Below are 72,089 nucleotides of genomic sequence, written 5' to 3'. Positions count from 1 at the left end.
TTGCAGGGAAACAGTGAGGAAAGCCAAAGCAGAAATGCAGCTTAGGCTGGCAGCAACAGTTAAGGATAACAAAAAGTCATTATTTAAGTACACAGGAAGCAAAAAGAAGGTTCAGGGTAACATAGGGCCCCTTCAGGATGAACTAGGGCAACTGGTAACAGGATGTCTAAACCAGAGCTTCTAAATGATTTTTTTGCATCCGTGTTCCTGGACACAAATACAAATACGTATCCCATTGAGACCTTAGGTAAGCCCAGTATAGATACCAACCCACCAACTCTTCATGCTGATCTAGTAAAGGGGACCCTGGAGGGGTTGAATGTATTTAAGTCAGCAGGTCCTGATGAACTTCATCCTAGGGTACTTAGGGAATTAGCTAGAGTCATAGTGGAGCTGTTGGCACAACTGTTTGAGTACTTGTGGTGTTCAGGACAGGTCCCAGAGGATTGGAAATGGCCCAATGTGGTCCCTATTTTCAAGAAGGGGAAGAAGGAGGAACTGGGTAAATATAGGCCAGTTAGTCTCACCTCTATCCTTGGCAAGACCTTTGAGAAAATTGTTAAGGATTACATTTGTGGGGGACCAGCGGGTAAAATGATGCTAAGGGGCAATCAGCATGAGTTCATAGCAGGCAGATGCTGCCTGACTAATCTGGTTTCATTTTATGACTGGGTCACAAAATGCTTGCATGAAGGAATAGAGATAGATGTTATTTGCTTAGATTTTAAAAAGGCCTTTGACACAGTGTCACACCCAATTCTTATATATAAACTAAACAGTTGCAACGTAGATAATTACACAGTCCAGCGGGTAGAAAATTGGCTTATGGGATGCACCCAGAGAATGATGGTGGACGGGTTGGTTTCTACCTGGAGGAATGTTGGCAGCGGAGTCCCCCAAGGATCTGTCCTGGGACCAGTACTATTCAATATCTTCATTAGTGACTTGGACAAGGGAGTAGAAAGCACCCTGTCCAAGTTTGCTGAAGACACCAAACTATGAGGGGAGGTACACAAACTAGATGGCAGGGAGCAGATCCAGGCTGCTTTGGACAGGCTGGGGAAATGGGCTGAACAGAATAGGATGCAGTTTAACAAGGATAAGTGTCATGTGTTGCACCTGAGGAGGAAGAATCATCAACACTCCTACAGCTTGGGAGGTACCACTCTAAGTAGCACTACTGCAGAAAGGGATCTCGAAGTCCTAGTCAACTCCACAATGAACATGAGTCACCAGTGTGATGAGGTAATAAATAAAGCTAACCATACCCTTTCTTGCATAAGTAGGTGCATCACAAACAGGTCTAGGGAGGTGATATTTCCCCCTTTGCAGCATTGGTCAGGCCGCAGCTGGAGTACTGCGTCCAGTTTTGGGCACCGCACTTCAGGAGGGGTGTAGATGGCCTGGAGAGGGTCTGGTTAAAGGCCTATAGAAAAAACCCTATGTGTACCGATTGGGAGACCTGAACCCCTTCAGCCTCCACAAGAGGAGGCTTAGAGGTGATCTTGTGGCCACCTATAAACTCACTAGGGGGGCGGGCAGGGGAGGCAGCAAAAAATAGAGGATACAATGTTTACCAGGGTGCCTGTCGGGGTAACTAGAAATAATGGCCACAAACTGGAAGAGAGCAAATTCAGATCAGACATCAGGAAAAATTCTTAAATTCTTTACAGTGAGGGTTGCCAAAATATGGAATAAGCTTCCAAGGGAGGTGGTGCTGTCCCCTTCCTTGGAGGTGTTTAAAAGGTGATTGGACATACACCTGGCTGGGGTCATCTGACCCCAGCACTCATTCCTGCCCATGGCAGGGGATCGGACTCAATGATCTAATAGGTCCCTTCTGACCCTAACATCTATGAAACTATGAAACTATGAATAAGATCCAGCAGTGTGCTTTTATTGCCAAGAAGGCTAATGGCATCCTGGGCTGCATTGGTAGCAGCATTGCCAGCAGATCGAGGGCTGTGATTCTTCCCCTCTATTCAGCACTGGGGAGGACACATCTGGAGTCCTGTGTCCAGTTGTGGGTCCCCCACTACAGAAAGAATGTAGACAAATTGGAGAGGGTCCAGTGGAGGGTAACAAAAATGTTTCAGTGGCTGGTGCACATGACTCGTGAGGACAGGCTGAGAGAACTGAGCTGATTTAGTCTGCAGAAGTGAAGACTGAGAGGGATTTAATAGCAGCCTTCAACTCCCTGAAGGGTGGATCCAAAGAGGATGGAGATGAACAGTTCTCAGTGGTGGCACATGATACAACATGGAGCAATGGCCTCAAGTTACAGCAAGGGAATTGCTTTTCCTTCTGATGGCTAGAAAATGATATTTAGAAGTTTGATTTTGGGAATTGGTTTGTAAGTAAAGTAGATACTACATTAGGATTGTGGTCCAGGGAGATGCCAGGGGTTAATTCTAAAAACCTGTTTGTGTTTAAGTTTACTTCAAGGCCGACTGTGACATAGGCACTCAGCAAACAGACACACAGGCTGGGAAATTGAAGACATGTACCACACTGTTCCATAACATGAGATAAGGGATTCTGCTGTGTTGGCCAGGTCACAGTGCCCAACTGCAGAGCCCTTGGGATTTCTGGTTATGGTGAATGAACCAAAATAAGATGTGTGCATGTGATGGGTTTGGGAAACATGCTGACAGGAAAGAATGTGGACAGTATGATGACCACAGGGAAACCAAACAATGATGCCTGGAGATGAAGAGTTATCAGAGGGGGAGAATGGAAACAAAAGGAGGGATTTTAGAGAAGCAAAGGGTAAGGGGGGAACCTGAGACCATCATGGACAGAGGGCCTACCATGGCTCATCTCACTGAGCCCACTGGTAGGGGAGGGGGCGGTGTGCCTTGGCCTTCAATCTCCAGGCTGCTGACATCTGACATTCAAGAAAGAACCTCAGGGTGAAGCTTGGCCAGATGTACCTTCCCTCTGAGACAGCTCTAGGAATGGTATACATAGAATCGTTTGCATCATTCTTATCTGCTATCACTATGTACCAATAACATTTGCCTGTTATTGAATCGGGAGGTTGCGGTTGGCCTGAGGGTTTGGGCCCACCCAGAACAAGGTATCTGGGTCATAGGTCCAGTGCTAACACCTTCCAACCCTAATTTTCTATGATTCTGTAATTTTCTGTGAATGGAGATTTCAGGCAGAATGATCAACAAAGAAATAATTCTGATCTTTCTGGAATGAAACTTTTAGCTTCTTTCTTTCAAAATGACTTTTAATGGAAATGGTAGATTTTCATGTAATTCCATCAAAAAATGAAGGCAGGTTCCAATTTTTGTGAAGCAAAACATTTCAGTCCATTTGAGATAAATTAGCCTTTTTTTGGGAATTCCTCTTCTGTGGAGGATTAAGTGTTTTGAGGGGTTTGTATCTAACTGGAATGGAAACAGATCTGGAAATCTCCGAATCCTCAATGAATTGGAACTTCTTTTTTATGCCTCTTCTTAACTGTGAAAAATGTCCCACAAAGGCAATGCTGCATGAAGGTGAATTCACCGCTCTGAGTGTTTGCAGTCAGGGTCTGTGTATCCAGCAACACAGCACTACATCAGTCTTTTCTGGAATACTTTCTTTGCTGCCGTAGGAGTAAGCTCTGTAGACCTTCATTCCACTTGGGTATAATATCTTTGAGCCAGTTGAATTACCTCCCTTGGAAGCTGCAACAAGTTAATGGAGAATTCAGCCCTCTCTTCTAAAAAATAAAAGCCTAGATGCTCCATGATCATACAGAGCAGAGCCAGCAGGACCAGTGTAGAGACAGGGAGACCTAGTGCCTAGAGCTCTGGGTCTCTGCTGCTGACCAAGTGGCCGAGTTGCTTATCCTTCCTCACCCTCTTTATCTGTTATCTCTTTAAACTGTGAGCTGTTTGAGGTGGAAGCTGCCTATTATATGTACGTGCAAAACTAAGCACAGGGGGACCTGATCTGTGTGGGGTCAACTCAGTGACATTGGAACACAGAACTCAGTTCTCGGCTGTTGGGTTTTACCCATTCCCCACAGACACAAGAGCCCATTTCTAAGAAAATGGTTACTTTGCAGGTGAGCAGACTTTTTTGCCTTGCTCAAGGGTGTTCTATATCATCTCTGGTTGGCTCTGTTTCCTTAGCTCATCCCCCACTCCCCCAAAGGAACAGTTTAACCAATGACAATCAAGGCAAGATTTCTTTCCTGTGTGTATTTATATGCATGCCCACCATTGTCCTCTATTGCAAGGAGTCAGGATTTCTCTCTGCTGTGCTTCATAAGCTCCATATTGCCTTGAGTTAAGGAAGATTCTCCATTGCATGAGGGTCTGCTTTCCCACCTGCCTTCTATTGTGCCATTCTGAGCTCCTGACTGGATGATATCTGTGTGATCTCTTTGTAATCTTAGATGCTCATACAGCTGTGACATTATTTTATACAAACCCACAATGGGCCAATTGGTAACCCAGGAGTTTAATACTTGAATATTGATGCAATCAGAAGAGAAAAGGAAGAAAAACCAAGCGAGCAAAACCAAAGCAAGAAAGAAAAAATCCTTCAAAAAACTATTGATTTTGTGTAGAGAAACATCAGAGTTTTAATAACTCAATTGAAGAGGGTGAAGGTCAGCAGCATTAGAATAATCATAGAGTGGTAGGCAGCCCATCCTGCTCCACTCATTGATGGTGACAGGGAGCCTCGATCACAGCCCGTAGCTCTGAGCTCTGGATGGCAGCTCCCTTTATTTATTTATTCGGATGTCACTCTTGCCATAAAATTCCATTTTTATCACAAAATGAAAAACTAAATCTGGAAAAAAAATCAGGAACACATTTGTCTTCCCCCTTTCCAGAGAAAGTGCTTGCCTCCCAGCTCCCCTTGATGGAACAATTTGCACTGGGAAACTTGTATTTTAGTGAGATTAAGGTGTGGAGCTGCCTGTACCCCACTCTGTTCCCTTAAATGCTCCCAGAATTGTGTAGTCTTCTCCACTGAGTCAACAAATAAAGGCCTGTCTTTTCTAAATAGCTTCCAGCCCTCATGGGGATGCTCTCAGGGCAGCTATGGGTCTTCTGGTGAGCTCTGGGCAGCAAGCTGCTGGCAGGTGAAATACAGGATGCCCTGAATTCTTAGCTGGATTCCTGGGTTCTTTTTTTGCCTATCCACTCTTGCTGGCAAAGGCCTCCTGGTGGTTTAGGTAGGTTTCCTGGTATGTCATTTAGGACAGAGTTGGAAATCAAGTGCAACTACAACAAAGCCAAGAGAGTTACAGTAGTATAAAATAAGGGTGAGAGAGACTGGGGGACTTATGCCCCCGCAGTTCTTGTATAGCCCTTCCTTGATGGACGAAACACCCTCAGCTCCTTTTGTCTCCAATGACCTGGCCTCTTTCAGGCCTGGGCCCTATCAGCTTGTTTTGCTTCTGTTGTGTGTCAGCCCTCAGCCTCCCATAGGCCCAAGAGCACCTGCTGGAGTGACTGCATTGGTGAACATCCATGTCTGGGGCATGCCTGAAGACTTGGATGGGTGGGGTTATGAGGGGGTCTTGCTCCAGGTCTCAGCGCTGGGACACACCGATGCAGTACAGACAAGCTTTAGAGGTACCAGGTGCATTCAGAGACTGTACAATCTCCATGTCCCTCTACTGATCTAGGTCTCACGAGACCACTCCCATCCTACTGATCTTTTGCCGTCACGCAGATATTCTCCAGGGATACCGTATTTACTAGTACATGCCCCCCCAAATTAGCTTTCCAAAACTGAGGTGCTGGGAAGTTGATTTTCTGCCCTGAGCAGAAGCACTGAGATGCTGTAAGATGGCTGCTACTTCTCTTCATTCTCTTCCCTCCAGCAACAGCATGGAGGGAGCAACATAGTCCCGCAGGAGAAGATCCAGTGTGGGTGCAGTGAGGTGGTTGCAGTTTCCTCTGCCCAAAGTTCAAAACCAATTGCCTGACAACAGCAGCAGCATTTCTATTCAGGCAGCAGAGAGTGGGTCAAATGACTTCATGGCTCATTATAATCTACCTGATCCCTGCTAATAGCTCTTCATATCCCTCTCTCCTTTTTAATTCTTTTGATGTTTCACTAATCAAGCTGTCTTTTCTTCCACAATTTTGCTGTCTCTTAGCTGTTTCTGGTCTCCCTTCTCCTATTTCATAGTCCTTCAGACTGTTTCTTGCTTTTTACAAAATCCTAGATCTGAGCACGGAGGCCAGTCTTCAGCAGTAGCTACAGTTTCAGCTTTTGGCTGAACAGCTGGGAGGTGCTGACAATTCAGCTGAAAAAGGGTTAAAGATGTAGCTTTTGCTGGAGCAGGGTGAGTGAGATGAATATTAGGCTCTGTCCCTGCCATGTGCAGCCATAACTCTGGGGAAAAAAAAAATCATGTTTTTCTTCATTCTGCTTTCCCAAAAACAAGGTGTAGGTCTTATTTGGGGAGTGTGTGGTATGTGAGAACGTACTGTAATAAAGGTGTCAATTGACCTCAGGATCATTGTGCAATGACAGAAATGCCCTATATCCTTTTCGAGGTGTGGGGACCATGCTTTTATCACTAGCTGTCTGATATTCAGGGGGCTTCTTAAAGCTCCAGCTCCCAGAGTCCTGGGACTATGTGAGAGTCAGAGCCTTCATGTGGGACCTTTCTCAGAGCAGGTCTGTGTAATGCAGTGCCTGTGAGGCCAGTGGCCACCAACATCTTGAACACACTGGATCTCCTATCAGTGATGGTAAGAGTGAGGTGGAGTAGGGTATAGAAAGTCCCTTGTTTAGGAAAAGGCTGCGCGACCCATGTGGAAGTGGAAATCACAACCACCATGTAGCAAGGATGGGCATTAGCTGGTAGCAGTAGGAGCTATAGACATAGGTTTACTGTGGACTACAACCATCATTACATACAGGTGGACTGAAGTCTGAATTAAAATTGGCTCCAGTCCAAATGAACTAATCCTTATTGAATGGGGATTAAAGTTAATGTAGACTAGGGCAGTCTGAATTAGGCAATTGAAACTGCATTAATTAACATGTATATACCGCGTTGAATTTAGGAAAAAGAGTCCTTAGGAACTCAGATAAGCATTCGTTAGGAATGCAGATAAGCATTGCAAATATTAATCCCCCCCAGGGAAACTCAGTTGGGTATTTGCAACACAACAGAGGCTATTAGGCACAAAGTAATACGTTTACAAAGTCAAAGGGCACTTATACACGTGAGGGACCTCTGCTCTGACACATGCTAATAAGTACGTGCTGGAGCAGACTCGACCAGTCGAGTCTGCTGGAACGTGCTAATGAGCGCGCTCCAACAGCCTGCACGTCATGTGTATTCAGTGTCCCTGTGTTTCAAAATGGCAACAGGGGCAGTTTAATTAAAGTTCATTGAATGAGCTGCTCTAATTAAAGGGCCACCCCTCCACCTGGGAGCACGAGTATAGTCGCCCAAATGTGCCAACAGCACCTCGCCATGACTAAGTATCAGTATCCAGCCCTGCCCAAGAGCATGGGCTACTTATTCTTGAAGAAGGGGGCAAACCCTTTTGATCATCTGTTAACTCTTCCTTTGAATTGGAAGTGGATTTGAACTGTGTGTTGTGAAACTATTAACACTGTTTAGAAAATGTTGAGCATGTCTACAAACGGCCCAAAAGACCAGGTGGACAGGTATTTGTCACCCATGCTCCCCCAGCAGAGCTCTGTTTGTGCAGCAGAAAGCAATTGCTGAACTTATTATGGCCTTAGATCTTTCAGACCAGTTTTCGGAGGCTCATGCTGTTTTACAGGCTGTTAATGTAGAGGACATTTCTAGCTTTCAATTTTATGAGGAAAAGCCTGAAAACACAAATCTGGTAGACCCAAAAAGGGGTGGGGTGGATGACTGAATGGAACCTCAAATCTATCGTTTCTTAGCAAGTGATGATTTGAGCCAACATTATGTTTTGGGGGCTTGATTCATGAGTTATGAAGGTTTGGCAGTAGTGCTACTGATCCATTATCTGCTTTCATGGCACATGGCTGCAGATAGGTTTCCAAGCATTGCCAAAGGCAGAATTCATGTCAAGCCATTAAACGGTGAAGTTTAATATGTTGAAAATGAGTTTTAAATTGATTAAAGTTTATGAACAATACAAGCTCCATTTTTCAGCCTTTTTTTTTTTTTACTTGTTCTTGATGAAAATTAATCTATTTCCTCATGCCTTTTTTTCCCCCTGCACCTTGTATAGGTTGCTGTGATTGCTGTCAATTTGTTTCTTTAATGTAAGTAATTAAATGCTTGATAGTTTTGCAGGCCTTCAATTATCTCCCTTCCTGACAATTGCTCCAGCTGTAACTAATTTTGCTTCCTTACCTTCATAATCCAAATCACATCAGCTGTGTCTCGCAGACATAGGGAATGTCAGGTGTTAGCTGAGGTGAGGGAGAAAACCCCAGGCAGGTAGTGGAGCACCAGGAGAAGCTGGACTCCCGGGTCCTGTTTCTGATTCTTCTGCTGTTTCACCAGGTATCTGTAGGCATCACTCAAGGGAACAGGAGCAATTGGCTGATGCTTCCAGCATGTTAGGTGGGGGTCAGAGGATTTTGACAGCAGCTTTCAGCAAAATTCAACGGGTTTCCTCCATTTTAGCAGAGCAGGTTGCCGGATGGTCACTTCAAGGACTGAATGGTGTGACCTGTGAACATGCAGTCTCAGGTATTCAAGGAGGAGTGATATGGTCCTTTTCATAACAGCAATATAAACTTCAGTGGCAGAAAAGGAGACATGGGGAAAGCTGGAACCTTCTGAGGATTAAACCTGTAAAGTTTGAATGATGGTCAGCATTTCACCTTTGATCATCTTCTCCAGGATCGCTGTCTGACCACAGAGTTCCTTGAATAAGAACCACGAGGAGTCAGAAACTGCAACCTTCATATTTTCAGTCATTATTAAAGCTTGAGTGAGGCAAATCACTGAGGGCTGATTACATCTGTGTTCAGAGTCCTGGCTTGGTTAATTAGTTGAAGTCTGCATGGCGCCTTGAATGCAAAAAGTGCTATATACATGCTTAATGCTGTTCCAGGTGCTGTTTGCTCTCCATCTCCAGAGCCCTGCATGGCCAAGAGCCCAGCTACCACTCCGATCGCTCCTGCCTCTCGCATGCCCCTGCCAGCTGTATTCACTTGGAGTCCTCTAGCCATCTGTTGCGAGTGGGACCTCGAGGACTGGTGTGTTCTTGGCAGCCAGGCCCCACCTTTGCAATTAAAAGCTCCTGCTGGCAAAGACCTCAAGCTGGACCTGGCCATTGTGGGAAAAACACTCTATAATGTCCTTTTTTTTGTGCAGGATTTCAATAACCAAAGGCTCTGGGATTCCTACTGTTTCAGTTATTGTCTCAGGCCCTGATTCCACATCCACTTAGGCACGTGTTTTTAATGTTAAGCATGTGTGTTGTCACAGGGAATTCAAGGGACTTGTATTGAAGGGCTTGTATAGACAAAATGAGGGTCATGTGTGCATGGCACTTTAAAGCAGGTTAAATGCTTTTGCACAGCTTTAATGGCGATGTTTGTATGTGTCAGCAGTGTATTGATCAGTAATTCCAGCCGCTGTCGCACATTTGGTGGTGCAATGCACCTTAAATGACTTTGGGGTGCAGCAAACTAAAATACCTCTGAGGAGTTTTAGTTTGCTGCCCTACAGCTGCGGAGTGAAGCACTGGGCTCCGTGCAGCTCAAGGGTCATGCAGGCAGCCCGTGCAGGCAGCCTGGCAGGAGCCTGGGAAGGCAGGCTCCACCGAAAAAAAAAAGAAGTGGTGAGCCTGATTTTTTTCCCTGCCCTGGAGCCTGCCTGCCTGCAGGAGCTGCATGGGGACCCGGTCCTTCCCTCTGCAGGTTCAGTGCCCCCTGGGACTGCCTGAGCTGGGTGCCTGCGGGCAGGTGCTGCCTGGGGGGCAAGGACACTGCTGTCATGGAGGAAAGCACCAGTGCTCCTCTCCCCCACAGCCCAGGGACCACTCTGCCCACTGCCAGCTCATCCTCCCCTCCCCGCCATCGGAGAGGCAGGTAAGACATGGGTGTACATGACACAGGGGTTTACTTCACCCTAAATCGAAGCAGTATTTTTGAAAACCCACCACTTCAATTAGGGCGAAGTAAGCCCCCGTTTCATCTACACACACCCCAAATTTTTGCAAATTAAGAGCCTCTGTCTTTGCTATTTCTAATCTTTATTCCAGTTTAGTGCATCTGGGGGAAGCATTTGCTCTTTCCACCAGCGCAATTGCATTGCTCTTCTCATAAATCACACAATCAGGGCCCTAGAGCCCTAGTGACAGACGTTGGAGACTGTTGTGTAGTCGTAATGAGTTTCCAAACCCCATGTCAAAGCCTGGGGGAGGTTCAGCAGGCTTGCTGGAGAGGCATAAATGAATCTGTGTCTGAGAATGAGAAGCTGTTAGGGACTCCTTCCACTGGCAGCTGTACCTATGGAGAAGCCAATTTTCAAGAAGCTCAAGACACATTTAGCACATGCAGCCTAAAAGGTCTTGTGACATATCTTCACAATCAGACTGAGTATGCACACATAACATCCTCCGTTCCAACACTGGAAACTCTATTAAGCAACAGGGGTAAAGGCAAGCCACCCAACCTGAGACGTGAGGGCTGTGGGAAATGGGTCATAATAGAGTGACACAATCAGAAGATTGCTGTTAATACTATTTCCCAGTACAACATGGCAAGCACTAGGTGAGATCTACATGTGCAATGAAGAAAGGATCAATCTCTCTCCAGTTTTACTACAAATGTGTGAGTCACTGCTGCACAACAAGACCTCTGCTATACCGCTATACTAGTGAAATCCCTACAAAAGGTGGCAGAGAGCTCTTTGCCATCTTATATACAACGAGGCTGATAAGTCACTTGAGATCTACAGAGAGAAATAAAAAAAATCCAGAGAGAAAGCAATGGAAGAAACACAACAGAGGGTACCTAATGTCTTCATGTGAACAAAACGTCATTGTCCTAAATCATAAATGGCCCCTTGGAGAATTAAAGATGACTCAGTTTACATCTGCTAACATAGTCAATGAAGGCTTCTGTGGCATCAGACTACAAATGCAATGGTTGGTGTAGGTCATACTCATTTCTTACACTTTGTCAGTGCTTGAGTAGCTTGTTAAGCTTATAAAACCTCATTGACCTGAATGAAGAAGCAAACAAAGCACCGAGCAGTGAGGATGAGTGACCATCAGAACCAGTTCCTCGTGGAAGCAGTTTTCCTTGACCTCACAGCAGCATACGATACTGTTTGGTACACCAGCCGGCCTGCTAAGTAAAGATAGCAAGAATCCTACCTGCATGGGTGACTGACATGGTCAAACTGATGCTCTGCAATGAACGGTTCAGGGTGAACATAGGTGAGAAGACAAGTACTTGGAGAAGACAGACCAATGGACTGCCTCAGGGATCTGTGCTTGCTCCGACCTTGTACAACCTCTACACCAATGACCTGCCAGAAACCCAGCCATGGAAATTCATCTATGCTGATGACATCTGCTGTGCCTTCTAGGCTTGGACTTTCTCTGAGCTAGAACACGCTCAGAACAGCGACGTCGCAAAGCTGGTGACTACTGCAAGACATGGAGCCTCCAGCCACACATCAATAAGATGATCTCCAGCGTTTTCCACCTACACAATGCCAATGTTGCCATCTACCGAATGGCCAGAGGCTGAGGCACAAAGCACAACCTGTCTTTCTCAGCATGATGCTAGACTGGACACTGAGCTATCATGAACAGCAATGAAAGTTAAGACACACAACAACCTCCTTAACAAGCTGCCTGGGTCACTGTGTAGTGCAAGAGCCTCAACCCTATGGATGTCAGCTCTTGCCATCTCTGTGGCAGAGTGTGCCAGTCTGGAATCGGTCATCACACATGAAACTCGTTGATGTGCAAATGCACTAGACAATGCGCATAATCTTGGGAACTCTTCGACTGACCCCTCTGCCACGGCTCTCAGTCCTGAGCAACATTGTTTCCCCTTATATTCAATGGGAAGTTGCAACTAGCAAGCTACTAGAGAAGATCTACACCAATCCAAGCCTGCCACTGCACGACCATCTCTTAAATCTACCTACAGCACATCTACCATCACTGTGGTCCAAACTGCTGCACCAGGACTGCATGTCAGAGACCCTCTGGTGTGAGGAATGGAGGTCGACAACACCACCAAACAAGCTCCTTATCACCAATCCTACAGTCTGCCCACCTGGCTTCAACTTGCCACACCATCAGTGGGCCCTGCTGACAGGGCGAGGTCTATGTGAAGCCAACCTCCATGGTTGGGGTCTTTGTGACAGCCCAGAGTGTAGCAAAACACCCACCATGTTGCATATTGTTGAGGACTCCTGCTTAGTAAGTTCAGCGGTGGACTACAGGAACTGTACATGGCAACTGAGGACACTATCGCATGGCTCAGCGATGATGCACATGCTGACTGACTGACGGAAGTGGCTATTCCATTTTTTGATGACTTCAGACCAAGCCTGGAAGCCATTCCTGGGAGACACACATTTGTCAAGCCCAAGTTAATGAGTTCAATAGGGGAGGAAGTGGGTGAGGTTGTGTGGCCTGTGCTGGGCAAGAGGAAAGACAAGATGATGCAATGGTGCTTACTGACCTTAGAGTGGAAACGGTGCATAACCTGTCTCTGCAGAGGGATGAACTGGTTGCTTTGCAACACAGGTGTGAAAAGCTATGAGTGTAAAGTTCTGTCTGCATTACAGGAACCTTTTTTGTAGCCTGTCACAGTTATCTGAATGGTCTCTTACAACAACGAAATCTCCACAAGGAGCTTAGTTTGCAGACGTGTTAGCAGGAGCCATTGGAGGTACCACTGTCCTCCTGCCTTTTGAAACAGATGACTGTATAAGGCTGTGTGACTGGCAACATGTCCAGACATCCAGGACTCATTGGTTCACTTTTATATATGCATCAATGAAAATTAGATTGTAATGGCTCAATCTTCTTGGTGCTTGCGCAAGTGGAAAGTAACAGCCTAACATGAAGGCCAAGCAACACCGAGCATGTAGGGAACATCAGGAAAGATCCACGCAAGGCCCAGAAACTGGCGGTGGAAGATAAAGTGTAATGAAGAAATAATCATGAGAGCTGATGCCATGGTGAGAGGGGGCACAGCCAGACACAAGGCAGCTGGGTTGTTCTGTTCACACTACAGCTGGCCATATAGCCAAAAGGGAGCAAGCTTTATTAAAATGGGTGCAAGAGACATAGAAAGCAACAGATCACTTTGAGTGCCCAAATCCCAGTACACTCAGTGGTGAATAAGCACCTAAATACCATTGAGGATCTAGATCTTGGTCTCTTCTTAGCCCATCTCCAGGTTAAAAGAGGGATGATAGGATTTCCCTACTGCACATGGGTGTTATCAAGATAAATGCCCAAGTGACCATCAGACAGCAGAGAAGCAGAGGCCAGGTGAGTGTTGTAGGCAGGTGTTCTTAGTATTCTCCAGACTACATCACAGTCAGATAGCCCTCATCTAGGCAGAAGATTTGCTAGCTGGTTTCCTGATATGGTTTCTCTCCTAGCTCTGACAGTATCACAGTGGTCTCCACTCTCCTTACAGGCACATCATGCAAAGAAAACTCATGCGTCACATCCAAACTAACAATGGCCACCCTTGCAGATGTTCATCAGAACAAGTTTAGGAGAAAAGAGCTGTAAGACCAGCTGTGGAGATGGATCAGGTGACTGATTTAATAGTGCTAATTTAATTTGGCTAATGACTATGAGTGAACCTGAGTTGGTTTGGAAACAAACTGTTGATGTGGTCACTTTTGGCCTGGTGATATCTTCTCATCTACGTGCCACATACCACATCTGTTGGAGCACCTACTTGTTTGTTCATCTGCTAGTGCAGATAAGAAATGAGAGAGCCAGGAAATCTGGGAGAAGGGGCACGTGTTGGGATCACTCATCAACCCCCCATTTCAGAACGGTTCTTATTTTATTTTTAGGGTAATATATGAGGCCTAACATTAACCAGATGTAGTTTAATTCTGCTTAAATTACTTCAGTTGCATCAGAAGGTATTTGCACAAGATGGTCTCAAATATCATCATCTTGTATATATCTTTATTTCTCTATTTCTTCCCCAGTTTGTGTGGCAGGTTACCTCATGCTGTTTAATATAATGTTTGCTAAAAGTAATCTTCCACTAATTTATTCCATGTGTTGTACTCCATATGCTGCAGTCAACTCAAGGAAAAAAAAAAAAATGGTTATAGAGCTCATTTAGCAAATTTACTGTGAGTAGTTATTGGTTCTTATTAAATACATAGAGAAGTATAAACAGTATAGTGCAATTTCTCATCTCAATCATATTGATGAATATCTATATTTCAGTCATATTTTGTGTATATGTGCCAGTGCAGATCTAGCTCATTCATATCAGTTATTTATTAACACTGGTATGTCTATAACACCACCTATCAATCATAGCAGAGTATTATAAGTAAAACTGGTAGCTCCATCTATTATTAGAGTTGTGTGACACTTCCTATTTTAAAACCTGTTTTCAGTTGCTTAAACTTTGCCCTATGTTAATTATTTGGACTTTGCCAGGTATGTGCCACTGGCTGATCTCTTTGGGAAAAACTTGGCCGAAACTTGGCTGTTTCCAAGATCAGGGCTGGAAAGAAACACATCTGTATTAAAAAGATTTGGACAACATTTTCTTTGAGGAGCTGTCACACTCCCTTGCTTGGGAGTAGGGATTTAAAGTTTGGCAGGAAGAAGGTCCTTGTTGCAAGGATGCACTTTTTGCTTTTAATGTTAAAGCTGCCTGAATTTGGATGCTACATGGTTTTTGAAAAAGTCACAGTTTGCACATTGGGATTTAGGCTCAGTTTCTAACCCACCCATTAGGAGTGTAAGTGGACTACAGTGCCTAAATATGATTGATCCTAGTCCACCCTGCTTGAGTCCCAGAAAACTTCTTGGGACAAGGTACATGAGACCTCTTCCTTGGTGCTTTTCTGTGACTGAGCCTTAAATCTAAGAGGGGATGTTACAAACACTGATGCATTAATGGATTTGTGGATGACATCAAGATGGGTGGACTAGTAAATACACTGGAGGGAAGGGTTAAGATTCAGAGAAACCTAGACAAACTGGAAGATTGGAGTAAAAGAAATCTCATGAAATTCAATAAGGACAAGTACTTTGCACTTAGGAGGGAACAATCCCATGCACTGGTGCAGGCTGCAGGCTGATTGGCTGGGCAGCAGCTCTGCAGAAAAGGACCCGGGGATGACAGGGGACAAGAAGCTGAACAGGAGCCAGCAGTGTGCTCTTGGTGCCAAGTAGGCTACCGGCATCCTGGGCTGCATCAGTAGATGTGTTGCCAGCAGGACAAGCGAAGTGATTGTTCCTCTCTATTCAGCACCGAGGAGGCCACATCTGGAGTCCTGTGTCCAGTTGTGGGCCCCCACTACAGAAAGGATGTGGGCACATTGGAGAGAGTTCAGTGGAGGGCAATAAAAATAGTGAGAGGGCTGGGGGACATGACTTGTGAGAAGAGGCTGAGGGAACTGGTCTTCTTTTGTCCAGAGAAAAAAAGACTGAGGGGATATAATAACAGCCTTCAACTCCCTGCAGAGCAGTCCAAAAAGGACAGAGCTGGGCTGTTCTCAGTGGGGGCTGATGACAGAGCAAGGAGCTATGGGCTCAAGTTGCAGCAAGGGAGGTTGAGGTTAGATATTAGGAAAAATTTCTCACAAGAAAGGTAGTAAAGCACTGGAACAGGTTACCCAGAGAGGTGGTGCAGTCTCCATCCTTGGAGGTTTTTAAGACGTGGGTAGATAAAGCCTTGGCTGGGATGATGTAGTTGGGCTGGTCCTGCTTTGAGCAGGGCATTGGACTAGATGTGACCCCCTGAGGTTTCTTCTAGCCCTCATTTTCTTTGATTCTATGATCCTCTGATTATGAGGGACTTGAATAGGATGTAACAGGACCACATTTATTTCATAGATTTCATAGACATTTCATAGACATTAGGGCTGGAAGGGACCTCAGAAGATCATCGAGTCCAGCCCCCTGCCCAAGGGGCAGGAAGTCAGCTGGGGTCATAGAATCCCAGCAAGATAAGCATCCAGTTTCATCTTGAAGGTGTTCAATGAAGGCGCTTGAACCACCTCCACTGGCAGGCTGTTCCAGACCTTGGGGGCTCGGACAGTAAAGAAATTCTTCCTTATGTCCAGCCTGAAATGATCTTGAAGTAGTTTGTGACCATTCGACCTCGTCATCCCTTGGGGCGCTCTGATGAACAAACGTTCCCTCAGATACTGGTGGTCACCCCTGATAAACTTGTAGGTGGCCATCAGATCACCCCTGAGCCTGCGCTTTTCCAGGCTAAAGAACCCCAGGGCTCTCAGCCTGTCATTGTAGGGTCTGCTTCCCTGACCTCTGATCATGCGCGTGGCTTTTCTCTGGACTCTCTCAAGCTTCTCCACATCCTTTTTGAATTGTGGAGCCCAAAACTGGATGCAGTACTCCAGCTGCGGCCTCACTAAGGCCAAGTACAGGGGGAGAATGACGTCCCGGGATTTGCTTGAGAAGCATCTATGGATGCAAGCCAGCATTTTGGTTGCTTTACTAGCCGCAGCATCGCATTGCAGGCTCATGTTCATCTTGTGGTCAATGATGACCCGCAAGTCTCTTTCTTCCATAGTGCTAGCCAACATAGCACTGCCGAGCCTATAAGGATGCTGCGGGTTTTTTTTCCCAAGGTGGAGAACCTTGCATTTATCAGCGTTGAACACCATCAGATTCTCATCCGCCCACTTGCTGAGCCTGTCCAGGTCAGCCTGGATCACCCACCTGTCTTCTGGTGTGGATGCTTTGCCCCAAAGTTTGGTGTCATTGATGAACTTGGCCAGTCCGCTTCTGACTCCAGTGTCCACATCATTAATGAAGATGTTGAACAGTATGGGTCCAAGGACAGAGCCCTGGGGGACCCCACTGGTCACAGGACACCACGATGAGTGACTTCCATCAATTACTACCCTCTGGGTCCGACCCCGGAGCCAATTTTCCAGCCAGTGGATCGTGGGGGACCCAAGGCGACAATTGGCCAGTTTCTCCAAGAGGCGATCATGGGATACCAGATCGAAGGCTTTTTTGAAGTCAAGATATATGACATCAATCTCTTCTCCCTTGTCCAGGTGATAGGTCACCTGGTCGTAGAAGGAAATGAGATTGGTCAAGCAAGACCTACCCGCAACAAACCTGTGCTGGCTATCCCTTAAGATGTTGGTGTCAGCCAGTCCATTAAGGATGGCCTCTTTAATAAACTTTTCTAAGATCTTCCCCGGGATAGAAGTCAGGCTGATGGGCCTATAGTTAGCCGGATCCACTTTCCTCCCTTTCTTGAAGATAGACACCACGTTGGCCTTCTTCCAGTCTTCGGGCACTACACCAGAGCGCCAAGAGTTTTCAAAGATCCGCGCTAGAGGCTGGGCTATGATGCTCACCAGCTCCTTGAGTACCCTGGGGTGAAGACTGTCAGGGCCGGCTGACTTGAATGTATCCAGCTTCTCAAGATGTTCCTTCACAAAGTCAGCATTAATGGAGGGCAGGGGATCACCCTCACCCAGACTTCCCGGCCCTGTAGCGGGCATGGGCGTCCCATGGGGCTGATGAAAGACTGACGCAAAGTACCTATTTAATAGGTTGGCTTTTTCCTGGGCATCAGTTGTCCCATCTGGTTCAGCAGGGGTCCAACGTTGCCCCTGCTTTTCCTCCAGCTCCCCACATATCTGAAAAAGGACTTTTTATTGTCCTTGATGCTCAAAACTAGTTGGAGTTCAGTTGCAGCCTTGGCTTTCCTGGTCTGCTCCCTACAGGACCGGACCAGTGCAGAATAATCCTCCTTGGAGGTGACGCCCATCCTCCATCCTTTGTAGGCTTTTCTTTTTAGCCTCAGGAGGTCTGCCAGGTCCCTGGAGAGCCAGGGGGGCTGCTGTGCCCTCTAGCTGCCTTTCCTTTGAGATGGAATAGACTTAGTTTGTGCATTGAGGATCGCTCCCTTGAGGAGCAACCACTCTTCTTGAACTCCCCTCTCCCTGCGGTCACAGCCCCTTAGGGCCTCACTGACAAGCCTCCTGAGCTTGTCAAAGTCGGCTTTCCTGAAGTCAAGGACTTCCATGTTGCTGACTGACTTGCCAGCTTTTCGGCGGATGGTGAAGGAGATCAGCTCGTGGTCACTGTCACCCAGCTTCCCATCGATCACTAGGTCGCCGACTAGGTCCTCCCCAGTAGCCAGCACCAGGTCGAGCAGCGCTTTGCCTCTCGTTGGCCCATAGACTTCTTGAGTCAGGTAGAGGTTATCCACGCACAAGAGGAAGCTCTGCGACCGCTCAGATTTTGCTGAGCGATCCTCCCACGAGATGTCTGGGTAATTGAAGTCACCCATGACAACCATGGTCCTGGAGCAAGCTGCCTCAGCCAGTTCCTGGGCAAACTCCTGGTCTAGCTCAGGACTTTGAGTGGGAGGTCTGTAATAGACTCCCACCATTGTGTCCCCTGTGCCGTGTTCCCCACGGATTTTAACCCAGAGGGTCTCCAGCCGTCCACCCTGGTCGCCAATATTGGCTTGCAGGGATGTGTAGCTTTCCTTAACATAGAGAGCTACACCCCCACCCCTTTTCTCTACATGATCCCTCCTGTACAGGGTATAGCCATCTATACCCGTGGTCCAGTCATGGGTGGAGTCCCACCAGGTCTCCGTGATCCCTATGACATCGTAATTGTTTGCACTGAGCAGGAGGATGAGCTCCTCCTGCTTATTCCCCAGGCTCCTGGCATTAGTGTACAGGCAGGCAAGTGCCCCCTGGGGGGCTCCTTCTTTGCCCACAGATTTTACCAGGGCCAGGGCAGGGGTGGGCTCCCTGAAGCGCCGTGATCCGCTGGCTTTGCAAGGATTGCTCAGCGGGCCAGCAGTGGCGGTAGTCCCCCTGTCCCCCAACGGGCTTAGTTTAAAGCCCGGTGGAGTAGGTCAGCCAGTCTGGCTGAGAAGAGCCTCCTCCCTAGGGGAGAGAGGTGGAGGCCATCTCTTCCATCTCTTACGCACCTAAGTCCTTTAGTTCTACTTATGCACACTGCTGTTGGCCAGGCTGAGTTTGGGAACGAGGGCTAGGAGCAGGGTGCTTGTCTGTCCTGTGCTCCTGAACCCCACGAGAGGCTCTTAACTAAGTTAGGTAGTCATAGGTTTACAGGGAACTTGCATTTGTGGATTAGAAATCGGCTTAAAGATAGAATGCAAAAACTGAGTCTAAATGGTCAGTTTTCAGGATGGAAATGAGTAAACAGTGGGATTCCCCCCAAGGTCTATGCTGGGGCTGCTTCTTTTTAACATATTCATAAATGACCTGGAAAGGGAAGTGAGCAGCGAGGTGGTCAAACCTGTGGACGGCACAAAATTATGCAAAGTGATAACGACTCAAGCGGACTGCGAGGAACTACAGAATGACCTGGCACTATTAAGCAAATGGGCAACTAAATGGTAGATGAAATTCAATGTAGATAAATGTCAGGTGAAGTGATGTACCTGAGCAATATATCTATCCATCCATCTAGATCTAGACAGATAGTTAGATCTATCCATCTAGATCCAGATAGATAGACAGATCTATCCATTTTGATCTAGATACATAGATCTATCCATCAATCTATCTAGATTTAGATAGATATTTAGATCTATATGTATGTGTGTGTGTGTGTATAAAATAATGGGCTCTACATTAGCTGTTAGCACACAGGAAAGACATCTGGGAGTCATTGTGAACAGTTTGCTCAAAACATCAGCTCAGTGATCAGCAGCTATCAAAAAGGCAAAGAAAATGATAGGGATGATTAAGATGGGAATTCTAAATAAAAGGGAAAGCATCATCATGCCCCCTTATAAATCCATGGTGCATCCACGCCTTGAATCCTGTGCCTAGCTCTGGTCCCCACACCTGAAAAAGGAGGTAGACAAACTAGAGGAGGTGCAGAGAAAGGCAACAAGGATGATTAGTGGCATGGAGGGGCTTCTGTCTGAGGAGAGGTTAAAGAGGCTAGGTCTATTCAGGTTAGAAATGAGATGCTTGAGGGAGGGACATGATAAGAGTTAACAAAATAGTAAATGGTGAAGAGAAAGTAAATAGAGATTTATTATTTAGTATCTCTCACAATACAAGAACTAGGGGTCACAACAGGAAACTAGTAGGTGTTAAGTTTAAAATCAACCCTAGGAAGTTCTTTTTCACACAGCGGGTCATTGAGGCGTAGAGCTCATTGCCTCAGGGAATCGGGGTAGGATGGGAGATGGACTAGGCTAGAAGATTGGAGCTGGGAGAAAACAGATAGCAGTTAAGCAAGGCGGCTGGAAGTAGGAGCCGTGGGTGAGCAGAGGAGAGAAGAACCGATTAGGAAAGAGACTGGGCACGAGATCCAGGACTCGGGAGCTGCCACTGGGTGGAAGAACTGGTATCAGATGATTAAACTTTGGCAAACAGGATCTCATAATGGGAAATAGTGGGAAACCCTAATGTAAGTGGCACTACCAGCCTTCCCACCACTCAGTCACACTGGTGTGGCTCTCTCTAGATTCATACTGGATAGAGATATCTTAGCCATAATAGTACATGCTCACTAATACTGTAGGTATTCTAGAGTAAATCTAGCTTTTGCTCAATGAATGAAGGTAGGCTATGCATCCTACAGTACCGGGCCATGGCATTTTATGTTTCCTACTGTTTTTAATGGGGTGTACAGGGAAGGATTACTCCAGAATGGCCTGTTTTGCATACCTGTACCCAGTAGCCCTTAGCAGCGCAGCAGCCATGCTCCAGTCGCCATGAAAATGGCTCTCAGTGTTTTGCCATTAGCTTCTCTTGGATGGGCTAGCTCTAAGTATGGGGGATGGGGGTGGGATTCAGCCTTTATCTCCCATTTAGACTATCAACACTCTGATGAGCTTCCTAACGAGGGTGTGAAAGTGGGAGTGAAACTCAGTTTATTCATACCCGTGAGGTGCTTTATGACCCTCAGAGAAAAGGCATTGCAGAAAGGAAAGCCAGGCATTTGCTCCTGTGCACGTGCATTGCATGTCAAGACCGGGAGTTGTCTGTGATGCAAGTTGCAACAGAAGACGTTTGTCTCAGTCATGCCCTATCCGAATACGACTCGACTCACCCTCTCCTCCAATTTTGTGCCTGCTACTCGACTTCCTTGGGATTTTGGGGCTCCTGCAGTGTCTGAGCAAGGGCATCACATTCCTTTTTCACAGGAGAGAGCTGAAGAATGGGAAAGCTGGGGGCGATGCATATATCTGCCAGCCAGCTTCAGCGGATGCTTATAAATCTTGCTGAATTTAGACTATCCGGTCCTTGTTCCATTAGGGATTGACAATTTAAAGATTTCTGGATTATGCCAAAACTAGTGATGTGTGCCTGGACCCTGCTGACATGTAGCTCCTATTACATGGTGGATGCCTCAGCATAAAAAATGAACTGCGCAATGCCAGCACCAGCCACTGATGGAAGCAGGTCTTGCCCATGAGAAAATGAAAAACAGGGAAGGAAATCTTCTGCAGCTGAATCCAGGGGAAGAGATGCTGGAGACAGAGAAGTGCCTGGTATCTTAGATCCTCCCCCTCCTTATCATTTAAACACAGATAATGGACTCAGCACTGTACAAAACTCAGTCGTACAAAGTCAGCCTGAAACGAGAAGGATGTTGGAAGTCACTGAGATTTAAATATGTGTATAAGTGCCATCCTGAATTGGGATGACTCAGTTCCCTTTAAACAGCCAAACCTGCAATCTAATGAAAAAAGGATTAAGGTTTCTTTGACAAGGGTTTTTCTCCATGCAACCATGACGACTCCCAGGGTCATCTCACTTGCCATCGTTGAGCACTGCTACCAAATTAGTACTCTACAAGGTGATCTAAAGAACCAAGAATGAGCTGAAGATGAATGCATGGAATAAGTTACATTTTGGGAACCCACCCCCCGGAGAGATCAAGACCCCAGTAATTGTCCTGCAATAAGCCCGATGTGGGGCCATCCAGGCTACCATCATTGATTTCTGTAGCATCAGTGTTATAGGTCAGACATTTCATCTCATCCCTTCCTCCTATCCCTTATGATCCTGAGACAGAACATGCCTGAGAGATGCCTCTACTAGGATGCTCCTGTTTGAGAAACATGTATAAAAATTTGGGTTTGGGCAGCTGTGGTCACATGAATCATGCTTAGACCATTTCTAAGTCACAAAGAAATGGCAGTGACATTGCTTAGGCTACACTGAGCTGAGAACTGAGTTCGGATCAGATTCTGCCCTTAGCCTTATACACAAGCCCAACCTTCCCCCTTTATAGCTCTGCTTCTGGGGAGCACCCTCTGAAATGCCTCCCCATTACACTGAGCAAGTGCTCATGCTCTGTCATGGCAGGGTCCTGCAGGAGGGCCATGATCTCCTTAAGGCCCTTTCTCCCTGCCAATTCGGCCCAAGGGCACCCTCTATTCTCGCCCGCCACGTCTTTGATGTTCAGTATATATGTTGGGAGGCTGCCTTACGTCTCCTAGGCACGGTTAGCTGGGACCTCCATCCCCGTGTTCTCCCAGACCCACCGGGGGTCTCCCTGTACACTGGGTGCTGCCCAGACACCCTAGCCTTATGGGCTACGCATGGCTCCTACCAACCCCTAATACCACGCCCCAAGCCTCGCAGATGTACTGGACGTTGGTCTGTCAAAATACACGCCCGCTCCCCTGGGCCTCCTCTGTAGTCTAGCCCACTCCCAGGCCCTCTCTAATATACGGCCCTTCACTAGGACTCTCGTCGCGCCCACTCTGGGCCTTCTCTAAAATAATCTAGCCCACTACGGGACTTCCTACCAAGTCTCTGGTCCTTTAGGCCCACCGCACGGCTACCCTCTCTTATCCAGGCTCACTGCACTGCTATCCCCTTTTGCCGGGGACCACCGCAGCACCTTGCCTTTCTCCTGGGGTGTTGTACTACTAACCCCTTCCGTCAGGGTCCACCGCAGCACCCTGCCTCTATCTGAGGGCTATTGCCGTACTAGCCTACAGCCAGGCTCGCTACGCTTGTCTCGGGCTTCTCAATAGTCCCCCTTCTCTCGGACCTTACATGCCCGCGCCGGGCTTCCTGATACTATCGCCCCCTCTCTGGGGCTTGCTGTGCCCCCGCTGGGGCTCCCTAACAATCCCACCCCCTCTCTGGGGCTTGCTGTGCCCCCGCTGGGCTCCCTAACAATCCCACCCCCTCTCTGGGGCTGGGGTCTATGCACCCTGCAAGTTGCACCCTTACTGGCACTGGGGTCCCCTTGCCACTGGGGTTGCCTCTGAGAATACTGTGCCTTCCTCAGGCACTGGGGCCCCACCCCTCTGGGGGTCCCTATGAAGCCTCCTCCAACCCCTTATAGCCTCACCCTTGCCACCGGTGTAATACAAACACTAACAAAACAAAACACAAGCTTCCTGGCTATAACTTAACTTAAGGCCGCCTGGCTGTAACAACATAGCTCCTGCATGCCAGAGCCACCATCCTTCAGTCTGCTCAAACGGTACTCACATCCTAACTCCTGCCCCTCTAGCTGCTGGCAGGGAACTGCCAGCCTGGCTTCAGCCCTGGGCTTTATAAGGGCCAGGCCCTGCCTCCTACAGGCAGCTGACTCTCCTTAGTTGCCCCGGCAACCCACAGCTGTATTCCCTAATCACCACTAGGGTTCCTTCAGCACTGCCAGAGCTTTTCCTCTGGCAGTTTTCCCCTCTCTAGGAGTGGGGCAGCGAGGTGCCCTGTGACACGCTCAAACATATCCTTAAGTGGTCTCCTGAACAAGGATACATTCTTGAATTAGGGCTTCTTATAGCTGTAAGAGCAATCACTTATGTGGGAAAATGGATTTATAACACATTTACAGTAGTGAATGGAATGCAGTTATAAATCTTAATAGTGTATTTAATCCTATCTTGGGAAAAGAAAATAGCTGTGGTTAGTTTTCTGTACAGAGAGGAATACAGGTCCTTGAGTACTTATCTTCTGCAGACCAAAAGAAAAATACCTACCTGCAAGGCTTGATTGTTGATAGCAGATCATGTTAAAGCAACTACAAGCAGCCATGGAGTGCCGTTTTGACTGACGACCCCTTCTACAGCACTACATAGCTCCAGTAATTTGTGCTCAACTAAAGCCCCTGGTGATTAACTTGGGTAAGTTACTGGCTGGAAGTAATTTGTAATTTTAAATTAGTACAAGGCTCAAGGCATTTCTCTTGTGGGGTTGTTCCAGTGGCTGGTTTACTGCCACCATCCACACATTTAAATAAGTAGGCTGCTCAGGTCAAACTCTACCCATCAGTTACCTGGACCGCTTTTCCCCAGGAAGCCAAGAACAAGATGGGGAAGGAGGGGAGAAGCTGGCATTCATCAGCAAGGCCACGTGTGCTCAAGTTTTCTCTTGACTTCATTTTTCTTCTTTTTTTTTTTTTTTTTTTTTTTTTGCAAAAAGCTGAGAAGAATGGAGTGCTAATGTTCTAATTACCAACTCTTCTAGGCTGGAGAAAGCGATTATAAGGTGTGTGAACAGAGGAAGCTGTGTGGAAATTTTAAAAATGACTTGATGTGCTTATGTTGGAGAAACTCTGTTAATTGTCATTTTTTTTTTTAAATTGAATGTGTGCCAGGAAAACTTTTTTTTTCTTTTTTAAAAGACCATAAAATGAAACAGAAGAAAATAAAGTAAAACTCAACAGACAAATCCATGCAGTGTCCCATTTTTCCATATGGGCATTCACCTTCTCTCCGGCTGGGATTTACTGGGACAACCCTTGTGCTCTTATCAGTATACGAAGAATCTCTTGCCAAACCTTGTTGCAACCTCCCGTGAGACCTCATGACCAAATCTATTTATATCATGCTATCAGACCATCTCAGGTCTCCTCTGTTCCCCACTGCTTCTCAGATCTGCCCATCACTAAGAGAGAATCATAGTAAAGGAGCAGAGTGGCAGATTGCCAATTAAATGGCCATTAGGGGCATGTCCCTCTTGCAGGTGAAGGAGTGAACCACCAAACTAAACATTTTAATGCTCTCTTTGGCTCAGAGAATACTTGAGTATTTTATACAAAGAGGGACAGCATCAACAGGACAGACTAAGGGCAATCTATGTTGGGATACCCAAAACCTAATGATCTGGCTGCTCTCCTGAGATAGTGAAACCTAGGGTTGATTCCTTGCTTATTCTCAAGGCAGGACCAATCATCATAGATTCATAGATGTTAGGGTTGGAAGGGACCTCAATAGATCATCGAGTCCGACCCCCTGCATAGTCAGGAAAGAGTGCTGGGTCTAGATCTAGATGACCCCAGCTAGATACTCATCTAACCTCCTCTTGAAGACCCCCAGGGTAGGGGAGAGCACCACCTCCCTTGGGAGCCCGTTCCAGACCTTGGCCACTCGAACTGTGAAGAAGTTCTTCCTAATGTCCAATCTAAATCTGCTCTCTGCTAGCTTGTGGCCATTATCATCTTCAAGCATTTGTTGCCTTATCCTCAGTCTTGTTCCTTTCTCTCTAACCAAGATGATACAGAAAATATTGCCTCGCTACTTTGCTGTTGCTGTGACTCTCTCTGTCGCATCTCATTGCACCCGTGCATACGCCCTCTGTGTTGCTAAAGCTGCACAAACGCCGGTTGATTTTTCTTTGCAACTTTTTCTTCGCTGGTGACTCACTTGGGTTTAGACCCCCAAAGCTTCACTGAGGATTCTGGGTTTGAGCCATACCAAAATCTTCCCAGCCAAATTGAAGCAACTGAGTACATGTCTGTGTGACTTCCCTTCCAGCCGTAGGTGTGATGCCGGCACAATATCTGATATTGATGCTGACACACCACTTGTGTACACCAAAGACCAGTATCTGCAAGCACCTTGGAGCAGTTCTGAGTACTTCAGACTCCTGAGACAGGCCCATAGCACATCCCTGGGTTGTATAAACAGGGCTGTCTGAGCTGCCTACTTTGCCTAATGGCTGGTCTTTCATGTGCCCAATGGGAGCAAGTTGGCAGGGACTTATTTTATTGGCAGCAGGCCTGAGATGAGGATGGACGTCATAGTGACATGCCAGGTCTCCCATCTCCTGGGCACATGGTAACCACAAGGCTGCAGGGCAAGAGGCATGTGGCACCACCATCAGACATATTCAAGAATAAATGGGATGATGCTGCTTTGTATAAAACACAGTGTTGTGGTCATTTTGTTAAGTGCCTCCCCTTTGGGCACTCTGCATCCCAAGATGGTGAAGGGGTTGGGACCTAGAGGCTTCTGGGCCCAGCTCAATAATACCAGTGCTTGGCAAAAGAACGATGCCTGTATTTGCAGCAGGCTTATTCTTCGCTGCAACCAGCTGCAACCCAGCAGAGATGTGACAGATGGGTCACCCTGACTGTAACCCACCCTCGGTGAAGGGAAAGAAGAAGTCTGGGAAGACCCTGGTCAGATGACCAAAATCGAAACAGGAATTGGGCCAACAAAAATAAAGAATTTGGCTTGGGAGAAAAGAGAAATTATCAATAGCAAAACTAACCCCTACCTAAGAATAAAAAGGTACCTGCTACTGGAAAATTTCAGTTACAGATAATCATATGTAGCAAGCAGAAATAGGCTCTTTAATATGTATTGTATGGAAGAGCTTATGCTAATGTACTAATGATAAAGCAGTAATGATAAGGTATATAAGGACAAGAATAAGAATCCCTCCTCGGAGCACTCCTGAAGAAAGCCTGAAGAGATCCTGCCGTCGATCCAAGATCCTGTCTTGAAATCAGATGTGGGAGCCAGCAGCCCTGAACAAGACTTTGCAGCCTGACCAACCAGGGAAGTTGTGTTCGCAGTGTTTCGGGGTGGTGAGCATCTGCTTGGACTAGCAACAAACCGAAATGTTTAAACTGCTATTTCAGTTTTAATTAGAATTGTATCTGTTAGGGTTTAATAAACTTGCCTGTAGTTTAGCACAACTGCGTCTTAGTCTCCTTGTCTGGTATAAGACCCATTATAGTGTCATATGGATGCAACAAAGGTACTTCATGTGTGATCCCAAGTCAAGCTGCCTCAGGTCAAGAGGGGAACAGATGTCCCCACACACCCCATTATCAAGTGTTCCCATCCCATCAGCTAACTTTTGGTGCTTCCCTGCTTTGCTGTTTCAGGTGCCAAGGTTTCCCATTCCTAGATGGACCTAGATGGATCCAGGTGTGGCCACATCTGCAGTGTCCAGTTCTGGGCCCCCCACTACAGAAAAGATGTAGAAAAATTGGAAGGAGTACAGCAGAGGGCAACAAACATGGTTTGGAGACTGGGGGACATGACTTGTGAGGAAAGGCTCAGGGACTGGGCTGATTTAGTCTGCAGAAGAGAAGACTGAGGTTGGATTGAATAGCAGCCTTCACCTCCCTGCAGGGGAGCTGCAAAGAGGACGGAGCTGGGCTGTTCTCAGTGGGGGCAGATGGCAGGACAAGGAGCAATGGGCTCAAGTTGCAGCAAGGGAGGTTGAGGTTGGATATTAGGATAAACTCTCTCGGGCAGTAAGGCACTGGAACAGGTTACCCAGAGAGGTGGTGGACTCTCCATCCTTGGAGATTTTTAAGCCCTGGGTAGGCAAAGCCGTGGCTGGGATGATTTAGATGGGGCTGGTCTTGCTTTGAGCAAGGGGTCAGACTAAGTGTGACCTCCTGAGGTCTCTTCCAACCCTCATTTTTCTATGATATTATGCACCTAATCTTGCCAATATGCATCAGTCTTCTGGGATAAGCCACCTCAACTTTAGGCACTGAGTAAAATCTGAGTGAAGATTTTTTTTGTTTGGCCACAGCTTGAATGGGGCTCAGAGAAAGTGCTTGGACCAAGAATTGGAAGCTGGCAGAGATCTCCATCATTGTGTACGTGTGTGTCCCAAGGCCCCGGGTACAAGAGGTCCAGTAGATTGGGCTGGTCCTGCTTGTAGCAGGGGGTTGGACTAGATGTGACCCCCTGAGGTCCCTCCCAACCCTCATTTTCTATGATTTTGGGATTCTCTCCAGGGCTATGGAAGGGGAAACAAAGCATAAGACCAACCCTCCTGGATGGAGGGCAGGATTGTCTTGTCAGCTTCTTTCTTCTGATATTTGCACCATTGTGGGTTTCTTTGGAGGATTTCCAGGTCCTGGCATTGGAGAAATGGCATCATTTGGCTTTTTTCTGAGACAGGCTGGCCACTGGAGGGGTGGGAGAGAGCAGGGGAGCTATCTAACAATGGCACACAGATTAAATACCAGCTCAGGATAACACTAAGCAAACACCCAGAGTGTGTAAACACGGAAGGAGGGGGAGGAACTGTTTAAGAGGCCCCGTGGGGATGTAATTAGAAGAAATGGGATGCAGTAAAGCTAAGAAAAATGTAGGCTGCATCTCAGGAAGAGAGATCTGACAACCGTATCTATTATGCTGTAGAACAACCTCCCAAGGGAAACAGTAGAAGCCCCATTAATGGGGAACTTTAAACTTAGATAGGAAAAAAAATACCATATTGCAAATGACCCTGGCTACTGACTTCTGGGATTTATAGATTCACAAGTTTGAAGGGACCATCTAGTCTAATTTCTTGCACAGACTTGCTCAATAACTTCTGCAGGGTCACCCTGGGGTAGGGAAAGAGGCAGGAGAGCTACACGCTGCCCACCCGGACAGCACCAAGGTCAAGCAGGAAGTGAACAGGATGCTTAGACACTGGTCTAAATTGGCACTGAGACTTAACCCCCTTGTGAACCCTGTAGTTGATGGACAGGGAAGCCTGAGTCTCCTCAGAAGTGCTGGACACCCCGGCTACTCCCACCCTGTGACTGACACTACCCACGACAAGCATCCCAAATCTCCGGTGAGATTTTTGCAAAGAAACTGTTTGCATTCGAGTGACGGGATGACGATGCTGTCGAGGTGTCACAGGTTTGATGGGCCCAGAGCACATCACCCTGGAGGGGCATGTCTATAGCACCAGGCAGACAAAATGTAGTCCTTGCTGGGGCATTGCCTAATATATGCCGCTCACACAAAGGCTTTGCTAAAGCACTGGCATGAGTAAGCTTCGTGAGCAAACCTGACCATATGAAGACCTCACATATACAAAACTTAGCATGTGAGCCAGATGTTCACTCCTGCCAAGAGATGGAAATGAGAGATGATGGAAAACCGGGTCTGGCCCCTTACCATGCCCCCCCCCACACACACACTCTGGGTCCTGCTTCCTGTGTGACACCCTCCCATGGCTGCATGCCATGGCCACCTGTGCAGCGGCATGCCACGGACCCCTCATGGCCACACGCCCCATGCTGCAGCCCGGAGTTGCTCCCCCCGCCGCGCCCCACAGCGGGAGCACACTCTGGCCCTGACTGTCTCTGCCCCCATCCCCACTCTGCCTCCACCTGTGTGTATCTCCATCTGTAAGGCTCTGGGCCATGCCTGCGCAGATGACCCAGAGCGTTAGAGACAGACAGACACACAGCTGGAAGTGCTACGGCTTTTCTTATATTAGAATTCCTTATGTCAGGATGTTGGATTTTGCTACCATATGGTCCCTCTTATATGGTGGCTTCTTTACAGATACTGCTTGAACCAGATCCTGTGTGTTACTCAGGATTAAATAAGAAAAAAAAATGCTTTTCTGTTTGTGGGTCCCAGAACTAGCTGACCTAAAAAGTAGCTAGCCACTTATAATAGCTAGAAATTTGATCTCTACATCATGTCTTGTGGAGACACTGACCCAGGCTAAACGAGGGTAATTAAAACACCCATTATTCTTATGTGCCCTTCATTTTTAGCTTTGCTAATCTCCCTTAGGAGTTCTTGCTCATCTTTGCTAGTCTGATCAGCTGGTCAATAATACCACTGACTTTCATCCTTCTGCCATCTATATCCAAGTTGCCTATTATGCCAGTGTCTTCACTTTGTACCAAGAATTCTAGTGCCCATCCTCTTTTTTAGGTTTCTATCATTTGTACAGAAGCACTTAGACAATTTTGTCCCATACAGGGACCTATTCTTGCATGTCTTGTTTAAACTTTTCCTCGCTAATTTTGACTTGCACATTTTCTGATTTGCTCCTCCCCTCTTTTATATAGTTTTTTTTTTTTAAGTACCAGATTTTGGGGGCAGAATAGGGTTTTGTGAGTGTTGTTTTTCTTCTTTAGGAAGTAAAAAATTATATATTGGCTTTTCCCTTCCTATTAATCTTTCTACCCATTATTTATTTTTTTCATTTAAAACTGTGAATTAAAAAAAAACAAAACTGCTAAGATCTAAATTTTAGCTTATATATTGTCTAGGTTTTGACTTAAAAAAAACAAGCCAAGTTTTTTCTGGGAAGGCAGATACAGCTGCTTTTCTGGAAAAAACAAACTCCTTCCACCAACCTCCCTTTTTGCTGTCTGCTGGTCATAAATGAACTTTTTAGAGCCTTTAGGGCTATATTAGCCCTGCCCCCTCAATAAGGACCAGAAGCCACCACAAGCAGCGATTCATCCACAAACACCCAGTTTCTTTACCAGGAGGACAAACCTGGGAGAAAGCTCCCAGATTATTTGGACACAGCCGTACCAGATCACATGATCACTATCACCAAGCCAATATGCAGGCACGCTAACTCGGTCAGACAGACAAACCCTTTAGAAGAAGGGCCATTTCTTCACTTCAGGCCTTGCAAATTCTCCCATTTGCTGTTTGCTGTTCACCTAATTGATAGCAGAGCAAGTGCCAGCTGCCAGTGTGATACAGCTGTGAAAAAGGCAAATGTTATCCTAGGATGTGTCAGGAGAGGCATCTTCTGTGCAGACAGGGAAGCACAAGGCCCTGGTGAGATTTCTGCTGGAAATTTGTATAATTCTGGTGACTCTTATTTAAGAGAGATGATTTGAAACTAGAAAGTGCAGGGAAGGGCCGGGAGGATGGGGAGCCCATCATATGGGAGGAGGCTAGAAAAGCCTGGCCTGTTTAATATAGCAAAAAGAAATCTGGAAGGGACGCGGCTGTCGATAAATGCATAGTGAGTAGGGCACACCAGGGAAGGGAAATAACTATTTAAGCAAAATCACCATAAAAGCAAATGGGCATAAACTGGCCATGAATAAATCTAGGCTGAAAATTAAAAGATGGTCCTTAGTCATTAGGGAAATCAAGTTCTGGAGCAGGCAAAGCACCTACTTGATTTGAAGATGGAGACTGATGAGTGTTTGAATATGATTATATGACATGGTGCCTGTGCTGGGAGGGGGCTGGACTCATTAACCCAGGAGGTCCTGCCTGTGCCACATTTTTATGTGCAGCCCCAACAATGCCAAATTTAATCCCATTTTGGCTCCTTCTGTGTGCCTGCAAATGATTTGGAGTGTTTTTGTAATGATTTGTGAATGCTGTTTATTGGCAGGGTTATAGAAATTTGTGGTTACTTCACTAGTGGGCTGTCTGGAAAAACAAGCAAGAAGGGAAAAAAGGCTCATCAAACAAAGAAGAGGTATTAAAGGGCATAGCAGCATGATGAGCTCTGTTGACTTCATTTTGATCACTTGGTAAATTTGTAAGGTGGGTTCTGGACATACTGGTCAAACCTTCAGAACAGAGAGAAACACAAAACTCTGGGTTACAAAGGGCCTCTCCCAAGAGCTAGGTGGGACAGGCTGCTTAGGAAGCCATAATAAGACAAGATGCTCTCACAAGGAGCATCTGACTGTGTTTAATCTGCCTAGTTATGTTTGTTCCCAAAAGCTTGCAAAGAACAATTTTTCCAACTTCTTAGCTGGTCTAATAAAAGATAGCACATTTACCCAAAGAACCTTGTCTGTATAGTTATTATCAGGGCATCACAAAAATATAGGCAAGATAAATATGTATGAATGTCCTCCTACAGTTACACTAAATAGTATTTTGGCTTTCAGAAGGCTGTTGTGTCACAGGCTAAGTACAGACAGTTAAAAAGCCTGAGGCTGAATTGATTCAGTCTTTGCAGGTTAGTCTCAGCTGCAAAGATTGAACCAATAAGCAAATGAACAGACATTCACTTCTGATTCAGGAAATGCAGCAACATGCCTGCAGTGGCTCAAGGCAGATGCCAGGGGGTGCAAGAGCATGGCTCTCTGGTATGTAGCCAGCGTGGGTTGTGTGTTTGCTTCCTCTTCCTGCTGCTCCTGCGGTCTCTGGGATTTGCAGTCCAGACTCACAATGACAGGACTCTGTAGAGTTGCTCATTACTTCCTCCTTCTGCTTCCAGGTGCCTCTGGGATTTGTAGTCCACAGTCACAGCCAGCACTAAGTGAGCCAGCAGGGCAGCTCAGTACTCAGGGAAGGGAATTTTAACCCTCCTCCGTGGCTCCAGACCCCAGTTAGAGTTTGGCCTGGGGAGCCAGTGAGCCAGCCAGTCAGGCCAGTGAGCCTGCCCTCACTGTTCCAGCTAGGGAGTACAGGGGCAGGGCCAACCCTGCTCTCTGGAGCAAACAGCACAACCCAGCCCAGGGCTGCAAAATGCTGGGATTCTGGGGGACTCTGATTTAACGTGAACCAGGAAGGGGTCTGGGACAGAAGTTTCATAAACTGGTTTGACCTAAATCAGTTAAGTCTGATACTACATTCAACCAGGTTTATCTTAAGCCAGGTTCAGCCATTTTGAAACTGGTTTATGTGCACTGAACTTGTGTTCTGTTATAGGTGTTCTGTTACAGGCTCTGATCACTTAAACCAGCAAGGGGTCTGGGACAGACATTACACATAAACTGGTTCAAGCTAAATCAAACTCTCCCAGCATCCCGGCATGCTCTCTGGGCTGGGCAGGGCTCTCTGCTTCACAGCAGGTCTGGCCCCTCTTCTCTGCTCCCTGGCTGCAGCTTTGGCAGAGACTGCACATACAGCAGGGTTTCCCTGGTTTCCTCCTGCTCTCCCCCTGCTCTCCCTCTCCTCTCTCCACTCCCTGCAAAGTAGGGATCCCCTGTCCCCTCTGCCTTACACAGACACCTCAGCATAAGCTAGCAGACCACATGCTGGCTATGGTCTGTGCTGTGGCAGACAGCAATGTTGGCTTAGGGTTTTTTGGAGCTAATCAAAGCTGAGCTGGTAATGTCCCTCCATTCCTTCTTTGTTTAGGAAGAGTTTGAACTAGTGAGAGAGGCTGTTTGTTTTTTAATGGGGTGATAAATGCTGATAACAGAGCTGATAAATGCACTATTATCAAGGAGGAGGGGGAACCCCTCCTTAATCCTGCCATGGTCTGGCCATGCCCCCTCAGCTCAGCACTATGGAAGGGAAGGGAGGGCTGCTCTAGTGCTCCCCATCAGCTTCCAGCCTGAGCCATGGCAGGCATGTGCCTGCATTTCTGGGATGTCTGTGCAGTTACAAAGTGATTCAGCCTAGCCAGGTTAGACTAGCCTGCAAAGATTCAACCAATTCAGTCCCAGGTGTTTTGAATGTCTGTCTGTAGCACTGAAGGGAAAAACTGGTGTCCAAGATCAGTCAGCCCTGCTTTGTAAAAATGAATACTACACAGGGTACTGTCACTGAAAATAAGCCTGTAGTACTTCTGTGATTGTGCACCAGCAAAAGTGAAGTCTTGAGGCATGGGGGAATGTGTTCAGAGAGACAGCTGGGGAGACAAGATGCAGCTAGTCCTATAACCCTGAAATCTCACTGGATTCTGCTGTTTCAAGTGTATGATACAATATCTACTACTTCTCATGCTCACTTGATATGATGCATGCTGCACACTCAGCTGAGTTCTGTGAACTCTTCAATGCTCCAGGTTCTTTGGAAACCTGAATAAAACTCCTTCTGGTTTAAAAAAAAAGGTTCACATGACACAAGTTCAGCTGAGAAGCCTTCTGGGCTGCCAGGTTGGCGTCCTCTTTCTGACAGTGATCAGATAAGAGAATGGTGGCAGACGCTGAGTGTAAGCATTAGACACTGGTTTAGTAGCACACAAATACAGTGCACATACATGGGTAAAATACCAATCTCAATAGGAGCAAAACAATTGCTCCAAGACACATTGCACCATTGATACGGCACAGTATGCTACAGAAAAAAGATTATTCTTCCAAGCAGATTTTCCTTGATGTTCTTTCTTTATAGGTTATTTGCGATTGTTACATTACAGTTCTTGCACCTGTGAAATCAATTATGAATTCCGATGACATTTGCCCTTCCTTGGTACTGGATCAAAAGCAAACCCACAATTCGGTGAACGTTGCCACAAGGATGGCACTGCCTATGTCCCACCAGCATGTAAAGGGGCTGCTTCATCATGGAAGAAATGACCTCATGCTCCCCTTTGGGCTTTCTTTGCCTTCACTCACCATGACTTTCCCCCTCCTCTTGCATGTCACAGTACGGGATGCTGGAAATACTGGTGTCAAAGCAAAGATAAATGATCTGCCAACACCCAGCTCTCTCAGATCTTTTCTGCTACTGAGTGATGCAAAAATAGACTAATCTTCTCTCTCTCTCTATTATGCACATGAACGCTCTTTAAACTGAGTTCAAGTTATTTACAGGGATCCAAACCAATTTAGCACAAATCTCATGACTGCCTAATTGCAGCAAGGAAAGTTTTGCATACCAGCCTCCACCCCCTACTGCCTCGGGGTACCATTACCTGATCTCACCATGTGGGGCCCTGTTTACGCGGAAGATGATGAGAGAAAACAACACGTGAAATCGAGTAACATCCTGTTTCTGTGTAACCTAGGTATGGTGACAAGAATTATGCACGTTTGCTCACCTTGGGAGACAACCCTCCGTGAGGTTACGTACACAGGCACTCACTGTGCGGTGTGTTTTGTATTGCTATTAAAACATCTAGGAATGAATTAGAAATAACTGAGCTTGCTTGCTTAGCATCGTGCTTATTTCGCAATCAATTGTAAGTGACAGCAGTAAGTCCCTACCTACTAGGAGGATATGAGAGTTCGTAGAGACAGAGACAGCCCAAAGAGATTTCTGCCCTGCAGTTGATTTCCTTGAGCTGCTGTGAATCGTTGCTATTCAAACCCTTGCCTGGATTGCAAGGCCTTTGGAGTATGGATTGGAAAGGTGTGTGTGCATGTGTGCCTGCATGTGTGTGTGCATGTGTGTGTGTGTGTGTGTGTGTACATCGCCTAGCATAATGGAGCTCTGGGCCACGTCCAGATGAGCGCATCCATGCAGTATGTAGCAGATCTGTCTGCAGTGCCACCTATCGCACATTCAGGTGTTTCCTGTGCTGCTACCTTGCAGCGCAGGTTTTTTCTTTATGACCCTGGGAGATCTTGGGGTCAAAAAAACCCATGCAGACAAAAAAGGGGGGGTGGCACACATGGAGGCAGCATGCGCTTCCCAAAACCAGAGCCACGCTTCGGGTGCGGACCTGGTCCCAGGTGCAGGAAGGATGAGGCTGCATCTTCCCCGGCTCCCAGGACCCCAGGTAGGGCTGCTGGGCCAGCACGGTTGTTAGCTCCAGCCTCCCCTAACCCATCTGGGAGGACCTGGCATGTGCCACAGGGCATGTGGCATGGGTATTCCCCGGGGACAAGTAGCAATGGCACAAGGTGTGCTGCTGCTAGTTGTCCCTGGGGAACCATACGTTTGCACTCACGTGGACGCAGCCCTGGTGCTCATGGTGAAGGTCTGTGACAATAATAATGTAGGAAAATTGGAACGTCAGAATGACACTGAGGCAGACCTCCGTCCCTTCCTTCTTTGCAGGAAGGACTGCTACGATGTACAGTAACAGGCAAAGCCCCTAACACTGTCTTGGATGCAATCTATTTACAGTAACAAGAAGCTACATTTGCACATACCTACCCGTTGTGTTTAAAGAGTTAAACTCAGCTCTCCTGCCTGCATGCAGCTCTGGCTGGAGGCATCAGAAAACCAGGCTGCGAATACAGGGACAACATCTGGCCCTTGACATTGAACCTCTTTGAGCAGCTGTAACGTTTAGCTGCCGGTAACTAAAGATCAGTGAAAAGCCAGAACAAAACACCCTGCACAGAAAGGGAAAGCTGACTGAGGGAGGAAGGCCAGCTGAATGAGCCTCACTTATCAAAGAGAGGAAAACCAGAAAGGAAATGGACTGCTTTGATCCCACAGCTTTACAAAGCAAAACCCTGGGAGGTAAAAAGCCCTTGAAGCTCTTAGCTTTCCTGGGGTGGCTTGTTCGCGGCTCAGGATTGGGCCCACCCACAGACAAAAGGAGCAACGAGGAGCACTGCAAAATATAATAAAATGGCCCCAATTTAAATTGATGCTTGCCAAGCTGCAGATGAAGTGAAAAAGGAAGGGGACCTTTGGCAATAAGCTGTGTCACTAGAAAAAGGGTGGCAGAAGGAAGGGATTTTTTTATTTGCTTCTCTGAATTTGGAAGTGAACCCTCAAGTCTCAACACTGCTCTCTCAAGAGATGGGGAATGGCTGCTCCCTGGAAACGTCTGTGTTGTAGGCAGGGAGTGTAAATAGTGCAGTAAATGGCTCTCTGTGTTTAGGGGGATGTACTTGATTTAATAAGGAGGCGTTGTGATCCTTCAAAGAGTGCTTGTCTGCAGTCCAGGAGCTGGCCCTGATTTTCTTTGAAAACTTCAATTCAGTTGACTCCTCTTAGAAACGGCCGTCATTCTGCAAGCAGCCGCCTGCTCCATGCCTTCAAAATCCAGGGGGCAATAGAAGCAGGCTGTGCGGTGTCGGTGGGAAGCATCGAGGCACAGGGACAAGACACCTGAGATAACTCCGAATGCACCAGCTTGGGTAGTGGAAGCACCATAGCTGATGTGAGAAGAGGGGTAAATTAGCCCAGTCTGAGTGCTGTATTAATGCGACTATAATGACCCAGGTATCTGAGCTAGTTCTGCACAGTGCTGTGCTCCTTCTTTCCTGGAGCTAGGGAGTGAAGGAGAGCTCTGCAGGCTGTGCCAAGCAGCCTCACTCCCCTTTTCCCACCACAGATTCATAGATTTATAGATTGTAGAGTCAGAAGGGACCACAATGGATCATCGTGTCCGACCCCCTGGCCCTGGCAGAAAAGAGGACTGAGGTCAGATGACCCGAGTCAGGTGCCTGTCTAGCCTCCTCTTGAAGACCTCCAAGCTAGGTGATAGCACCACCTCTCTTGGAAGCCCGTTCCAGATCCTGGCCACCCTTAATGTGAAGAATTTCTTCCTAATGTCTAACCTAAATCTACTCTCCACTAGTTTGCACCCATTATTCCTAGTTACTCCCTGGGGCACTCTGGTAAACAGCGCATCTCCAACTCTCTGTTGTCCTCCCTTGATAAACTTATAGGCGGCTACAAGGTCTTCCTTCAGACGTCTCTTGTGAAGGCTGAAGAGATCCAGATCCCTCAACCTCTCCTTGTAGGGTCTTTCACGGAGACCACTAATTATGCAAGTGGCCCTCCTCTGGACCCTCTCCAGATCCTCCGTGTCCCTCCTGAAGCGTGGCGCCCAAAACTGGACACAGTACTCCAGCTGCGGCCTGACCAGTGCCTCATAGAGGGGGAGCATCACCTCCCTCGATCTGTTGGTCATGCACCTGCTAATGCACGACAAGGTGCGACTGGCTTTGTTGATGGCCTCGTTACACTGCCGGCTCATGTTAGCCTTGGAGTCAGCTATGACTCCAAGATCCCTTTCAGCCTCTGAGCTGCTGAGGAGGTCATCCCCCAATGTGTAGGTGTGCTGGGGATTCCTCCTCCCTAGATGGAGTACCTTGCATTTATCTTTGTTGAATTGCATCCTGTTTTGTTTTGCCCATTGATCCAACCTGTCCAGATCAACCTGTATCTGCTCCCCACCCTCTGGTGTGTTAACTTTGCCCCATAACGTAATATCATCTGCAAACTTGGACATGGTGCTCTCCACACCCTCATCTAAAACGCTGATGAAGATACTAAATATCACCGGTCCAAGGACTGAACCCTGTGGGACCCCACTGCCCACCTCCTTCCAGGCTGAGAATAACCTGCCCACCACCACTCTCTGGGTGCGGTCCCTAAGCCGGTTGGCCACCCCCCTGCTAGCTTCCCAATGAGAATAGGATGCGAAACTGTGTCGAAGGCCTTCCTAAAATCCAGGTAGATGACATCAGCCTCAGCTCCTGTGTCAAGGCAGTGTGTGACTCAGTCATAAAGGGCTATAAGGTTTGTCAGGCAGGATCCACCTGTGATGAACCCGTGCTGGTTTCCTTTCAGCATCGTTTCCCCTGCTGGGCCTGCACAAATGCGCTTTTTAATGATTTTTTTCCAGTATTTTCCCAGGGATAGAGGTAAGACTGACTGGCCTAAAGTTACCTGGCTCATCCCTTCTCCCCTTCTTAAAAATGGGTACCACATTGGCCCTTTTCCAGTCCTCTGGGACCTGGCTGGACCACCATGAGTACTCAAACAGCCATGCCAGCAGCTCAGCTATGACACTGGCCAATTCCTTCAGCACCCGTGGCCAATTCCTTCAGCATTACTTCATCTCATCCAAGTCACATCTCTGCTGTAATGTAAAAGGCCCTCTTCCAATATCTCCGCCGAGGCTGTTCAACACAATTGTGTGTCCACAGCGCAAGACAGCTTTCTCCATTGCAATGCAATGCATTGCTTTTGCTGGGAACACCACAGCAAGGCGAACTCCTTCAAACAAGGGGGAGGGGGCTTCAGGCTACAGGAATGCAGTGCTGATCACAGCTTATAATTTGCCCTGATGTATTTGGAAGAAAGGTGCTAAACTCCAACCCGCAAAGCCCTAGTCCAGGGAAGGGGGCGTTATGTGCTTCCACTTCCTGGCCCTATAAATAACTGGAGTTGTAATCAGGTTAGCATTAATAACACATTTCTGCAGATAATGGCAAGTTTTTTTACTACTGGGAACATATCAATGGGCCAGGTTAGATCAGAGCCATGGTCCAACTTGTCTAGTCTCCTGTCTCCATTAGGCCCTAGGCCCGCATGGTTGAAGGTGACAAATAGATCTATATCCATCAGGGTCTGGTAGAAGCTGCTTCAACAGATAGCACAGAAATCCTGCTATAGATAGTTATGGAACCACCTGACTCTCCACCCCCTATTAGTTAGTTTATTGTGGGCTTAAACCCCAAAGCAGAAGAGTTTATTTTCCAACCAAAGCTCTTCCATATGCTTTTAGAATTTCCTGTTAGCATTCTGGAAATTTTTGTTATCCATAAAAATGCAGAACTAATTTTAATTCAGGTAACCTCTTGTGGCAATGAGCTCCACAAGGTAGCAGGGCAGTGTCCATGCATTACATGAAAAAGTGCTTCCCTACTAGTTTTGAATGCGCCCCTTTTCCCTATGTTGAGAGCTCCCTTTGTTCTTGTATCAGGAGACATTTCTCCAGCTCTCTTTTCTTTATTGCCCACAGAGTTTGGTTGTGAGGCCAGACACTTCCACATTTTCACATCTGATACAATTTTCTCACTGAATAACACACAGAAATTTGCTGTCCCTTTAACAGCATCCTGCTTTTCACTTAGCACATCTGGTTCCTGCCAGCTGGGATCTTAGTCCAATAATCTTGTTGTCTATAGAGTTACTTTACCATCTGCTGCTTTAGTGCAAATATTTTATGACCTAGTGGGAAATGCATCAAGAGAGTCCCTTCCCACTGCACACACGCGCTTGCACATACCTTTTATGCTTTGGAAACAAGCTGTCACTAAGCTGTATTTAAAAGGACCTGCAATCTCTCCTTTGTGAATTTAATTGATAAGCTCATCAGAGCAAACAGTTTGAGTATTTTGATCTGTCAGCAGATCTTTCACTCACTAGCAGCATGTTCCCCCCAAGAAAAAAGTTATCCTTTAAACTACTCCAGCACCCTTTTGTCCCACCTCACAGGCTAGGGACAGACATTCAAAAAGCTGAAGCCTGAATTGATTCAACCTTTGCAGATTAGTTTAGCCTGCCTAGGTTGAACCAGTTTGTAACAGCACAGAAATTCCCTCTGGACTGAGGCAATGCGGGCAGTTGTTCAGGCCAGGAGCTGGGGGGCGCTAGAGCATGCCCTCGGCATCAGGGAAACTGTGCTGGGTGGGGAGCATGGCCAGTCTGGACTGAACTGGCCAGAGAGGGGTTTAATTCCCCTCTCCCTGTCCCACCAGCAAGGACCCAGCCGGGTAGGCCAGGCACTTCCCCCTCGCTGCTACAGTGATGGGCCAGTGTGGCCTCTGAGGCAGAGGGGTCATAGAGGGGGATTATTCCCCCCTCTACCCCTGGGAGACTGCATCTGGGTCTGCTCGTCCTGACCCCCACCACCATTGCTTGCTCTCTGCTTGGGGCAGGCAGAGGAATAAGCCCTCTCTTGTTCCCTCCCCTGGATGCTGGAAGGAGAGGGAATAACCCCTATCCCTGCCCCCGGCCACTGAAGTGGGAGGGGGCAGGGCCCTTGATGGGAGCAGCAGCTCTTGTTATAGTGTCAGGGAGTGCAAGCCCCTTCCTGGTCGGGGGCCATGCTGTAGGGTAAGGAAAGCTGCTGCAGAGCATGGTGGTGCTGCAGGAGGCTTGTGGGACTCTGGCCCCCTCTGACCGCCAATGCTGCCATGTGCAGTCTGCTGCAGCTCTGCCTGCCCCACAACAGGCCCCCCTGCCGGGAAGGGGCTTGCACTCTCTGACACTATGACAGGGGCTGCTGCCCCATCCAGGGCCCTGCCCCCTCCCACTGCAGTGGCTGGGCAGGAGCAGGGGCAGGGGTGTGGCCAGACACTAGTTGGCAGGGCCCCTTGGGAGGGGGCAGGGATGGGGTTTATTCCCTCTCCTTCTGGCATCTGGGGGAAGGGACAGGAGGGGGCATATTCTACCCCTTGCCCAAAGCAAGGACTGAGCGGTGGTGGTGGTGGTTGGAGCAGGCAGAACCAACTGCGGTCCTCTGGGAGCAGAGCAGGGAATAACCCTCCTCCCTGCCCCCTCTGCCTCAGGGGCCATGCTGGCTTGCTGCTGCAGCAGTGAGGTGGGAGTGCCTGGCAGACCTAGCTCAGGGCCCTGCCGGTAGGACAGGGAGTGGGGAATTAAACCCCTCTCTGGCCAGACCCCCACCCCTGCCTGTCCCTGCTTCATCTGGGGAGCAGAGGGGCAGGGCCAACCCTGCTGGGTTGGAGAAGAGAGCTCATCCCAGAGAGCTTGCTGGGATGCTGGGAGACTGCGGTTTAACCAGGGTCCTGGACAGATGTTGCATAAACTGGTTTGAGCCAAATCAGTTAAGTCTGATACTACTACATTCAACCAGGTTTATCTCAAACCAGTTTTGGCCATTTTGAAACTGGTTTATGTGCACTGAATATCTGTTCTGTTACAGGTTTAAACCAGCTTCTGATCACTTAAACCAGTTTATGTGTAATATCTGTTAGGGCTGTGCAAAGCCTCAAGTAATTGCTTCTGATTCAGCGGATTCGGAGGACAGTGATTCAATTCAGAGATTCAAATCACTGTCCTGATTCAATTCAGCTGAATCAAATCCTAAATATTTGGCACTGCTTTGGAGATTCGGCCATAGACTAAACAGGCAGCTGACAGCTGCTTTCAGCTAGTAAGTCTGTTGGGGGAGGGAGGGAGGAGGGAAAGGGTGTGGGGGAGGGAGGGATTGGGGTTGGGACAAACTGCCCAGCTGGTGCAGGAGGGTTGGTGCTGCCACCACTTGCCAGCTGGCATAGAAGGTGTGGGATGTGGGTGTGGCAGTGCTGGAAGCCAGGGCAATGTCCTGCTGCTGCTTGCCCCCTTCCGCCCGGAGCGAGCCATGCCCACATCCCCTCCCCACCACCCACTTGCCCTGGCTGGACAAATGGCAGCAGGGCATAGCTCCCGCTCTGAGCACTGCTGTGCCCATATCCCACACCCCCCTGCCCTGGCTGGGCAGCTTATCCCAGCCCCAGCCCCCGCCCTAATCCCTCCCTCCTCCATGGCCCTCCCTCTCCCCTCCCCCAACCCCAGCAGACTTACCAGCTGGAGGCAGCGGTGTCAGCTGCTTGTTTAGTGTATGGCCAAATCGCCAAATCTTTTCCAAATCAATTTGGATGCTTCAAATTGATTCAGAGCTTTTAATTGGTCTCCCAATTTGATTTGCTTTTGGAGATCCAGTCCCTGAATCAGGTTGAATCTCCTCCAAATTGAATCAGCTACTGAAGCATTGCACAGCCACAATGTCTGTCCCTAACCACACAGATAACATCCTAGGTAGTGTATGTTTTGTAGCTGGTGTTCTCTTAGAGACTTCTTTACCCTCTACTGTGTTCACCAGGAATTTTGTGGATTTTATAACACTAATATTGTAACAGGAAACACAGGGCTTGTCTACATGTGCACTTTAATATGTAGTAGCCTATTTTAATGTGCATCACAAAAAACTGTGCTCATTAGCTAATGTGCATTAAAATAGGCTAACACGCCATTACCTAGTAAGTCACAATGGAGGTACTAGATTTAATGTGCATTACGTAAAGCTCATTAGAACATGCTCTGTGGGCACGTCTACACATTCATTAAAGACAAATGGAATCAATCAGAGCATTTCTATTGATAGGATCCATTTAAAATCTAGATGGATGTGGTCCTCCTGCAAAGGTAGAGATGAATTTGGACCTGCTCCACCTTGAGAAAATATGGGGAGGAGAACATGTGAGGAGGAGGTATTCAGGCTGGGAGAAAATCCTGAAGTTCAACACTAGGTCCTATTGCATAAGAGTAGCTGGTTCTAAACCATGACACCTGAAACACTGAGTAATAAAGCAATGCCCAATACTCGAGCTTCTCCACATACTTTCTGAAGTGCAGTGCCCAGAACTGGACACAGAAGTCCAGCTGTGGTCTCACCAAGGCTGAGTAGAGATGGAGAATGACATCCTTAGCCTTTCTTGAGATGCCTCGGTAGGTGCATGCCAGTTTGATTCACTCTTACTGCATTGGTGGCTTATGCTCATTTTTTTTGTCTATCATGACACCCAGGTCTCATTAAGATGTGGTGCTAGCAAGTGTAGCACTACTGAGCCTGTGTGTTGTGGATTATTTCTCCCCACATGGGACATGTAACATTTCTCCACATTAAACAAGAATACTTTGTCAACGGGGGGACTTTAACCCAAAAGGGCAGCTGGCAGACCCATGAACCAGTGCTTGGGACTAACCCCATCCACTCTCATACCCTCACAGGGGAGGGCATAGGTACACATTATATTGCCTGAACAGGGACTTGAACCCTGGACTCTCAGATTAAAAGTCTGATGCTCTACCAACTGAGCTATCCAGGCTCATGTATTTTCTTATGCCCATTTCCAGGCTCATTCCCAGGGCCTACACCCTAGGCTTGAACTCACCACCTCCCCAGGCCAAGCTCAGCACCCTTCACAAATGGGATTTGCAATGCAGATTAGTTCGGAGCTGGACTTGCTGCGTGGCTCAGACCCTTGTGTGCTGAGCTTGGCCTGGGGTCATGGTAAGTTCAAGACTATGGTATGGGCACTGGGATTCAGACTGGAAGTGGGGCATGTTAAACTATGTGGGCCTGGATAGCTCAGATGGTAGAGCATCAGACTTTTAATCTGAGGGTCCAGGGTTCAAGTCCCTGTTCAGGCAAGATCCTGCAAAGGCATAATGGTTGAATAGACTGGGTTATGCCCAAGTACAGGCCCAGATTCTGCCAGTTGCCCTTTTGGTTTCAAATCCAGCCATTGTCAAAATCTTCTCATTTAATATGGAGAAATGTAAAGTGCTCCATGCAGGGAGAAGTAATCCACAACATACTTACAGGCTCAGCAGTGCTATGCTTGCTAGCACCACATCTGAATGAGACCTGGGTGTCCTGATAGACAACAAAATCAACATGAGCCACCAATGTGATGCCATAGCTGGCAGAGCTAACCAAACACTGGTATGCATCTACCAAGGCACCTTGAACAAAGCTAAGGATGTCATCTTCCCACTCTACTCAGCCATGGTGAGACTGTAGCTGGAGTACTGCATCTAGATCTGGGTGTTGCACTTCAGGAAGGATATGGAGAAGCTTGAAAGTGTCCAAAAAAGGGCCACACACATGATTAGAGGCTAGAGACGGGCTGTGTGAAGCTTTGGTCACTGATTCAATTCAGCGGAGATTCAGCCTGATTCGGCAGCCAAATCTCTGAATCCAAATCGAATCAGGAGACCCATTAATCTCTCCAAATCAAATCGGAAGCCTCGGATTTGATTCAGAGAGATTCAATGATTCGGACATATATGTTTTTTCAAGGTACCAGGCGGCTCATGAATGCTGAGATGATGGGGTGGATGGAGCGTCCCATGGGAGTATTGGGGGCGGTCCTCAGCATGCTTGGTGGTGGACCCTCTCCGCGGCTCAGTGACTGCTGCCTCCAGGTTCTGTGGGGAAAACTGGGGTCACCCCGTGGCCAATTGCTGAGCTGGGAGGGTGGCAGGGGAGGTGGGTCCCCCATGCGCTTGGCGGCAGACTTGGGAATGGACTGGAAATACTTCTGGTCCACTTCTGGGCTCACCGCTGAGCATGTGGGGTCCCTCCTCCCCACGCTCCTGTGGGACGCTCCATCTGCCTCAGCATCTCAGCGTTCATGAGCCGCGCCTGGTACCTTGAGGTATATAGCAAAAACATTTAAAGCTGTGTCTATGGCCGAATCGCTGATTCTCTGAATCAGCATTGAATCTTCAGATTCAGATTTGGCTAAAATGAATTGGGGCAGTGATACGAATCAACAAATCGAATAACTGTCCCCAATTTGGGCTGAATCCGAATTGAATATGTCCCGTTTCACACACCCCTACTAGTTAGTATATAAATAGTTATTAGTATCTTTTTTGGGTATGTATATATTGATTTCTATGGTCTTTTGTACCTCCCCCTTTCTCCTTATGTAAATAAATTATATATAGTTAAGTACCAAGTGTTGTCTGATCGAAGGTTTCAAGGCTCCAGGTATCCTTTTGTAGGGGAACGCTCCACACTCTAGGAAGGAGGGCTCCAAGGCAGAGACCCCAGGGATCCATAATTGGCTGCAGCTGGCAGGTAGCTCCACTTCCCTGGTTACACCTGAATACAAGCATATAGGTGCCAGGAGGACTTTTCTAGCAGTAAGCTAGTTGTCTGGGGAATTTTCATGTCTTCAGGGTCAGGCAGTAGCTGAGTATATGTGAGGATCGAAATTTGGGACTTAGGGATTCAGCCCTAAAGAAACCATCAGCGTTGCCCTGAGATGCCTGAAGAACAGAACAAAGCAGGGAGCTGATAGCTTGGGTTTCCAAATGACTTCTTTCTCTGCTTGGATCTTTTCTGAGTGAGTCCCTGCTATCGCAAAGGGATGGCAGGCTCCACATTTTCACATACAGCTTTTCTTACCCAGAAAATGCACAAAGCTAATTAGTTTGTGTCACGGTGGGCGCATCTACATGTGTGGTCACCTGTGCGGTTGTTACTGCGCAATACTTGCAAAAGTAAAAAGTGCTAAAGCAAGTACTGCACAGTCCCAGCACTGCACAAGTTGTTTCCAACTTTACTGGCTATAGCAACAAACTACTGCACAGTATCTCATTGCTACTGTGCAGTAGCTGCAGCGTCACAGTTCGTGCCCATCGATGCTATGTCACCGTAGCTCATTGCTATGGTGACATAGCGTCTTGTGTAGATGCGCCGAGTCAGTGCAATTTGGTTCTTTGAATAGAAGAACAGTGTCCCCATCCTGTCTGTATATCCATTGTATTTATGCTGGCCCTCAGCACTGGAGCATGACTAACTCAAATTTTTTTAACCCATTGATCTTCCCAAATATTTGCTTAACTCAAAATGTCAGGGGCAACCATGGAAACATAGCTTTAAAATTCCCCCCACCCCAAGTAGTTTACATGCAACCAAAAGGTCCTGATTACAAACAGAAAGTCTAGCTGTGTAAATAGCTGTGTAATATCATTATTAACACAGAGTTTACCATTTAAATAGCAATACTCAACCAGGTGTGCTCCTGGCATTGAGAAACTCACTGTGGGAGCTCTAAAGTGTTTGCAGGTGAATGAAGAAGTTAGTCTTAATTATGTCTTGTTTGGCTTGCCTCTTTAAGTAGCTCATCTTTTCCTAGCATGAGCAAATGCCAAGTCTTTCCCCCTTTTTGTCATTAGCCAAGTGACCCAAATTAAATTAATCCGTGATTGAAATGGTGGTGTTATATTACAGAGAAAAAAAATATGGAAGTCTGACAGAATGGATGGTGATTTACTTTGGTCTTAGAAGACCTACAAGTAAATGTGTTTTGCTAGAACCAGTAAAAGAAATCTCAGTGATGCACACCTTAAAATGTAGCAAGATACATTCATTCAAAAGCATGATTTAGGGAGGAAAACAGCATATATAAGCTTTCCAAGACTGATCAGACCTGCCACACACACCCTTTCTGCTATATTTTCTTGCAAGCGGTAGGTTGTTCTCATGATCCCTCCAGCTTACTGCAGGAGTAAGTATTAGTTATTTTATAAGTAAGCCCTTAGATTGTGCTATGTCTTGGTTAGTAAATTTTGCTGGGGAGGAAGCAGCAGTATTTGCCCATCGATGATCTATTGAGGTCCCTTCCGACCCTAACATCTATGAATCTATGAATCTTTTGACACTCAGGCTGCTCATAGCACATTTCATGGAGGACATAGTGTTTCACAGTAGTAATGATAACATTGCTAATCACGCCATCAAGTCTTATGCAGTGTTTTCATTGCCAGATCTCAAAGGATGTAAGAAATTCTTATCTGCTATTTGGAATAAAAAAAAAAAAATGTTTTCAGCTATTCACATATGAGGAGAGAATTTTCATGCCAATATCTGCTCATTTTGATTCTCAGGTACTTTGATACTATTTATATTCCCCTGCTGAGTGTTGGCTGTGAGAAGTGAAATGTGGTCTCCTTGTGTTAAATTACAGGACCTCAGTATTGCCAACCCAAGTTCAAAAACAGGGAGAGACAGCTTCCCCAGAATCACATATCAGCTTAAAGAGTCATGAGCTATTTTAAAGGTAATAAATTCAGTGACCTTTCCCTTTTCCTTATTGTGCATGAGTCTTTCTCGGGGTTGATGTGTTTTAGGTTTTCTTGACCCCCCCTGCACCCCCCTGGCTCAGTGATCAGCCTTGGGGGGACTCCGGGGGCCCCCCAGACACAGGAGGCAACAGTTGCCAAGCTGGGGGGCACGGGGGGAGGGAGGGGGAGGCGCCCTATGCTCTCCCCAGCGGACCCAGAAATGGACCAGCAGTGCTTCTGGTCCACTTCCGGGTCTGCTGCCGAGTGTGCTGGGGAGCCCCCCATGCTTCTGTGGGATGCTCCATGCGCCCCAGCATCGCGGCATTCACGAGCTGCCTGCTACCTAGAGGTATGGAGAAACAACGTTTAAAGCTGCATCTATGGCCGAATCACTGATTCTCTGAATAAGCATTGAATCTTCAGATTCAAATTTGGCCAAATTGAAACAGGGACAGTGATCCGAGTTAATGAATCAAATCACTGTCCCTGATTCACATGTACCTCATTGCCTGGCTTGGCTCACCCCACAGCAGGGCTCACGTGGTCCCGTGCCACTGTCAAAGCTGGGGCAGTGAGGCGGGGAGCAGAGGCGGAGCAGGGGATGCAGCTGCAGCCACCTGTGCCCTGTGCACAGACCGGGGGCCATGTGACCCCCTGGGCTCCCCAGCACCACCTCTGGAGGAGCCTCCGGGCTCTGAGTGTCCCATGGCCCAGCCTGGCTGGGGCCACATTCAGAGTGACTGGGGCCTCTCCCGGGCCGGGTCATGTGACCAGCAGAGCCTGACAGGTCATGCAGGGGTGCAGCATGGGGGCCAAGGGGGCAGTGCAGGTCCTCCTCCCCTGCCTTCCCCACTGTGTGTGCAGTGGTGGGAGCCACCCACCTCTGGCAAAGGAGGAGAGGCCAAGCTCTTATGGCCCCAGAGCCTGGCCCAGCCTGAGCACAGCCCACCCCCACCCTGCTGGGATCAGCTCAGAACAGCCTCAGCCCCAGTCCTCCCTGGCCCTTCTGGCAGAGGCAGTGTGCCGCCACAACTCCCCTCCCTTTCCCAGCTCCCATTCTGGCTCCCTGTGTAGCACCCTGTGGCTGTGCTCCCCCTCCTCCCAGCATGCCCCCCATGGCTGCAGCTGGCAGTCACTCCCTGTGGGAGAGGGGTGCAGCCACAGGGCGCTGTGCGGGGAGCAGGTGTCGGGTGAGTCTCACCTTCTGGCCACGTGCTTCAGCCTGTGTGCGCTGCCCACACACCCCATGCCCATTCCCTGCAGCACCCTCTGGCTGTATGCCAGGCCCTGCCACATGCCACAACCCCCCACAGGGCCACAAGCCACACCCCTTGCCTCCCCTTCCCCCCGCGCAGTGGAGCACACCCTGGTCCCCACTGCCTCCACCTGGCCTGTGTGTCAGTAAGGCTCCAGGCAGCACATGCGCAGTTGGCTCGGAGCGTTATGGACAGACAGACACACAGCTGGAAAGTGCTAGGGCTTTTGTTATATTAGAATAACTATTATACATATGCTACAGCAGTATGAAACCCCAAGCTGCCTCTTCTTCTGGAAATTTGGGAGCAGTCTCTGAGGAAGGGGGTGGGAGGGTCAGTGAGAACCCCTTACACTCAACTCTCAGGTTGGTTCCTAGATGAGTTTCATCCTATGTTGCTTTCAGTGATGTTGTACAACTCCTGGCGAGAAAGCCACACTGGTTCTGGATGCAAATAACAACCCAGTCTTTTACACGCTCACAGGAGAGGCAGCCAACTTCTGACTCACCCATATGGGTAAGCCCCTTCAGAGTCTTATACTCCAGAGTGTAGCAGTCATAGATCCTCCCTGGATCGGTCTTGTACTAATCGCCCCTCCTGTGAGGTGGGTGGCCTCAACCTCCTGTGGCCACAACCCGGCTCCTCCCTCTCAGCAGGGGCGCAGGCAAGCACCGTGCAACTTACTACCCAACTCCTGCACCCCGAGAGGGGTTTATGTCCTGTTCCACATCTAGGTGAAAACCTGCTGTGTTGCGATCCCTGCCTGCAATCTCTCTCTCTAGCGCTCAGAATTCAATGGGGTGGTCTCCCCTGTGTGGGACGGGTGACCTTCCCCACCTCCCCCTCATGGCCAGGCTGCAAGCATCCAGGGAAGGCTCCTCTGGGGCTACAATTAACTCCCCTAGAACGAACAAAAGATATGCTGACAGCCCCGTGCAGACATGACAGGTGTCGTCTTTCTCTGTCTCCCAAAACCTGCTGGCCCTTGAAGCAGCGCCTCGGTCTCTGCCATCCCGCTTTTGTCCCAGCCTTGTCCTGCTGACTTCAGGCTCTTCTGGAGCTCATTTGACTGCTCTGCTGGGTCAGCTCACCCCCATCTCTTTGATGCCCACGTGCTTCTCTCCTCCTGACTGCAGCACGTACCTTCTTTTATCCCCTCAGGGGGCCACACCCCCAGATAGCAGCTCATCCAATCAGGAGTTCGGAGCGAATTCTCCTATCACCTTGTGCCACATCCATGGATCATGGTTAGTCTAATCAGAAGTTTGGGTTGAATGGTCCAATCACACTGCACTTCCCTTGTTGCAACAATTTGAAGCATAAGCCCAGCCCGACAAAGACCAGGCTGTAAGAGAGCCTGATCCAACTCTGTTACACAGGTAGACATGCACCCACAGTTCTGCGCGGTTCAACACAATAACGTTTCATGAACTAGGTGTTCTTTGACTTATTATTACTGCTGGAGTAGCGTTCTCAGAAGGTGCCTATCAGACCACATCTTGCACAGACCCCAGCTTTTGTGCAGAACATGGGAGAACATTCGTGATGCATAAGGGGTGCACATAGGTGCACCTCCTGAGATCGGTCATGCACTCCCTGGGACCGCCAGTTGTGAAACCGGAAGTGCACTTCTGGTTTTACTTCTACTGCTGGCTCAGCAATTGGCCACTGGGGGACCCCCTGTCGGTCATCTGGTGCCCCCCCGGACTCGGGAGGCACCAGTCACCCATGTGGGAGACCCAGGTTCAAATCCTCCCCTGCAGGCATTGGAAGGGGGATTTGAACCCAGCCTAGCCGCTGCAGTATCGGGAGGTTGTAGTGGTGGGAGTTCTCATTCTCACCTCCTGAGGGAGTTCTGCATTATATGACATGCTTGAGTACTCGGTGGGCCAGAAAGGGACTGAGACTGACTTGGTAGCCTCATGGTTAGGGTGCCTAGCTGGGAGACATGAGCTCCACTCTCTCTTCTAGATAGGCAGAACTACTTACTTTAATTTATTTTGATTTGATTTGATTTATTTGCTGCCCCTCCCCACAAAAGGCTCGGGGCTTACAAAAGAGGATGGACTAACTTATAAAACAGGAGAATGAACAAGGGAAGAAAGCAGTCTCCTTCCCCAGTGAATGCTGTCACCACTGGTGTAAAGAAGAGCAGGGAGAACACCTCTTAGGGACCTTTTACACGACATGTGTTGTTTCGATACACGTTACAAACAGTACCAAAAATCGCCACTTTGCTAGGTTTGTCGCATGTGAAAATACACGTTGACATTCTTTTATCATGGTAGGTTTCGATTTATTGTGGCAAGTTAGACCACCTCCAACATGTTTTATTTTTACTGTGGTCAGTTGTTCTACCAGGTTTAATTTTATCGTGAAAGTTTTGTTACGTGTATTCTTGCACACAGGCAAAATCGCCACGTTCCCTCTTCTGGCACGGTTTGTCCACTAGGTGCCCTCTAGTGTTTTTACTAGTAATAGCACATTAACCAGTTATGAGTGTGTCCCAGGGGACCTGGGATGCTGAAGGCCCCCAGGGCAACAAAGGGTCCCGCTTACCTCCTGCAGAGCCAGAAGAGCCGAGGGAGGCACACGCGCCAAGAATGCCGGCGCGGGTTATCAGCTGGGCATTTATCCAGCTGCGGCAAAGCAGCGGGGGTGGGGGATGCCTTCCGGGAGGAACAAAAGGCGGCCCCGCTGAGGAAACGGGGTGGCAGAGCGGAGGAGGCTGGAGCAACGAGCCTCAGCAAGTGGGGAGTCAGCCACCACCCGCAGTGTGTGACAGAGAGAGAGGCGGAGCCAGACCCGGCTTCAAGAGATGGAGCGAAGCAGCCGACAGCAGTACTGGTGGGGTAGCCAGCACTGTGATTATCGGCTCAGCCAGTGGGGAAACCGGCGGCAGCACCGGTAGCAGGACCGGAAGAGGAGCTGGCAGGAGCCTGGTCAGTGTAACTGGTGAAGAAACCAGCTACAGCACCGTCAACAGAGCCGGAAGACAGGTTGACGGGGCCCCAGGCAGCCTAGCTGGGGAAGGAACCACCTGCAGCACCAGCAATAGAGCCGGGGGAGGAGCTGACTGGATCCCCGACCGCAGAGCTGGTGGAGGAGTCAGCAGCTTTGTAAGTGGCAGGAGCGGCAGAGGAGCCAGCCACGTCGGAAGAGGGAGCACTGGTGAGGTAACCGGATGCACCATACAGAGGGGAACCAGTGGTAGATACGGCTACCTCACGGACCGCTGGAGTGAAGCAGGTACCGGGTCAGAAGGGCCGGGATGGCAGCCCAGTAGGCAGTACGCCCAGCCTGAAGACCGTTACTGATGGCCGGTGCACTGGGGGTGAGAGGGAGGCAAGCCAAGGACGACGTTGAGTCCATAGGAGGTAGGGCCTAAGGTGGTGAGTGGCCGGGGTGTAGGGGAGGACGGAGCCCTGAAATTACCCGCCAAGGAACGCGCCGACGCCGGGGGATACCCCAAGGGAAGACCCCCCATTGAAGGTACAATCAAAGTCGTGGCAGACGAGTTCAGGGGTCCCCCTGATACCAGCAGAGGTAACCTCCGGGGTGCACCCGCGAACCCAGGGCACACGAAACCTTGGGCCTGGGCAAAGGCAGCGCAGGAACACCTAGTCGAGTGGAGGTGGGTACAAGTGTTAAACGTGTTACATGCAAAATAGTAACGGGAATCATCGCGGTACATTGCGAGAGTGAATAACCCTAGAGATTATCTTTAGGTAGAAAAAACCAACATCGTGTACAGGCGCCCTTACTTGTGGAAGAAAGGAGTAACCTAGCCTAACTCCAGGAAATGGCTCAGGGCTGGGAATCTAGATGGGGGGATGCAGAGGATGACCTGAGAGGGGTGAGGCCTATTCTCTACTGCATCCCCAGCATTTCCTTTTGGCTCCGGTGGCTCTGCACTCAGCATGCTGGCTGTTGTGTGCCCCACTCTGTGGACCCTTGGTCTGCCTGTAAGGAATTTGGAGGTCTGTATCAGGCAGGTTTCCACCAGGTGGAAGGGCCCTGAGAATGAGTCATTGCCAAGCAGAGAATTAACTGCTGGGTTCTTCCACAGTCCTGCAAGTTCTTACAATATCCAGACAAGATAGGGAACTATCATCAGCCCCCTTTTCCACGGGGACTGAGAAACGATGCAACATTTCAGGGTATGTCGGCAGCATGTCCCTAGCCCACCCCGGGAGGGATGCTCTTTGAAGATGCTGGCGGTGTCTCCATCCCCACAGGGGATCTGTATCAGTGTTGGGAACTAAACCCGGCTTGACTGACAGCAGGTCTGGCGTGTTTAGCCCAAAGCCATTTTCCCTCCCTCACCAGATGAACCCCCCAAGTCCACCGAAGATGAGGTCTCATGAAAGACGGAGCAGCTGGTGCCGTCTAAACGCCTGTGGAGACTCTAAATTCACCAGCTGTTTTACAGCTAACTGAATTCTCCAGCACCGCGGCGGCTGCCTCCCCACCTGCTTTCCTTGTTAGTCTGCATGCTGCTCTCACACTCAGATCGGCTGCCCACACAGAGACAGATGCACAGAGGAGCCTGGTCTGTCGTACCTCCCTGTCTATCTCAATTACCTGTTGGAGCTTTATAATGGCTGCTTACTACCGCTGAGAGGCTGTGGGTCTTGGCCTTGGGCCACACGCAGGCAGACATTGCATTAGCAGTGCTTTTAACTGTACCTGCTGTGTCGGCTCCGATAGCTGCGCGCTTGGGAGTCAGATCAGGTTGATGAACTGCGGCTATTTCTTTTCTTTGATTGTAGGCAGCGCCTTTCCATTGCTTCCCCCCCCTGCCGTGCAGCCTTCAGCTCTGCAGACAAGAAGGTTGCCAGGGCTGCAACCTCTCCTGCCACCCTTTTCGTCTATTTATAGTCCCGCTACAGCATTTCAGATTCCAGCCGATGCTCCCCTTTGTGCTGTGCATGCCTTTTAGCACCCAAAGCAAAACTAGGGGATGTTTCTGTCTTCTCTGTGTTTGCTTGTTTGGTCCAGGTTTTTTGGTGCACAACTTTGGGCAGGTTGCCCACAGATACTTGTAAGAATATTGTGGGTGGGAAAGGTTTTTCTCATGTCCTCCTCAGTACAAATCATGCAAAAGGAAGGACTTTAGCAGTTTGGACACTTGCAATAAAAGGCACAGCAAAGGCCCAAACTGGCTCTCAGCACAGCCTGGGAAAATTCTGCTGTGTTATCTTTCAAAGCTATTGTCACCAGTGTTTTAATGCAGAATCTGGAAGCACTTCAAAAAGTTAAGAAAATATGGATGGGATTAGGGTAAGGCCTTGTCATTAATACAGTGGATGAGGACTCCAGAGGCCTGGGTTTTGTACCTAAATTTTAAGCAAACTCACTGCCAGCAAGTCACTTTTAATTTATTTTACTCAGTTTTCCCCTGTAGTATGGGAATACTCATGCTTCTTTTCTCCTACTCTTTGTCACTCTTATATGTTTAGGCTGTAAGCTTTTTGGGGCAAGGACTCTCTCTTACTTGCTGGATGCCATGTCTAGCACAATGCTAGGGTTACCATATTTCCAGGTCCAGAAGTGAGGACACCTGTTGGGGTGGGGGGGTGGGGAAGGGCAGGGGGAATATGAATATGATGGGGGGGCAGTGACATACCGTTGCCTTGCCCCTGCCCATTCTGTTGCCCCTCACTGACAAGCCACAACCCCCTCCAGCTTTGCTGCTGCCCCTCGCTCCAGACCCACTGACCCTGGCCCTGTTTGCCAGTGCCCCACTCCCAAACAGCACTACCCTGCCCCTCACCCCTTGCTGGTGCCCCTCACTCCTGACCTGCAGCCCCCTGGCACTGCCAGTGCCCTGCACATCCAACCCACAATCACCTGCCTTGTCCCCAATGCCCCTCATTCCCAACCTGCAGCCCTCTGCCTTGCCCTGAAACCCTGCCGGTGGCCCTCACTCCTGACCCACAGCCCCCAGCCCTGCTGCCGAAGCAGCTCCTGAATATCTCTCTTGCCAGAGCCCGCGCAGGGAGCATGTGGCCCCTCAACAGCCAATCACTTTGCGTGCTGCTCCCAGCCCCAAGCAGCCAGCCCAGGAGAGCAGAAAACCTGGACATTTGCTCTTATTTTTAAAAACCCACCCCGGATGTAACACAGGAGTCCAAAAAAGATGACGTCCAGGAAAAACTGGACATATGGTAACTCTAGCAGGTTGGTGCTTCTACATCCTGTTGTGTTGTTCATAATCTCATTCATATAGGCACAAGAAAGGCTAAGTTATAGGCAGAGGAAGGAATAGGACTTGGGATCCATTTACTAAGCTAACTATATCTCTGACTCCTCTGCATCTCACTGAGTACCCCTTCTCTCAGGTCCTCGGCCTCGAGCTTTCACCTCGCTTGGTTGGATTTGCCCATTTGTTCCCATCTGAGTCCAGCCCCTGGTTACTGTCCCTGTGAATGAACCATTGCAGCACCATTAGGTCTGACTTGGGCTCCAACCCTGCAGCATTGCTTTCTCTGAGGCAATGACAGTGGTGATCAGTGATCCAATAGCCTCCTTAAAGCAAAATATCATTTGTTTAGAAGAAAAAGCCTTTTGGGGATAGCAGATTTTTGGAAAAAGCCAAGAAAGCAGGCTGTATGCATACCTGTCTTTCCCTGAAGGCTTACAGCTCCCTGGATCTGTGCTGCTCGTAGCTGGAAGGTCATTGCATTGCCTGTCCACGGGATCCAATTGAACGCAATCATGCCGCCAGCCCTGGTATAAATTAGACTGGTGCAGTCATATCGGAAATCCTAATAACCCCGTACAGAGTAAGATCCTTGGACCATGGACCTGGTCACATAATGTTCCTGGAGAGCTACCTCTCAGAGTTTAGCATTGAATAAGACTCAGTTTCCTGGAGTCCTATCCAGCATCTTATCCACTATGTCACACTGCCTCCCTGCTTCACAATGGCCATAGACTTACCTTATTTCTTTTGATTAATAAATTAATCAAATAAAATAATAAATACCCAGCTAGAAAAAAGCTGCTCAAAGTAAGCAATGTGGACCATCAAAACCCTCCAGCCCCCTTCAGATCTTGCTCTCTGTCTTACACTGTACCGAAATTAACCCTATGAAGATGCTTGGAGGACTCTTAATGTGGGATTGAGTTCCAGACTTAAAAGTTTCCCAATAAGAACCATATTTCTGCTCATACCAAGGGGATTTTAGCAGTATTACCACAGCTGGGTTCACGCTATCACAGGTGGAGAAAGATGAGGCACTGATCTTCCTCTCTCTTAGGCTGCACTTGCACCTGTCCCTTTCCACTTCTTTGGGGTTACTCCTGATTTACCCTGGCCTAACTGAGATCAGAACTAGCCCCACAGTGTTTAGGGCTGTCAGGATTCAAACCTCTGAAAAATTTTCAGGACAAAGCCAACCCTTTGGGATTTCACCTGTAAACAGATGAGAAGCCCATGCAGAGTACAGAGCACAAGGCATTCCCTGAAGAATAGCAGCTAAGTAAGCAGCCCTGATGCATTAGACACTAGCTGTGATTCTGTTTATGTACTCTGCTATTTATGGAGCAAACCATGAATTTTCTTACCATGGCAACTGCTGCAGTACTTGGTATTTACAATATATATCCAATTTCTATGAATCATCATTAATGTAATTATCATTGTGACTAGTGGACTCTCGCAAGCAAGTGATTATGAAGTGAGCCCTTGGAATATATTGAACATATATTCTCTCTCACCCATCCTCTTCCAGCAAGGTCTAGCTCCTTGTTCTGATCTAGCTCCATGGGAATTCTGCTTCCATTGCAAAGCACTTGTCTTAATCAAGATAATTAGCTGAGCTGTGCAGTTCTGTATACAGTGGCTAAATTAAAATGCCTGATTTGTCATGGGAGCAGGTGAGCTATTAGACCAGTGGACTAAAGCAATTCTTGGCAGCGGTTCCTCTCTTCAGCCAGTCTCTTTCTTTTTCACAGGCTGTCCAGTTTACTGTGCAACACATGTCTGAGCCCTGCTGGCTTTCAAAACCGCATTTCTCTTTCCACTTTTTACAAAGTACACCAGATGATGAAGTGCCTGCTGTGTGTTTTGCCACTCGAGTCACCAGTTAGGGCCATTTGCTAGTCATGGTAGGCTGTCTTTGAAAGGGGCTCCCAGTTTGGTTGCTAGGACCACCACGACTTTTGACCTCCCCTCCCCACCCCATTCAACACCTTTTAAATTAACTCAATTACTTTGTGAAAATGGAGGTGGAACAAAGCTTAGCCATTTCAATGTGAAGAATACATCATTTGAAAGGAAGAATAAGTCATTCAATATATGAAACGACTAACTGGTAGATTCTTGTTTTTAGTTGCATGTGGAGTGTATGTGTTTTGCACATGAGCAGATCTCTTGAATCCTATTCTATGACTTTTTGGGTTTTGCTGAAGAAGTGGTACAAGTGTCTGCAGAAGAGTAACATTAACATGAATGACAGCCAGGATGACTGGGGTCTGTACCTGGCTCGAAGGCTAGGTACAGACAGTCAAAAACCCTGAGACTGAATTGATTCAATCTCCACGGGTTAGTCTCAACTGTATAAGATTGAACTGATAAGCAAGTGAACAGACATTCACTTTTGATTCTAGACACACAGCCATGGCCTGCAGTGGCCCAGGCCAGGAGTCGGGGGTGGTGCTAGAGCATACATCTCTGCTGGGCTGGAGCAGACAGCTTGGGCCGAAGCTAACCCACCCACCCTGCGAGGGGGGGCTTGCAGGGGAGGTGCGAAACATCGTGGGATGCTCGGGGACTATGTATTAATTTGAATCTGGAGGGGATCTGGGGCAGAATTTTAATAAACCAATATAACCTAAATCAGTGAAGTCTAATACTACATCCATCAGGTTTATCTTAACCAGTTTCAGCCATCTTGAAGTGGTTTACGCGCACTGAACTTCTGTTGTGTTACAGATTTGAACCAGTTTCCTATCACTTGTATCAGTTTATGTGTAATTTTTGTCCCTAGCCTAACAGACTACTTGACCTTGGCCAAGTGTTTGCCTTTTTCCTTAAGTTTACCCTTTCAGAAAATATGTATAACACATAGATATTGTCTTGCCTTGAAGTGAATATTTTTGCCTACTTATATAAAATTCCATTGGGCAACTAAATGGCAGATGAAATCCAAATGTAGATAAGTGTCAAAATAACCTAAATTATATCTACACTATAATGGACTCTACCACACAGGAAAGAGATTCTAAATAAAGGGTATTCTACATAAAATGTAAAGTATCATTATACCCCACTATAATCCCACGGTGCATCCACACCTTGAATCCTGTGCCCAGTTCTGGTCCCCACACCTCAAAAAGGAGATAGAAGAACTAGAGAAGGTCCAGAGAAGGGCAACAAGGATGACTAGTGGTTTGGTGGTGCTTCCATATGAAGTGAGACTGAAGAGACAAGGCCTGTTCAATTTAGAAAAGAGATGCTTGAGGGAGACATGATAAGGGTTTACAAAATACTAGGGTCACCGTACATCCAGGTTTTCCCAGATATGTCCTATTTTTGGGTCCTCCTATCTCCATCTGGGTGGTTTTTTGAAATCTGAACGAATGTCCAGGATTTTGTTCTACTCCGCTGGTGTGGGACTGCACCAGTCTAATTTATACCAGGGGCGGTGGCATGATTGCATTCAATTGGATCCTGTGGACAGGCAATGCAATGACCTTCCAGCTATGAACAGCACAGATCCAGGGATCTGTAAGCCTTCAGGGAAAGACAGGTATGCATACAGCCTGCTTTCTTGGCTTTTTCCAAAAATCTGCTTTCCCCAAAAGGATTTTTCTTCTAAACTAATGATATTTTGCTTTAAGGAGGCTGTTGGCTCACTGGTGGGAGTGTGGGGAGGGTGATTGGAGGCAGGGAGCAACACGTGCGTCTGTGCATGCACACACATGGCTGGCATGCAGCCTGGCAGGGTGGTAGGAGCAGGCCTGGCAGTTGGATGCAGGTAAGTCTGTGGGGACCAGGGGTTGGAGGGCCAAGCATTGGGGACTGTCTGGGTTGCAGGGGGTGGAGGGGATGGGTGTGTGAGGGAGGGTGCCTGCTGGTGCTGGGGGATGGTTTCTAGGTGCGAGGGCTGTGGCAGGGCACAGAGGCAGGAGGGAGGCACCTGCTCCTCCAGTGGGGGAAGGAGCTGGGGAGAGCTACATGGCTGGGCTAGTGGCACCGGCACCTGGTGCCCAAGTTCACAGGCATGGGGTACCTGGGAGACGCTGCCCAGGGTTGGCATAGCCAGGCACCCTGGCACAACACAGGACCCCCAGGCTGGGGCAGGGGGTGCTACAGGTGACCCCTCCTCCTTTCTCCATCTTGCGCCGAGGCTGGACTCACTCTGCTGATGCCTGCACGAGCTGGAGCTGCTGTCGTAGCTGACATATTTTGGCCTGATTGGGTCAGTGGCAGCTGCAGGCCTCCTTTGGCAGGGCTGGAAGGAGCAGGGGTGTTACAGGCCTGTAAGGAAGGGCACTGGTAGGGCTTGGGGGCTGTGAGTGGGAAGTGGGGGACACTGGCGGGACTGAGGGTGTTTGGGCCAAGAGTGCAGGGCACTGGCAGTGCCAGGGGGCTGTGTGTTGGTAGTGAGGAGCACCAGCTTGGCTGGGGGGTGGGGGGCGGGGTCAGGGACTATGGGTAGGGAGTGAGGGATGCCAGCAGGGCCAGGGGGCTGTGGTCAGGAGTGAGGGGCAGCAGCAGGTGCAGGGGCTGCGGGTTGGGACTGAGGGGCATTGGTATAGCCAGGGGCTGAGAGTTGGGAATGAGGTGTCCCCGCAATAGGTGCCTTCTTTTTTGAAACTGGAAATATGGTAAGCTTATGAAATACTACATGGTGAAGAGAAAATGAATAGGGATGTATTTATTATCTCTCACAATGCAAGAACTAGGGGTCACAAAATGAAACTAGTAGGTGCAAAGTTTAAAAATAATCGAAGGAAGTTATTTTTCATGCTGCTTGCAAACTGGTGTGTTTGCCATCCCTGTTTGCTCCCTGTCTGCTGGGAGCAAGAGGAAGAAGGGGAAGAGGAAGAGTAGCCAGGCACCAGATCCTGCTCTGGGAAGGTAGGTGAGCCAGGGCTGCCTGTGTGTTTGGCTTGCTGAGTGTTTGTTTGATGGGCTGTGAGTGGTTTGGGAGTGTGCTCTGAGCAGCTGGGAGTGCTGCTAGCTGAGTGATTGCCGGTTGATTGCTGCCTGTGGATAAAAAAAGCCCTAACAAGGGTGTGGAGCTAGTCCAGGCCCAGCAGGGTATAAAAGGAGCCTCCTGGAGCACCCAGGGAGTGAGGGAACAGGGACAGAAAACAGAGCATATTGTAAGTAGTTCACTGCCATTCCCCCTCTTTGAAGGGGAGCCTTTAAGGTAAGCCTTTTCTTTAATTAAAAGTAGCCTATATAGTAACTTAGTGTAAGTAGCTAAAACTCAGCAATTAAACCAATACTCAAGCCCCTTGCTTAACTAGAGTCCCAAGCGAAGGGAGCTTATTAGGGAGTTTGCCTGGAAACTCTCTCAGCTTTCTCCAGTGTAAGCTTGATGAGAAGAAGCAGGGAAAAGGGAAGCTTTCAGGACCAAGGAGCAGCGACCTGGCCAGATTATATTTGGTAGGGAAAGTCTGCTTGGACAGAGGGGCAGAAAGAGAGAGGCAGCAGATTAAGGGACCCAGAGAAATGGCTGGAGGACTTGGCAATGCCAAAGCCACTGCCATTGCCAGCTCTTCTCCTTGCATCTTTGTGGTGTCTGTCCAGGCAAGACCGATCACTGTTGGGACTTCCACACAGGCCCTGGTTTGGCATCATGCAGAATGTGCCTTGCAGGGTCCTTCCAGGGACAGGCAGGTCGGGGAGTGCCTGCGATGTAAGCGGTGCCTCCTGGTGGTGTCCCTCAGGGCAAGAGACCTACAGGAGGAGACAGTGAGGCTCCAAAGCTTCCTCTGCTATGAGGACTTCATTGATTTGATGCTGGAGGGGAGCTCTAGGATCGTGGAGGAAGGACTGCCAGAGGCAGCACTAGAGAAGGGAGAGGACATGAACTCCCAGGAAGCTGGGTGCTGGAAGCCTGTGACCTCCGGAAGCAAGGAGAAACCTTCACCTCCACCTGCAGTTGTTTGCCTGAAGAACAGATATGGAGCCCTAGGAACAGAGGAGAAGCACGTTTCCTTGGTGGAAGAGACCAGCTCAGGCCTCCCCAAAGTTGGGAGGATAGAGACCACTGCCACAAAAGGAAGCAAGGGGTGATGGTGGTTGGAGACTCCCTTTTGTGTGGGATGGAGGCATGCATCTGCTGGCATGATCTGTTATCTTGGGAGGTCTGCTGTTTACCCAGAGTCCAGATCCAAGATGTCATAGAAAGATTACTGAGACTCATCCAGTCTTTTGACTACTACCCCATGCTGCTCATCCATGTGGGCACCAATGATAATGCCAGGGGGGACCCTGGGCATATCAAAAGTGACTACAGGCCTCTGGGTGCAAGGGTGAAGGGGACAGATGCTCAGATGGTGCTCTCCTTGATCCTTCCAGTCAAGGGGAAGGGTCCAGGCAGGAGCAGATGCATCTTGCAGATCAATGCATGGCAGATGATGTTGCCAGCATGGCTTGGGCTTCTTTGCCCATGGGATGTTGTTTCAAGAAGAAGGATTTGCTAGGAAGAAATGGGATCCAACTGATGAAGAGAAGGTAGAGCATCTTTGCAAACAGGCTCACTAACCTACTGAGGAGGGCTTTGAAGTAGGCTCACCAGGGGATGGAAAACACAACTTGAGGTAAGTGAGGAAGTGGGTGATCTGGAGGAAGCAAAAGCAGGAGGGGGCAACAGGGGAGGCCTTTGCATTCTTCCTCAGAAAGTAGTGCAATTAGCTAGTTATCTTAGGAGTTTGTACATGAATGCACGGAGCCTGGGAAACAAGCAGGAAGAAATGGAAATCCTCATACGGTCACAGAACTATGATGTGACCAAAATAATAGAGACTTGGTGGGAGCTCACATGGCTGGAGCACGGTCATGGATGGGTCCAAACTGTTCAGGAAGGGCAAGCAGGGGAGAAGAGGAAGAGTTATGCTGCATGTAAAACAGCTGTACGAGTGCTCAGAGCTCCTGTACGAAACTGGAGACAGGCCTGTTGAAAGTCTCTGGGTTAAGGTCAGAGGGGAGAGCAACAAGGGTGATGTGGTGAGGGGCTGCTATAGACCACCAGACCAAGAGGATGAGGTGGATGAGGCTTTCCTCAAACAGGTAGTGGAAGTTTCCTGATCACAGGCTCTGGTTCTCAAGGAAGACTTCAATCACCCTGACATCTGCTGGGAGGGCAATACAGCAGCGCGCAGGCAACCCAGGAAGTTTTTGGAAAGTGTTGGGGGCAACTTCGTGGTGCCAGTGTTGGAGAGACCCACTAGGGGCTGTGCTCTTCTTGTCCTGCTGCTCACAAACAGGGAAGCATTGCTGGGGGATGTAGAAGTGGATGGCCAGTTGGGTAGCAGTGACCATGAGATGATCAAGTTCAGGATCCTGACCAAATGAAGGAAGGAGAGCAGCAGAGTATGGACCCTGGACTTCAGAAAAGCAGACTTGGATTCAGGGAACTGATGGGCAGGATTCCCCCAGGAGGCCAGTCTGGTGGGGAGAGGAGTCCAGGAGAACTGGCTATATTTTAAAGAAACCTTACTGAAGGCACAGGAACAAACCATCCCGAAGTGCAGAAAGAATAGCAAATGTGACAAGTGATGAGCTTGGCTTAGCAGAAAACTCTTTGGTGACCTTCAGCATAAAAAGGAAGCTTACAAGAAGTGGCAGCTTGGACAAACAACTTGGGAGGAGTATAAGGGCATTGCTTGGGCATACAGGGATGAAGTCAGGAAGGCCGAAGAGAAACTGGAGTTACAGCTAGCAAGACATGAAGGGTAACAAGAAGAGACTCTACAAGTAAGTCAGCAACAAGAGGAAGGTCAGGGAAAGTGTGGGTTCCTTACTGAATGGGGAGGCAACCTAGTGACAGAGGATGCAAAAAAGGCTGAAGTGCTCAGTGCCTCTTTTACCTCAGGCTTCCCAGGTAAGGTCAGCTTCCAGACTACTGTACCTGGCAGCATAGTTTGGGGAGGAGGCGAGCAGCCAGCAGTGGTGAAAGAACAGGTTAGGGACTATTTGGAAAAGGTGGACGTGTACAAGTCCATGGGGTCAGACAAGATGCACCTGAGGGTGCTAAGGGACTTGGCTGATGTGGTTGCAGAACCACTGGCCAGCTTTGAAAACTTTGAAAGGCAATTGGGAGAAGTCCCAGACAATTGGAAAAGGGGCACATCTAGTGTCCATCTTTAAGAAAGGGAAGGAGGAGAATCTGGGGAATTACAGACCAGTCAGCCTCATCTCAGCCTCTGGAAAAAAATCATGGAGCAGGTCCTCAAGAAATACATTTCTAAGCACTTGGAGGAGGAGGAGGTGATTAGGAGCAGTCAGCATGGATTCAGCAAGGAAAAGTCATGTCTGACCAACTTTGTTGCCTTCTCTGATGACATGGCAGGCTCTGTGGACACGAAGAGAGCAGTGGACATGATACCCCTCGACTTTAGCAAGATTTTGATAAGATTTTCCACAAGATTCTTGCAAGCTAAGGAAGTACGGGTTGGATGAATGGACTGTAAGGTGGATAGAAAACTGGCTGGATCATCGGGCTCAAAGGGTAGTAATCAATGGCTTGATGTCTACTTGGCAGCCGGTATCAAGTAGAGTGCGCCAGAGGTCAGTCTGGGGCTGGTTCTGTTCAGTATCTTCATCAACGACCTGGAAAATGGCATAGAGTGCAGGCTCAGGAAATTTGCAGAAGACACCAAGCTGAAGTGAGTAGTAGATATGCTGGAGGGTTGGGCTAGGATTCAGAGAGACCCAGGCAAATTGGAGAGTTGGAACAAAAAAAATCTACTGAGGTTTGATAAGGACAACTGTTCCATCCTGAGTGCAGGACTTTGCAATCCAGGCACTGCTACAGGATGGGGACCAACAGGCTAAGCAGCAGCTCTGCAGAAAAAGGACCCAGGGGTTACTGTGGACAATAATCTGAATATGAGCCAGCAGCGTACACTTGTAGCAAAGAGGCTAATGGCATCCTGGGCTGCATTGGTAGGAGCATTGCCAACGGATCAAGGGAAGTGATTATTCCCCTCTATTCAGCACCAGTGAGGACACATCTGGAGTCCTGTGTCCAGTTTTACCTCCCCCCCCGAAAGGATGTGGACATATTGGAGAGAGTCCAGTGGAGGGCAACAAAAATGGTGAGGGGGCTGGGGGACATGACTTGTGAGGAGAGGTTGAGGGAACTGTGCTGATTTAGTTTAGAGAAGACCGAGGGGGATTTGATAGCAGCCTTCAACTCCATGAAGGAGGGTTGCAAAGAGGATGGAGCTGGGCTGTTCTCAGTGGGGGCAGATGGCAGGATGAGGAGCAACGGGCTCAAGCTGCAGCAAGGGAAGTTGAGGTTGGATATTAGGAAAAGCTCTCTCACTAGGAGGGTGGTGAATCACTGGATCAGGTTACCCAGAGAAGTGATGGGTTCTCCATCGCTGGAGGTGTTAAAGACCTGGATCAACAAAGCCTTGGCTGGGAGGATGTAGTCGGGGCTGCTTTGACCAGGAGATTGGACTAGACGTCACCTCCTGAGCTGTCGCCTAACCCTCATTGTCTGTGATTCTATGTCCAAGGGCCCTTATGGAGGGCTGTAGAGTCAGGGCAACCACTGGGCATCTGTCCCTGGAGAGATGTGAACAGTGGCTGCACTAATTAAAAGTGTCTGATCATCACATTGAACAAGCTTTAGATCAAAGCACCTCACTGCCTTTTTTCAGCATGGGGATGCTGATGCATGTGATGGTAGAGTCTGCCGGACAGTGGCAATTTCCCTGCTTCAGGTTAATCGAGTCTGCTCTGACGCGCTTGATTTCCAGCACGTCAGAGACAACTCCCTGCACATCTATAGGAAACCCCTATCCTTAGAGGTTTTTAAGACCATGCTAGACAAAGCCTTAGCTTGGATGATCTAGTTGGGGATGTTCCTTCCTTGAGCAGGGGGTTGGACTAGATGTGACCCCCTGAGGTCCCTTCCCACATTCATTTTCTATGAGTCTAATTAAAATATGGAACGTGTTGCCACCAGATGTTGTGGGAGCTGACAGCTTTGCCAGATTCAAAAGGGGATTGGGCACATTCCTGGAGGAAAGGTGCATCAGTAGCTATTGATCATGGGAGTTAGGGATATGGCCTCTGAATCAGAACTTCCTAGACCTAAAAAGCCGGAGGCTGCAAGTGTGAGAAACAGTGGGGATAAAACAACTGGTCATACCCAGTTCCCTCTTACTTTCAGCATCCACTCACTGCCCCTGTGTGGCACAGGAGATTGGGCAAGATAGACATATGGTCTGCCTCGGCAGTTCTTATACTCTTCTTATGTTCTTACCTTTCCATACTCTTGGCTCCTTGGCTTCATGGCAGCTATGTGGAAGACCACCGTTGAGCTTCAGAAGGTCTACATCACTTACCGTCACCCTGAAGTAAAGGGTAATCGCTGTTAGCTATGACTGCTATGGGATCTATGCGCTAATATTCCACTGGGCTGCTTTCATTTAATTCCATCCAGCAAAGGACCATGGCATTCATTAATAACAATTAGTGTAAATGACTCAATGAGTGCTATTTCAATTCCAGTAATAGAGGACAATTAGTAAAACTGAATTAGTGTAAATGATTATTTGGCTTTTTTTGAGAAACAAACCAAACAATTAAAATAATGGGCCAACCACCATATTTTTTTCAGGCTTTTCCCATGTTTTAACACTTTTGTTTTGTTTTTAAATGTTAGGCAAGTGTCATAGCAAGGTTTTATTTCCAAATGGAAAACTGAAACACTTTGGTTTGACTTTCCCACTTGTTTTAATGTCCTTTTCAGCCCAAACTCACAAAATTAATATGAATTAATATAAATTTGCAAGGAGCTTTTGTTAACCTGAAACTGCCTGTTCCAGTGAAGAAAGCATTCAACTGAAAAATTTCACCCAGCTCCAATTACAATACTAAAGCTCAAGGTAAAGAGTTTCCACAGCAATGGATAATAAAATTTGATATCCATCAAATCCAAATATCAGCCGGTGTCTTGTTATTTCTAAACATTAGGACTTCCATTCAGAAAACAGTCTCATATATCAAAGTGATAGGCTGATATCAGAACTTGAAGAGAAGAGAATTTCATCTAAATGCATAAAGGGACAGCAGCTTTCCTCCTTTCAAAGTACCATTTTGAAGGAGATCAACCATTTCCTACCATCGGGAGTGGAGATCCAGCCAAGCCCTTGTCAGTAAGCATATGGGCAGTCTTACTGGCTAAAGGCTTGAATAGTTGCAGCAACTTGAAGCAGGTGAGCATTATCAGACTCATTCCAGACATATGAAATGATGGGAAATGTGGAACCCGAAAGCTTGCTTAATAAATATTCTCCAACTATTTGGGTTGGTCTAATAAAAGATATCAAATTCACCCAAGGAACCTTGTCTGCCTAAGAAAAGCTATTCTTTTGATACTTCTGCCCATTTCAAGACCCAGATTTTGAGAGAAATGATCAGGCTTGCACATAGTTCTCCCAACAGATGCCAAAGACTCAAGTCTTTGTCATGATGCCCCATCGTTGCATTTTGCCCATCAAGTTTTCAGCTAATGTACAATTGCCAGTGACCACAGGCTTAATCCAAAACCCATTGGCATCAATAGGAGTCTTCCTTTGAGTTCACGAGGCGCTGGTTCAGGTCTGTAGTAATCCCTTCTGTTGCACGCACTGCATTGGGGCTATTTGCATTGATCTCCTTATTTTTCATTACATAACCTTTCAGGATATTTTCATTTCACTGGTAGCCAGGGTATGTGCAAAGTTCTTCAAATTCTTGGTCTCTCAGTTTGAATAACCACTCATCTCCCTTACTGGATGGCATGATACTCAATTTGACTTTGAAAACAATGGCGGTCTCTGTGATTGTACTATAGAGATATGCATAAAGCTTCTTACGGTGCCATTTCTGGCTCCTTACCCAACTGCAACCCGCTCTAAACGTGTTTGTTTGTTCTTTTTATTGCCGACATCTCTTTCAAAAGCATAAAAGGCTGTTATGAAAAACCCCATTGCAGTCTTGCTGGCCAGATGGCTAAAGGGGCATTACTGCTTTCTCACCATAAACTGTATGCTTTGCTGCAGGCATTAACAAGGCAATATATTTTTTTAGGAGCCATTAAGTACTTGGGATTTAGGTAGTAGCAGGTATTACTCTTGTGGGCTTGAAGATGCTTTGAAAGTCCTTCACTGTGTCCTTAAAAAGTCTGCTGAAATTCAGTTGCTTCGGGGGATGAATTAAAATAAAAATAACCCTTTAAACCCAACGATTGGTGATGCTGCTGCGATCTGCTCCAGCTCGCATGATATTGTGTAACTTGCCTTTAAACTTTCCTTGCGAGACGCAGCTTCAGACTTGTACGGGCTCAGTCACTACCTCTTTCTCTTTACTGGCTCATCAAAACACCTCTGCAGAATTAAGCCCCTTCAGGCCCCACAGCCCAATTAATGCAGCAAAGGAAGCAACACGCCATTCAGTCACTCGCAGTTTTCTGTAGCCGCATGGTTTATGGGGGAGCAGGCTGTCGCTGTACCAAGTATTGCCTGTTGGGGGTGGACACGAGAAAACCCCATGCTTGCAAGATGGAAGTGGCAGTTACTAAGGGAGCTATTTGCAAAGATGTCATGATGGCTGTTAGCATCCAGCCACAGAATGAGTCCTGGGTGAATTTTCCAGTCTCTTTCCGCTCTTCATCCATGCTCCTCTAGCCAAGTGCCACTCAGGGTTTTACAGCTGAACAACTGCTTCTTCGGGCAAGTGCTCTCTGCTTCTAAGGACTTTACAATATGGATCTTGATTAAATTTACACGCTACATCAAGGGTCGGCAACCTGCGGTCTGCGAACTGGATCTGGCCTGTGGAGATATCACATCCAGCCCCCTGAGCTTGGGCCCTTTGTGATGGGGGGGGATTTTGGGAGCATTTTGCGGTGCAAGGCTTTACCTGTGCCATGCCACAGCTGAGCGATGGGGAGCAGCAGGCAGCGTCGGCCAGGTCCAAGAGCCAATCTGCTTCAGACCCAAGTTGTGCCATCTTCCACTTGCTGATGCTGGGCTAAATAATGTCAGGTTTGGACCTGAAACCTCAAATCCTGAAGGAAGTGAGCTTGGTGGTTCAGTAGCTGGCACTCCTGTCTCTGAGCCTATTTTGGACCAAAGCCACAACAAGGGGCACTGTATATATTGTGTCTGGAACAGAAATCCAGGTTTATCTTTGATCCAGGGCTTTTCATGAGTGCTAACCTCAGTGCCTGGATAAAATCCAGTTTGGATAATTACCCCAGATTTGCCTATGCTTTTATAACTAGCTTCTATGATGATGTGAGGAAAATCCCTCCCACACTCCCATCCAGCAAAAAAAAGGGTGACTAAGGTAGGGACCATCGTTTTGCTTTGCATTTGTACGGTCAGGCATGGATGTCCCAGACAAACTTATCATCATCCTCATCATCTATTGCCTTAACCACTTCATCCTCTCTCTGTAGCTCCAGTTGCCTCCAGTGAACCCACATGTCCCTGCAGTCCCTACCTTGGGCTGAAGTTTCACAGATGTTAAGGGCAGGACCAGACCTTACACATCATTGGGTCCAGCCCCCCTGCACTTGGGCAGGAAAGACTGCTGGGGTTGGATGACCCCAGCAAGATGGGCATCAAGAAGTTTTTGGAAGCTCACCAGTGATGTAGAAGGCCATGTATTGGGGCCTGGCAAGCCTGCAACCACTGAACCCATCTTCCCAGGGGGCTCTAGTGAACCCGTGGACAGAGCTGGGAGCCAGCAGGGGTGGAGCAGAACAGGGCAGCTCATGGGGGAACCAGCCCCATTGGTGTCTGCAGGGCACAGACATTTCTTGCCTGGGGGAAGAGCTGACTAGGACAGAAGGGTTACGCAGAGAGGTTGTGGAGTCTCCATCTTTGGAGGTTTTTAAGACCTGCCTAGACAAAGCCTTGGTTGGGATGTGTAGTTGGGTATAGTCCTGCTTTGAGCAGAGGGCTGGACTAAATGAGCTCTGCAGATCCCTTCCAACCCTCATTTCCTGTGAGTCTAGGACATTAGCTGTTGCCTACCTGCATCCCAGGGCCCCAGTTCCTGCAGAAACCCAGATCTGCAACCTGAGTTAGAGCTCATATGTGACCTTCAAATGCACATATCAAGCACATTTCCAGATTGTCTGGGTGGAAACCAGACTGATCCAACCTGTCACTCGGCATTGCTAAGCTGCCAGTTGAAGCACTGCTGGGAAATGGCTCCAGTGGTTCTGGTATAAGATGCAACCCCCGAAGAATATCATAGCCTATATGACGGCAAATTTGCCCATTGCGTGACTATATGTCCAAATTGGAAATATTTGTGTGGCAAACGTGCAACTCAGGAGAAACGGTATCATGTAACCTAGCCGGGCCAGTCACATAGCAGACCTAGCAAATTAGGAGCTTTCTAAATATTCTCAGTAGCTGCTGAGAACAGTCTGAGAGCAGCTCATGAGCTAACACGTGTTTGCATCAAACTCCAGGAACAGATATGCAAACATTTGGTGCCTTTAAGAAGTGCCAATTAAAAAAAAAAACCCACCAAAAAACAAAATCCTTCTGATAAATTATTTCTTGAAAATGGTTCATTCAGCTCTATCTGCAGTCATAACAATAGGAACAGAAAAAATTGCAGACAAATTGTCATTTTTTTGTAAATGAGAATCATTTTTTTTCAAGTTTACCGAAGAGCAGAAGTCTCTTTTCAAATGATTTCTTGCTCAGATTCTAATGACTTCTATTGTCTTTATTTCCTGATACTATTGATGTTGCCTCATGTCAGTGATTTCAATGTTTTCTGCTCATTAAGGCATCTCAATCAACAGGCAGGTTTCAGTTGCCTTGTTTCTCTGAACCTGACAATAGCAGCGAGACCAAGTCAGGTCATCAGGGCAACAGCAACGAGTCATAATTATTATCTGTAACACGAGGAATTCATTTTGTCTCGGGGATCGTTTTTCACACTGCTTAATGATTTTTCTCTTCCATTATCTGTTTCATCTAGCATGTGTTTTTGCAGTCGCTGTTATTGTTGTTGGCTGATGGGACTTTGCTATGATTGCCTTTCACCAACTTCAGACTTGCTTGTCTTGCCTGCTGCAAGTGCCCCTGCATAAAGAGCCGGGATTGATAGGAAATAGCTTCTCAGATACAGGAACAAAATTGCCCTGTGCTGGACTGTCTTGAGCTTTCATTTTAAGGGCCAAATTCTCTCCTGTGATCTGTAAGGTCCCTTCCCTAACAATTATGAGACTATCTCCAATAAGGGTGCATCATTCACTGCACACAATTCCCATGCACTTCGTACCATATACACCAGCAAAAACATCTGCCTCTTGCCAACTTGGATAATACTATTATATTAACCTATCATTTACCACAATGCTGAGGTACAGAAGACCAGTCCAATAAGATTGCAATGCAACAGTCCGATAAGATTGCACATACAAGTGCTGCATCTGATTGGTTCCTTCTGACAAGCCTGAAGGTTAACTCTATGGATGCATCTTCACTGCACGGATAATCTGAGCTCATAAACAGGTTTCAGCCTAACCTCCAATACTCACCACACAGAAGAAACTTAGACCTGGGCTTCCAGGTAAAACTAGGTGGGAAAGAGTTTTCCTCCTATCCCATGAAACTTTTTGAGGTTTCAACATTGTTGCTATTGCTCATTGGGAAAATACTGAGATGCTTTGAAGATTTCATAGAAAACTAGAGCAACACAATAGCCAATAGCTTGATCAGGGATCAGAGTGGTCATGAATGAGGGTGAGACACCTATATTCAAGTCTCCGGTTTGAATGGGGCAGGACAGAGACTAGCATCTGAGACTTCTCTTTCCCAGAAGCATGTTATAATGGCAGGATAAGAGCTTGGGCTTCATATTCATTCACACTGGAAGCACAAATGAAAATCACTCAGGGGCCAATAGTCCTCCAATGTCCTTTCCACAATTCCCACAGAACTCAGTCAGCTGAGAGTGGGACCGAAGTCTTCTTCATTCCATGTCTGGAGCACTAACTGGCCTTCCTTGTGCCACGGCAGCCTCCGCACCAAAATGGTTCCGATAGATCGAAAAATCCTCCAGAAGTACAATTCCAGAAAAATAATAGTTAAGACTCAAAAAAGGCTGATGAGTTCTGCACTGGAGATCATTGATGGGGACAGGATCCTAGAATGACTCAAAGGACCATGGGCTAGATGCATCTGAGTGCAGAAAGAGGGAAAATGCATGAGCCAGGCATGGCTTTGCTGGGAGTGTGCTTGCACATGGGTAGGCTGACCCAGGTGCTCAGACTAGTTTAGCTGGACAATGAAAGACAGAGCCTGTGTGTACAAGAAGTGAAGAAGAAGCAAAGAAATTGAGAAAATATAACGGGAAGAATAATATTTCAGTAGGGTTGGCAAGCGAGTCAATTGATCTGTCAAATATTGTCAATTGACGACATCTTTTTTGGTCAAAGATTACAGTAATTTTCCAAAAAAACCCACTTTTTTTTATAGTTTTCTTGACATAAATATGATTTTTAATTGTTTTTGACACATTTCTTAATGCAGTATTGCCAACTCAATGCCAAAAATCATAAGAGTTGGCAACACCGTTAATGGAAAATTTGTGCTTTTTCTGTGTGTTATTTGCAACCTATTGGCAATTTTTAAACATTTTTGACTGGTATTTGACCAATCTATTGACTGTACTTTATTTGACTGATCAAATACCCAACCCTGCATTTTAGTGGCACAGGCACTGAACTGTGGCCAAGTCAACAGTAGACATTTTTGCCCAGATAGCAATAGCAAAAGTGCCAGTGAAGCCACAATTAGATACCATTATGCTGGCATAAAAGTGCTTTCCCCTGTTGATACAACCATGGTTGAACTCCTCTTTTAGACAAAATAAACTGCCGTGTTTGGATCCTAGTACTGACATGTGCTCCTTTGTTCTCTGTAAGCTGCTGCATTCAATCTTCAGTCTTTCTGTCATGCTGCCTGGGCACAGTATCCTTGTAGGTTATCCCTTGATGGAATTGAGGTCTTGCAGCCCAGCTGACTCCCCGTGGACTTTCCAGGGTCAAGCAGACCCTTTCCCAGGGCACCAGTCTTGCAGGAACTCAGGATTACCAGTTAACCATTACAGTCCATGGGATAGCTGAAGCAAACTCACACACAGAGTTTTGGAAAGGTTCCTAAACACAATCCATCTTCACTTCAGCCAGCACAAGACGTGCAGATCTAGTCAAAAGAAGAAACACCCCAGCATGCATTGCTCTGTCACAATTTCCTCCTCACTCTGGAGCATTGTTTTGGCTTAGGTCAGAGTCCTCTAATAAGTCCATGATCTTTGTCCTCTGAAACAGTCTCTCTGCACCCAGTTTACCATGTCTCCTTCTTCCTCAACTGGTCCTATACCAGACTTATCTGCTAAAAAAAAAGCATCCCCTACTGTTCTTCTTTCCATGCTTCCTGTGCCTCTGAATTTCCTCCCTGAGACTCCAGACTTTATGTTTTTAAAGGCTTCTATCAACACCTGCTACCCTTTTTTTCTAACTTCATGGA

The 72,089-nt window shown here is 47.8% G+C and overlaps 2 non-coding genes across 2 annotated transcripts; one reads left to right on the top strand and one right to left on the bottom strand.

The window, feature by feature from the left end:
• Positions 1–43,258: 43,258 nt before the first annotated feature.
• TRNAK-UUU (transfer RNA lysine (anticodon UUU)) lies at positions 43,259–43,331 on the bottom strand. Its single transcript has one exon. It is a non-coding gene; the product is annotated as a tRNA-Lys (tRNA).
• A 252-nt stretch (positions 43,332–43,583) lies between these two features.
• On the top strand, positions 43,584–43,656 carry TRNAK-UUU (transfer RNA lysine (anticodon UUU)). The gene has a single exon. It is a non-coding gene; the product is annotated as a tRNA-Lys (tRNA).
• The last annotated feature ends 28,433 nt before the right edge of the window (positions 43,657–72,089 follow it).

The sequence above is a fragment of the Alligator mississippiensis genome, chromosome 3 (genome assembly GCF_030867095.1).
Source record: "Alligator mississippiensis isolate rAllMis1 chromosome 3, rAllMis1, whole genome shotgun sequence".
NCBI lineage: Eukaryota > Metazoa > Chordata > Crocodylia > Alligatoridae > Alligator > Alligator mississippiensis.
This window is presented reverse-complemented; position numbering and strand designations above follow the sequence as displayed.